General features: G+C 37.7%; 2 long non-coding RNA genes across 4 annotated transcripts; both read left to right on the top strand.

Annotated features, from left to right (window-relative positions):
- Positions 1-21,639: 21,639 nt before the first annotated feature.
- On the top strand, positions 21,640-22,335 carry LOC148116870 (uncharacterized). Its single transcript, XR_015733895.1, has 2 exons — positions 21,640-22,035; positions 22,162-22,335. It is a non-coding gene; the product is annotated as an uncharacterized LOC148116870 (long non-coding RNA).
- Positions 22,336-24,399: 2,064 nt separating this feature from the next.
- LOC148116869 (uncharacterized) lies at positions 24,400-39,826 on the top strand. Of its 3 annotated transcripts, none has more exons than XR_015733894.1 (4): positions 24,400-24,478; positions 25,749-25,828; positions 25,982-26,150; positions 39,673-39,826. It is a non-coding gene; the product is annotated as an uncharacterized LOC148116869 (long non-coding RNA). The 3 variants fall into 3 exon arrangements; XR_015733893.1 differs by lacking the exon at positions 39,673-39,826 and adding an exon at positions 31,976-32,763; XR_015733891.1 differs by lacking the exon at positions 39,673-39,826 and having other exon boundaries at positions 25,982-26,198.
- Positions 39,827-72,089: the final 32,263 nt, after the last annotated feature.

Below are 72,089 nucleotides of genomic sequence, written 5' to 3'. Positions count from 1 at the left end.
TCTCAGAAAGCATGCGAGACAGAGTAGCTGGGTGAGTTTTTTCTGCAAATGCATGAAAAACATGTGTCCTGGTCAAACATGGGGCTCTATGGAATGCAAATGTGTCTTTATATCTATTTACAGCCAGCCAGAATCTCCTGATCTACCTGTAGACTGAATCTACAGCATTTACAAAATTAGATATTACCACATATTCATTTTGACACCCCCCCCAAATAGTGAGAAGGGCTTACTATTTTGGATCCCACCCTGCTTTTCCAACTCATAATTTGGATATTCACACATTTGATTTTACTATTGCGAAACAAGTATATATCTTTTAAAAAATTACACTAAACCTTATAGAGATTTTCACTTTTTCTTAAAAGGACTACATGTAAATTTGGATTTCTCTCCCTCCCGCCCTCCCCCCCATGTAATTAGTATGAGCTAGACTCAAATCCATATTGAGGTGCAAGGTTTCCTAAGACAATGCATATGATGATGTTCTGAATTACTAATGTAATTACCAGAGTGCTGCTGGGAAGAAAGTTAAAGATTAACTTTCTCTTTTGCCACTTCATTGTCCCACTAAGATAATAATTGACTTTAATGATTTTAATAATATTATGTAAGAGTCTAAATTAATCCAAAGACCATGCAAGGAGATTCTTTCAGTTAAGTATTGAATCAATTACTGAGGGAATATTCAGTGTCATTATGAGGAATTTAAATCGCAATATTGTGGTCCATAACATAGAAAGTCTGTGGGTGAGTGAATTGTATGAAAAAGTTATCCCACTGAATAGTCACCATTTTTTTTGGAATCTTTCACATAGAGTGTTTTGGATTACATTTGCCTTGCTAGGCCTGAGGCCTGCCTTGCATACCTAAGGTAGAAACTAAAGAGGTGAATCAGCTTTCTTGATTCAAAATACAAAGCTATGAATCCCAGTTATCATAGTTACATTTATTTCTATCTAGCATCAGACGTAGTGTTCCTCTCCCATTGCCAGGACATACCTACTATTGCCATCATGTTCTGTAATGTATATGGTTTTGGCAGGAAGTTTAAAAGAACAATAGCACATTGGTGATTGGCTAACTCCCTGGCCGGAGAAGTATATAAGGGGAACTGTTATCCTGTAGGCTTTGCTGGATTCACACTGTGAATTAAAGAGCTGTTGTCACTGAAGAGCTTGCTTCTACCTCCTCATTTCGCCCAACTTAACTTAACATGTTCTGTTTGGACTCTCCTACAGTACAGTATCTTACTGGGTACTGTAGGAGATGGGGAGGTGTGGTAGCTCAGCGGTTAAGATGTGGGCTGTTGGTTGGAAAGCCAGCAGACCTGATTCGAGATCCGAGCTCCACACAACAGGGTGAGCCTTCCACCTAGCTCCTGCCAACCTAGCAGTTCGAAAACATACAAATGCAAGTAGATAAATAGGTACCACTTCAGTGTGAAGGTAACAGCACTCTGTGACATCATGCTGACCACATGGCCATAGAAATGTCTTCAGATAGCATGGAGTCAACAGCCTTGAAATGGAGTTGAGCACCACCCCCTATAGTTGGCAATGACTAGCAGAGTAAAATCCACACGACTCCTTTTACTGTAGGAAATAGGTTGTTGAACAAGGGGGTCAGAGGGTTTTTTGGGCTGATCCACTATGACTTTTCTAATATTGTTAGACAAGGAGAGGTTAACAAGGAAAGGTTAAAGAGCCGAGGTAGTGCAGTGGTTAGAGTACAGTACTACAGCTACTTCAGCTGACTGCTAGTTCAGCAGATCAGTGGATCAAATCTCACCGGCTCAAGGTTGACTTAGCCTTCCATCCTTCCAAGGTGGGTAAAATGAGGACCCAGATTGTTGGGGGCAATATGCTATTTAGTATACTGTCTTTGATGTAAGCCGCCCAGAGTCCTCGGAAAGTGGGCGGCATAGAAATGTGAATAATAATAAAAAAATAAATAAAAAATAAAAATAACAAAGGTAGGAATCCCAGCCATTTCTAAAAAAGTCTGATTCCTTGCCTTACTTAGAGTGTTTTCTTCGATCTTAGGAAGTGACTAGATGGTAGTCACTGCTTTATATTTCTTAAACTCAAAGGAACTAAAAGCATCCAAGTGTACAACAAAGTATCTGCACTGGAATCTTAAGGCAGTAATGGAATCCACCAAAACTAGTCAACAAGTAAGACATGGGGGAGACATCTTCTCCCTAAGTGATTGCTCTATAAATAAATAGAAAGTTGGAAGTCAGTGATTTTGTATTAGTGTTCGAAAATTAGCACAATTGTCTCTGTAATCCAGTTGTATTAAAATGTCTGACCCATTTGCAGATTATCATGAGATATACATTAAACCAGTCATTTAAATCAAATAATAATTTCTTCAGGTTCTTTATTATTCTTTTAGCTATGCATCTTGTAATATATATTAACATTCCCAGAGAGTTTTAACATTCCTAGAGGAGTTATTTTACACGTATATCTCTAACTGTTAAGCAATAGAAATATTGCTTCCAGAGCTGTTATTGCCACATCATCTAAATAGGATGGTTTTCCTAGAAACATCACATGTGAGAAAGTGTGCTACTTTGAAATAGAGTAATGGTGAAACAAAAATGTAGTTCGAAATCAACAAAGGTGCTGAGATCAAGGGTAGATTCTACTTACCTTTACTTCACAATGGGATTGCATGTGCGCCTTGCTTCTGCGCATGTGCAGATCGCTGATGATGACATCCGGGGCAGTGGGCGGGGCCTCCTGCCGGTTTTACTACCAATTCTTGAGAACCGGTCCGAAGCGGGGGCAACCCGCCACTGGCTGAGATGCCTTATGCCTCCTTACGCATGGTCACTCAGGCACTCATCACTTCTTGCCTAGACTACTGTAATGCTCTCTACATGGGGCTCCCCTTGAGGAGCACCCGGAGGCTCCAACTGGTGCAGAATGTGGCCGCGCGGGGGATTATGGGAGCGATGGGGCGCTCCCATGTGACACCTCTTCTGCATGAGCTGCATTGGCTCCCGGCGGTCTTCTGGGTGCGCTTCAAGGTGTTGGTTACCACCTTTAAAACACTCCATGGCTTAGGGCCTGGGTACTTACGGGACCGCCTTCTGCTACCGATAGCCTCCCACCGGCCAGTATGGTCCCACAGAGAAGGACTCCTCAGGGTGCCGTCGGCCAGGCAATGTCGGCTGGCGATCCCCAGGGGGAGGGCCTTCTCTGTGGCAGCACCTGTCCTTTGGAACAACCTGCCCCCAGAGATACGTAGGATCCCAGATCTCCGTGCTTTTCGCCGTGGCCTTAAAACTTTTTTATTTCATCAAGCTCGGCTGACTTGACCCCCCCACCTCTTAGATATTTTTAGATATTTTTAATTATAAATTGATTTTAGTTGGGGTGTTTTAAATTTTATATTGGGCCAAAACTTGTTTAATTCTTTTAAAATTAATCTTAAATTTTGCATGTGATATTTTTATTCTTGGCTGTTCACCGCCCTGAGTCCAGTAGGAGAAGGGCGGTATAAAAATCTAAAATAAATAAATAAATTATGGAATTTATGTAGAAAAGCGTTCAGTTTAAAGGCATCCACAGACACCCTCTGCAGTGATTTGAGGTTTGAGAAAGAGAAATTCTCTTTGTTGTCGTCATACCAGACTCATTCTATTTGAGGAAAGACAATTGGTTCAGAAATTGTTTCAGACGAGAAAAGAATTTCAGTGACATTCACATGTGTGGCTTGTGTTACTTGTACATTTATTTAGTTACATGGTGGCCAAGGATTTATACCTTTCTAGTGAGCTGCAGCTTCCCTGGATGCCATACTTCAATTAAATCCTAGAGAATATATTGCCCTAGGATTTTTTAAAAAATAAGGATATTATTGTCACCACTAGGGATTTCTGTCATTCAAAAATTGTGGAAGAATACTTTTGATCCATTTATTCTGGTTGCTTTGAAGTGTATATGTTATCAAGGAACAAAATGGGGTCTGTCCAAGATGTTCTATTACATCCAGTGCAAACTTAAATTTTAGCTAGTACCTTGGAAAAAAATATTAGGTAGGTTCTGTATTTTTAAATGGGGATGACTTACTGAAAAACATGAGGCTAAATATAAAGATAAGTGATAGTGCAAATATTCATGCATTTCTGTATAGAAATGGGAAGGTATTATGTAGGAAGTGGTGCCTTGGTAGCGTAGCAGACTAAAGCACTGTTAAGTAACACCAGCTTGTTCAAATTACTGCATGTTCAAATCTCACCAGGCTCAAGGTTGACTCAGCCTTCCATCCTTTCGAGGTAGATAAAATGAGGACCCGGTTTGTGGGGGCAATAGGCTGACTTTGTATAAAAAAGAACACTGCTGGGGGGGGGGCGAAAGCCCTACTAAGCAGGTATATACAAAAGTATGAAGGCTATTGCTTAACGCATTGTAAGCCGTCCTGGGTCTCTGGAAAAGAGTGGCATATAAATCGAACCAATAAAATAAAATAAAGTGTATATATGCTAAAACCAGAACAGATAGGGTCAAGACTGTATGTAAGTTGAATGAATGTGGACAGAATACAAAAATAAGTGACCAATTTGAAAAGTGGTTTGGTTATAGGAAGAAAATGAATGAGAACTGAATTGCAAAACAAATATATGAAAGGAGAAATGAGTGGATTGAGAAAAGCAGTAGATTGAGAAAATTATGCCTGAATGTAGTAGTAGAGAGATCCTAGAAGAGAGAAATGTAAGTTTAAAGAATTAAAAAGCAAGTTATGTAGTAATGTGTAGGCATGAGGGAAGCAAAGATGATTTGCAGAAATATAAAGATATGGGGAAAATTAGTGAATGGTATTGCTATAAGCTCATGTCTTTACTCTGTCTTACCATTTCTTCTGAAATTTATTGTATTTATTGTTTGGTACTTTGCTCAATAGTAGTAACTGTGAGAGGGATCTTGGAGTCCTAGCAGACAATCATTTAAATATGAGTCAGCAAAGTTCTAGGCTGCATAAACAGAAGGATAGAATCAAGATCACCTGAAGTGTTAATACCACTTCATAATGCCTTGGTAAGGCCACACTTGGAATACTGCATCCAGTTTTGGTTGCCACGATGTAAAAAAGATATGGAGACTCTAGAAAGAGTGCAGAGAAGAACAACAAAGATGATTAGGCGACTGGAGGCTAAAACATGAAGAACTGTTACAGGAACTGGGTATGTCTAGTTCAGCGGTTCTCAACCTGGGGGTCGCGACCCCTTTGGGGGTCGAACGGCCATTTCACAGGGGTCGCCAAAGCCCTCTCTCCCCCTCCCCCATGCCTTCACTCACCCTCACTCTCTGCTCTGTTGGATCGCCGGCCGTTCGTTTACCCCCAATCTATTGCTGCCTCCGATGGCTAGAGGAAAAAAAACTGTTTAAATTCTTGCCGCGGGGCTTCAAAGGGCCGCCCTATAGCCAGTGGTGCAGCCGAACCCTTTGTTAAACTGCTGGCTTGCCCCGCCCCTCCCCACCACTATTTATTGCCAATAAATAGTGGTGGGCGAGGGGCGGGGGAGCCAGCAATTTAACAAAGGGTTCGGTGTTTTTTTGTAATTTTATTGGCCCCCGGAGCTTCAGCATAGGCTAATTAGCCCTTGCATAGATCGGCTCCCGACCCCCAGCTGATTTGCTCTCAGCTGTTTTGCTCAGAGCTCTGCTGCTTGCTTGGAAAGAGTGCAGATTTTTTCCCCCTAGCTATACTGAAAAACGAAAGAGAAAGTAAAGCAGGCTGTTGGCTTTGCACGTTGGAAAATTAGGCAGGCAGATTTCTTTTTCCTCAAAGGTAGGTGCAAACAAACGGGAAATTTAGGGAAAAAGAGGAGATTTTAAAACACAAAAGAAAAAAAGCTCTATTTAACTAGGGAATTGTAATAATTGAGATACTATTAATTGTATATTGTGTTGAAAGCAGAAATGGTTAAGTTGTGGTTTGGAGGAATATATGGGGGAAATTATTTGGTTTATTATTATTGGTAAATATAATTAATTGATTTGTAAGAAATTGGATTGCATGGAAATAATTGGAATATTCATGTTCATATTGATTAATATACAAAAAAGGTAGTTATATAACTAATTGATTTATATTAAAATGTTGAATTCATATTAAACAACTGTAATATTACATAATTAACCAATGTGAGGATGGATATAAAAATAGATGACAATGGGAAGGAGTATAATATAGAATAGAAGGGAAAAATTGAATTTGATTAAGATTAGAGATGAGGATGAGGGTAATATTGGTTTTTTACAAAAATAGATGAGGAATAAATATGGCAAAAAGGAAATATAGAAATTGTAAATTTAATTGAAATGACTAAACACTGTTTAAATTTATGAACCGGCCAAATACTCTGTTCAAAGAAAATACATTGTATGTTTGTATGTGTGTTTCTAATTATTGTTATTTATTCATATTTGTTCTCTTTTATTCTTTAAAGTTTAACAATTCATTCTTTATCTTAATATCTTTATATTTGTTTGGGGTTGGCTTTCTTCCCTTTCATCTTTTTTATTGTACAGCAATCTTTCTCCTCAAACCTACCACCTCTCTCTTTTCTTTCCTTCTTACTTTCTCTTCCTCCCCCTCTTCTTCTCCTCCCTACTTCCTCTTCCTTTCTCCTTCTCCTCCTCTCTTCTTCCCTCTCTTACCCTCCCTCCTACTCTAATTTCCCTTCCCTTCCTTCATCCTTCTCTATTGCTGTATCCTTTTATGCATATGGACTACTCAGAGGGCTGAAAAAGTTATTTCTGACTGGTCCTCGCACTTTTGACCAGTCTTCGAACTTATGACTGTCCTCACATTTTACGTTTTTGCCCTATCTTGTCACCATGGTGAAGAGAAGCAGTTGTGAAATGAGTGACACATTGTTAAGAATGCTACAATGGGCATAAATGATGACCAGTCATAAGTGCGAAGACCGGTCAAAAGTGCGAGGACCTGTCAGAAATCACTTTCTTCAGCCCTCTGGGTAGTCCTTTTGTGCATATGGACTACTCAGAGGGCTGAAAAAGTTATTTTTGACTGGTCCTCGCACTTTTGACCAGTCCTCGAACTTACGACTGTCCTCACATTTTACGTTTTTGCCCTATCTTGTCACCATGGTGAAGAGAAGCAGTTGTGAAATGAGTGACATGGTTGTTAAGAATGCTGCATGGGCATAAATGTGAGGATGGTCATAAGTGTGAGGACCAGTCAAAAGTGCGAGGACCTGTCAGAAATGACTTTTTTCAGTCCTCTGAGTAGTCCCTATACACATAGCCATGGCCACCCGGTCACATGACCAGCTAACCACACCCACCCAGTCACATGACCTCCAAGCCATGCCCACAAAATAAGGTAGTAAAAAAATTTAGAACCCACCCCTGGTTGGGGGTCACCACAATATGAGGAACTGTATTAAAGAATTAGGAAGGTTGAGAACCACTGGTCTAGTTTAATGAAAAGAAGGACTAGGGGAGACATGATAGCAGTGTTCCAATATCTCAGGGGCTGCCACAAAGTAGAAGGAGTCAAGCTATTCTCCAAAGCACCTGAGGGTAGGACAAGAAGCAATGGGTGGAAACTAATCAAGGAGAGAAGCAATTTAGAACTAAGGAGAAATTTCCTGACAGTTAAAACAATTATTCAGTGGCACAACTTGCCTCCAGAAGTTTTGAATGCTCCAACACTGGAAGTTTTTAAGAAGATATTGGATAACCATTTGTCTAAAGTGGTATAGGGTTTCCTGCCTAAGCAGGGGGTTGGACTAGAAGACCTCCAAGGTCCCTTCTAACTCTGTTATTCTATTCTGTTCTGTTCTGTTCTATTCTATTCATGTGTGGTTGAGTAAATTGTTTCTGATTAAAGACTGAGGCAACTGTGAAGATCAAGGAAATTGTGAGATGTTCTGAAATAGACTGCCTTATGAAAATATCATGAGTGGACCTTGGCAAAATGAACAGAAAAAAGGAAAGAAGGCACTAAAAACAGAACTTTTGCAAGCAAAGAAAGTCCTGTAGATAAAAAATATTTGAAGATAGATTAATCTTTCAGTAGAAGGAATGGAAAGCAGTTGTAAGGAAAGAGAATATGGAAATCACATGGAACCGGGTGAAAATAATTATGCACAGAGCACCACAGAAATATATGGCATTACTACAATGGGAAGTATGAAAAAGAATGTTTTGAAAATGATGAAGTAAAAAAACTGCACAAAGGAAATATAATTTAATAAATGATTGCTGCAATAAATTATGAGAGAAAGATATGTGAATACAGAGACAAAGACAGTTACAATAAAGTAATTAAAGAGAATATGAATGGTTAAGATTAAAAAAGAACTAAGAAAGCACTCAGCAATTTTGATAAAAGGAGCACAAAGTCTCTAGCCGAATGAACAGAATTAAAAATAAACATGATATAATAATTAGGGATGCAACTACAATGAGATAATGGTGGAAGGAATACTCTAGAGATCTGTATGGGAATGTGGCAGTGGTGTGTTGCCCCCAGTTTGGACCGGTTCTATAAAACCGGTAGCAAAACCGGTGGGAGGCTCCACCCACTGACCCTGATGTCATCAGAAGCAATCTGCGCATGCGCAGAAGCAAAGCGCGTGTATGAGCAAAGCGAGCACGCATGCACGATCCTGTTGCAAACTGGTAGTAAAGGTAAGTAGAACCCACCCCTGGAATGTGGTATGTTGGACACTCAGAAAGTATTATGTATCTTGGAAAAAATGGATAGGAAAAATCTCTGATGTTACAGATTAGTTGATTGGGGATCTTAATATACTTACATATTTGTAAGCAGATGATCCATATGGTTGGCCTAGAACCTGGGCTTGCAATGCACGTTAAACAGACTGTACAATACAATAAGGAAGGTGCATCTGTAAATGGGTGTACCAAAGACCAACATGGTTGTGTTTGACTGAGAGGTAATTAATTGCAATTATACATAAGGGATGAAAAACTAGAGCAAGGAGTTGCATTTGTGTATTTATATGATGCTTAATAAAGATGCTAACATGAATGGAGAAAATTTAATATATACAAATACTGGTAGAAAGGTATGTTACCATGTTTCCCTGAAAATAAGACCCTGTCTTATATTTTTTTGAACCCTGAAATAAGTGCTTGGCTTTATTGCCATGTGCTCAAAAGCCCAATTGGGTTTATTATCAGGGGATGTCTTATTTGGGGGGAAACAGGCTAGGATGTGGTGTGTTGTAAAGAATGGGTGCTAGTTTAACAAAGCAAAAAAAGCTACGTATAACATCAAGCTCCTAACCATTTTTGTTATATAGAAGTTAGAATTAAGTATGGTAGAGGTAACATAAAAGGACATTGAATGCAATGGGAAGGTATTACGTAGGAAGTGTATATATGCTAAAACCAGAACAGATAAGGTCAAGACTGTATGTGAGTTGAATTGAATGTGGACAGAATACAAAAATAAGTGACCAATTTGAAAAGTGGTTTGGTTATAGGAAGAAAATGAATGAGAACTGAATTGCAAAACAAATATATGAAAGGAGAAATGGGTGGTTTGAGAAAAGCAGAAGACTGAGAAAATTATGCCTGAATGTAATAGTAGAGAGATCCTAAAAGAGAGAAATGTAAAAAATTTAAAGAATTAAAAAGCAAGTTATGTAGTAATGTGTAGGCATGAGAGAAGCAAAGATGATTTGCAGAAACATAAAGATATGGGGAAAACTGGTGAATAGTGTTGCTATAAACTCATGCCTTTAATTACTCTAGCTTACCATTTCTTCTGAATTTTATTGTATTTATTTTATATTTTATCTATTAAATTTCTATGCCAATCATCTCACCTAAGTGACTCTTAAAACCATAAAAAGAAACATAGTTAGAACAAATATTAAAAACAGCGTTAAAAGTTAGAAAGTTAAAAAAATCCCAAAAGTTAAAAAAAAAATGGCAGAGGATGTGCTTTCAAGCCATAAACCACCCCAGTTTTAAACCTCCATACCAAGAAAACAGATATCTGAAAGATACTAAACTGAAACTAAAAAAACAAAACAAAAACGGAGGCCCACCTGACAGTAATGCTGAATAGGAAACCTGATAGATAGGGAAGAATACAAATGGTGTGCACTAAATTATGAATCTAATCAACATTGGACTTTTAGAAATTTAATTGAGAAGACAGTGCTTATATATAAATAAGACAAGGGAGAAACCACTACATTATAATGTTTAGCAACAACAAGATGATTTGTTGACTATTTTTCAAATGGATTTAGTCTAAGTTTGGCTTATACACTCAAAGGCATAGCACTCAGTTATAGATTTTCTTTATAATCAGGCACTGTGCATAAAATTTACAGAAGGCCTCATTCTTAGCCTCCGCCAGAGATCTGCTTGCAATATTGATTTGTTGTAAAGGAAGCTATTCCTGAATTTTAAAGGAGAGTACTTTATAATATTTTCCCCCAGCAAATAGTAGATCTATTCATTCACAGGTTTGTAAACATGTAGTATGCAGAATGTTTTTTTTCATATAATCACTATGTATATGTTTTTAGGAAATACATGATATCGGTCTCAGTATCAGTCTCCACACTATTTTAAGGAAAGAGCATGTGGTCATATATCTTTCTAGGCATCAAGCAATGCACAAAAAAATGTGGTTTTTCGCTCTCTTCTTCAAGCACTTGGCTCCTCACCTAGCTGAGCCAAGGTTACTTCTCATCTCCAGCTAGGAGCCAATTTCCCTTTTTATTTACTATTCTGCAGCTTACCTCTGGCAGGCAATGAAAGTAATGAAGTTGCTAGGCAACTACCACAAAGTCTCCTCCCCCCACCCCTTTTGCAGGGAGTGGCCAAATGACTGGAAAAAAAGGAAAGGAAAGGAAAGGAACAAAGGAAGGGAAGGGAAGGGAAGGGAAGGGAAGAGAAGAGAAGAGATAATCTCCACTCAATATTTCAATAGTTAAATTGGCAGAAAGTACAGTATTCAATCAATGTGTACTCTGTCAAAAGATTTTTTTGCAAATGAGTTTCCAAGTGCGCATATATGTACATGGGTCCTTTATATAGTAGGCCATAATGAGTCTCATCTGGTAAACCACTTCGTATAAAACATGTTTTGATATGCATAAAGAATACTTATTTGTCATTTCTTGGTGAAATTTGTCATTTCTTGGTTATAATTAGAAACACCTATACACTTCTCTGTTTAGTGTCTAACTCGAAACTATATCTATTTTCTCTGGTTGATTTTAACAATATTTGCAAGATGATTTTCAAATGCTGTTTTGTGTCGCCTAATAGCTCATAATAAACAGTACACAAACATACACAAACACACACATATTGACAATATATCCAAACAGTATAATAAATGTTTTCATTAGACAAAGTACAGTACAATAAAATAGAAACAGAGAAACAGTATAGCTAGATAAATCCAATGATAAATAAATAACAACTCAGATACATGCATATAAACAAATTTAAAAATTAGAAAATCAGTCATTTCAGAAATAAAAAGCATTGCTTGGAGTAGCCCTTGCAGTTCACAAATTGGATGAGAGAACTCATTTGGAGATGTGGAAAAAGGTCAAATCATGAATTTCACAACCACGCTTACACACACACACACACACACACACACACACCTCTTGTTTACACTTCAGTGAGTGTTCATTGTGAAGTAAATTATTCAGGGGACTTCAGTTTAACTCCTTTTTTTCAATTGCTGAAGGCTGGAAGATTCATCTTACAATAAACTCATTTTCAATAAATAACGGCTCTTCCTTCTGCTCTACTATAATCCTATAGTGGACCCTGGACTCTGGTTTCTGTGCTTTACACATTGTTCCTACTGCCCTAATCACATTGAGATATAAGGATCTAGCATGAATGCTCCTCATCTTCCCTTGGATTAGAAGACTTAATTTAGTGAAGGAAATAATTATTATCTTCCACTTTAGGAAGGAAGGAAGGAAGGAAGGAAGGAAGGAAGGAAGGAAGGAAGGAAGGAAGGAAGGAAGGAAGGCAGGCAGGCTTGCTTAATCAATATTACAAATGACCAGGCTAAGCCTGAGGAAGGGGTCAAATGCATCATCAGTCTTAAGTTTTCTTCACACCCATAAGAGATCCAAGTTCAGCCCACCTTGAATTCCATTGATTCTAATCTACCTCCAATTTGTTTTGACTGTAGGTAGTTCATATTCTTGGAGAGAGCTTTAGCACACAATAAACTTATATATTCAATTGAACTATCTGTACTCCTGATTTCCTGTGCTTGACAATTACTTTCTAATGAGATAATGGTTTAAATCCTAAAATTTCCTAAAGGGAGTTCTGCAAAAGATTCCCCCCAAAATCTGCAACAGAAATGTGAGGCAGTTTTTCCTCAATTTCTTGTCGCTCCTGTGGCACTCAGAGAATATACTTAATGTGTAGAGTACAGGAGTTGCAGGAGATATCATTGGTAAAGCGATGAAAATAATGTCTACCTCTAATAGTCAGAGGCTTATTGTATTAAATAACCTTCCACTCTCTGAAGACAGAAGGATATAAATACGGTATAAGGACACTTTTGATACAGGTAAGGATTCTCTTCCAAATGAAGTCTTTAAAATATTTTAAATCCAGATCATTTCACTATCGTAAAAAGTTGGATGAGATTATTGATGCTTACCGATTCTAATCAGTTTTCTTTTACAAGTCACAGAGACAGAATGTCCAAACTGAAATTTATGGTTGATATGAAACTACTGAATGCAAGCAATTTATAGCACGAAATGCTTTTCTAGCTGTTTATGCATTTTCTTTTCTTAAAAGGTGCCCGTTCCAGCCTGACATAGTATTGTACAACATTTATTTATGATACTAAGTTAGCAAAGTTGCCTCTTGCAGGGCTATTGGAAGAGATTTATAGTAACTTTCTAGCTTCTAGGTTATTGTCTTTTCACCAAAAAAAGAGAAAAGAATGAAAGAAACATTAGTTAAAAGAAGCATGGCCCAGTTGTGACTATAGCAAAATGTTAATTTTAGTGTGAAATTTATTGGTGTCAGGTTTCTGCTAACAAAGCTTGAATATTTGGTTATATTTAGGGATAATGCTAAAGTTTATGTTACTGTTTGTTATGTTATGTTATGTTATGTTATGTTATGTTATGTTATGTTATGTTATGTTATGTTATGTTATGTTCTTAATATTTTTAGTTCCAGAGGTATCCCTTCCATCATTTTCAGCAAGTTTGGAGCAGATGGTGAAATTACAATGCAATTTCTTTGCATGTTCCAGTTGCATCAGTCCCATGCCCACCATCCCACTTACCCCCAATAATAAACGGAGACACAACAGTGAGAAATTATGGGAGGAGCAAATTGTAGAGAATTTATGAGTGAAATTATATGTGAAAACTTAAATTTACATTGCAAAGTAGGGAGCAGGGCAAGAATTGTCAAGAGTTTTTTGGGGGGTTGGAAATAAAATGTTTTAAATAAATTTTTTTTCAGATATAATTAACAATAATATGCATGCAATATCTGAGTAGGAAAAATAGCATTTCAACACAAAATTGAAGAAGTCATTATTGTCAATTAGCTACCCTCCTCCTCCTCCTCCACAGATATTCCATCTGCTTTCCATAAATGTTTCCTCAACCTGTTCTCCTAGCTTATTTTTTCTTATTCAAGCCATGAAATGTTGGGATGGTTGAGTAATGCCTGAAATATGGAAAAATACGTTTTTCTGGAAAATTTCAGCAGCCGACTTGGAAGATGAGGGCTATTACTGGTGGTAGTGGTGGAAGAATAAGGAAGAGGAAGAGCATCCAAAACAGCATTGAGACCTATAGCAGATAAAACAATCTCATGTACTCCTAACTTAGATTCCCTCCTTATCTTCTTACCCTCATGCTTCTGGAGAATTAAATAGATACATGCATAATAGAGGACCAACCTACTTCATAAATCACATGTACATTACCTATGCCTGAACAAAGAATAGCATTAACAAACAGTTACATTAATAGTTTTGTTCAATAACTTGAAGTGTCACAGATAGATCCAATAAATATCCAAACTATATTTGGGAGGTAATTAAATATATCCCCAAAAATGTGGTTATCCCTTCTTGAGAAATTCCTGTGTAACACTCTCTAAATATATACACCAAAATTTCTTCTACTATGTTTAGGAGAATATTGATGAAAAGAAAGCTATCCCCCCCCCCAATATTTAATGTCTCTGTATGATTTTATTAATTCTTCATAGATAGTGGATTTGTTAATGTATCCTAATGTGCCTAGATCCTTTTTATTAGAGCCATAAAAGAAGTTTTTACTTTTTTTAGGATCTTTATAAGTTTGGGGACAATGTTTTTTTCTTTTCTTATTATTTTTGATTTTTTTTTAATCTTGGACTGTTTAGTTTCATTTTGTTGTTGTTGTACATTCTGATTTGCTGTTTAGATTTTGTAATCTTCTAAAATAAAGTATAAAGTTTGGATGAGGAAAAAAAACATTTCCTTCTTATTTTATTAGCCAGATAATAACTTCAAATTCCTACACTGAAGGAACTATATGCTCTCATTGTACAGGCTAATACAGTATGTATGTATTACACAAAATGGAATGATATCAAAAGTACAATGTTATAAAATAAAGTGAAATATATCAACGTAAATGTATGTTCACATTCATGAAGGTACTGGCCAGGGAGTTGGGAAGTCCAAAAATAGGATAACTTTCTTGAGAGACACACAACAAATCCATAAAAAGATATTTACAAAGTGCTCCCATTTTTCAGTCCAGAATAAAAGGTTTTGCCTTAGGCAATGTTCCCTGACATTCATATTAAATTAATCCAGCTTTCATTTACTTGCTCATAGCATTATAGCAGACTAAAGTACTCTGTGTATAAAAGCCTTCCAAAGCTACTTCAAGGAAGTGGAAATAGAAAGAAATAGTTAAATCAGTGGCACAGAGCCACTTTGCTGCACTATGTACAAGTCAGAATTCTTCAGTTCTGACTATATTTATCTGAAAGGCTTCCTAGAATATTTTTTTCTCTCCAAAAACTTTGATTTAAAATGGGAGGGTCAATCAAGATTCACAATAACGTAGACCTGGAACAGATCAATTTTTAAGTCTAATTTTCATTGGTACGTATGTTTCATCATAGATTCAGGATTATCTTCCTTTTATGTGAATAGAATAGTAAGAAAATTTTCCAAACACTTTCCATGTATTTACAGGGAATTATTCATCCTTGTAGATCAATTTTACCTGGCTTTTAATTTTATCTAATTTGTGGACTCACTATATTCCCCACTAATATCACATTTCTAACATTCATACATTTCTCAGTGAACTGCAAGAGAGGAAAACACTCCTCTACACATCCCCTTCTAGCATAAAGCTTCATTGCACTTCAAAAAATTTGCTCATTGTTTCCTCTTGTATCCTTTCTATCAAAATTCTGCCAAATGCTTTCCCAGGGAGTCTTAACAATCAAATCTCCCTACACATTTCCTTTTATGCTTGCTATCTTCTCTTTCTGTACAGGGCAAATAATGGTATTTATACAACCGGTTAAGATAGGCTTCAGGAATATGTGAACTGAGAACTACCAGAAGTACAAGGTGAATTTTAAAGAGGCAGAGGAACTAGAGATCAAATTGCGAACATTCAGTGGATTATGGAGAAAGCAATGTATTCCTTGCTTTCTGCTTCATCTACTTCTGCTTCATTGACTGTACTAAAGACTTTGATTGTGTAAGTCAGAACAAACTGTGACAAGTTCTTAAAAAGAGATGGGAGTACCAGACAGCTTACCTGTCTCCTCCACATACAGGTATCTCTTGAGATACCTGTATGCGGGTCTATAAGCAACAATTAGAACCAGGCATTGATTGGTTCAAAATAGGGAAAGGAATATGACAAGGCTGTATATCACCCTGGTTATTTAATTTATATGCAGAGTACATCATGCAAAATGCCAGTCTGGATTAATCACAAGCCAGAATTAAGATAGCCAGAGAAATATCAACAACCTCAGATATTCAGACAATATCACTCTAGCTTTTCCCAGTAGTTATATATGGCTGTGAGAGTTGGACTATAAGGAAGGCTGAGCACCAAAGGATTGATAGCTTTGAATTATGCTGTTGGAGAAGACTTTTGAGAATCCTTCAGACTATAAGGAGATCAAATCAGTCAATCCTAAAGGAAATCAACCCTGACTATTCTCTGGAAGGACTGATATTGAAGCAGAAGCTTAAATACTTTGGCCACCAAAGGAGAAGAGAGAACTCATTGGAAAAAAGTTTGAAGGCAAAAAGAAGGGGATGCCAGCTGATGAGCATTGACACAATGAACATGAATTTGGGCAAACTCTTGGCAGCAGTGAAGGACAGGGAGACCTGGCATGCTATGGTCCATGAGGTTGTAAAGAGTTGGACACAACTTAATGATTGAACAACAAAAATGATAGGTTAAAAAAATATGATAGTCATTAGAAATAATATACTTATATGATTTATGGGAAACCAGCTGGGAAAGTGGCAAATGGTGATTTTGTGACTCTGGGATGTTGCAACTATCATAAATACATTCTGGTAAATACATTCCAGATTTCTTTCAGCAACAGTCACCAAATGAAATACTATCAAAAGATAAAATTGTCTCTAGAAATTTTGTCCCTTCATGCTTTCATTCCCATCCATGTCCTTAAAACTTCTTCCAATATTCCCACATTTATCTATCTTTTCTATCTCTCTATTGTCTTATAGTCCTCTTGACTTCCCACCTTTCACAGAATATCATAGGAGAAGAAGACAGCATAAGGAAACTCCTCTGGGGCTTTTTCAAATCAGAAAGTCAGGGCAGCAAGGGGTCTGCTAAATGATAGAAAAAGTAAGCAACAAATACAGCACTTTGACCACCTCACAACAATACCTTATTTGGAAAAGCCCAGCTGAAAGAAAAAAAATCAATAACATGGTGAAAATGGAATACAAAAGTAGAAGCCTTTTTCAAGGGCAAGTCAGATTTCAAAAAATTAGAGGTCAGACTTCAGCATATAATTAGCCTCTCTATGAGCATAAATACTCAGGCGGCATTTTTACACCTTTTACATAATTGATCTCCCTTGTCGCATCATCACCTTCAAGGCAGAAGTGACAAGTGAGATGTTCTGAGCAAATGTCCTGCGATAGAATGTCTGTGGAGATTCATCCAGGTCATAGTTGTCTCAATAGTGCTTTTTCAAAAGACAACTGGATTGCTTTTTTCCCTGGAGGAAGAGGAACAAAACATTTCATTTCTCCTCCAAGAGACTTCATCACGTTGTGATGGCGGTAGTGATGGTGGGGAATGGAAGGATAGATACTGATAGTTGAGACTAGATGGTGGAGGAATGGAAGGATTGGTTCTGACCTAATGGTCAGGTCGTGGGGGGGGGAGGAATGATTGTATTTATTTGCAGTCATCTGGTTGTTAGCATTCTTTGGGAGCTCTTAAGGCCACTTGGGGGTTTAGCCTTGCCAAATTGCACTTGAATCAGAGTGCAATTGGTAAAAGAGGCCATTTATGTTATCACTGAGGAGCCCTCTTTCAACAGAGAGAGAGGGATAAGACACCACATATCTCCAGTCTACAACACAGGCCTTGCAGCAGTTCCAAGAAGATTCCAGAGCCAATTGCACTTCTGGGAGGAGTCACCTGGGAGGAAGTGTCATGAACTTAAACAGGATGACATGTCTAAGATTGAACTCTTAGTACCGTAGGATTTGTATTCCTATACTCTTGGTTCTCCCTCCCCCCACCCATCTGCAAGTTATTAGCAGCTTTATTACAATTATTTGACTCATTTTCCAGAATGACATTCTTCATAGTTAACAAATAAATGGACTAGTAATGTTTCAAAATAATCTTTGTTCATTTTTGCTGTCAAGAAAAATGATGTTCTCGGGTACTTCTGTATTAATACAGTGCTTACAGCAGTCTGAAATGCACTCTATTATTAATTAGATTTATTTTGATTTAAGGTAGCCATGATACCCTTAAAAGCGGGAAGCTCCTATGCTGGCAGAAAAGTGAACCAATAAAGGTAACACCTTATTGCGTATTACTGGAAGGCAGGTGGCTAAACAGCATCCATAATTTAATGCCTTGATGCTACAAATAGTATGTATTGTTTTACTTGGCTTTTAAAATGATGTCAGGCTGAATACTAAAACACTTTACTCTCTGAGATTTACATTGTTTTCCTCCATTCTGCTTTGCTGCAGAGTCTTGGACTGACTAGTCTTTAACCAATTTAAGAGCTGTGTCCCCAGTGGATACACTAACCAAGAAGGCAACAGAGTGCATTTCAAAAGCAATTGCACAGGTTTATTGACTCAAAGTTCAATTGCCCCTTTAATACATTTTTCAGTTCCAACTCACACTATTTAGAAGTATTCACAAGTGTTCAACACTGTCTTCTCACTAGTTAAACCAGGAGGTATCTCTGTCCTAATTGGAACTACCAGAAATGTGTTCTACTCTCCTTCCATTCCTAGGATGCTGTTTGCTCAGGGTACCATAAATTAGGGCAGAGGACAGGACAGAGTAAATCACAAAAGCAACTCAGAATATTAAATGAGATAGAATTATTTAATTTTGCTCTTCCCAGTATTCACCATTTAATATTTTCCCAGCAGATAGCATTTATATTCTCACAGTGTTTGGGTGAATAGCAACAACAATTCTTTAACAGATTAATAAAGTTGGAAGGGACCTTATAGGTCATCTAGTCCAATCCCCTGTTCAAACAGGAGACCCTACGCCATTTCTAACAAATGGCAGTCCAATCTTTTCTTGAAAGTCTCAAGTGATGAAGCTCCCACAACTTCTGAAGGCAAGCTGTTCCATGGGTTGATTGTTCTCACTGTCAGAAAGTTCCTCTTCATTTCTAGGTTGAATCTCTCCTTAGTCAGTTTCCATCCATTATTCCTTGTCTAGCCTTCAGGTGCTTTGGAAAAGAGCTTGACCCCCTCCTCTCTGTGGCAGCCCCTCAAGTATTGGAAGATGGCTATCATGTCTCCCCTGGTCCTTCTCTTCACTAGACTAGCCATGCCCAGTTCATGTAACCGTTCTTCATATGTTTTAGTCTCCAGTCCCCTAATCATCCTGGTTGCACTCCTCTGCACTTTTTCTAGAGTCTCAACATCTTTTTTATAGTGTGGTGACCAAAACTGGATGCAGTACTTTAGGTGTGGTCTTACTAGGGCTTTATAGAGTGGTATTAGTACCTCACTTTATCTTGATTGTATCCCTCTGTTAATGCAGTTTAGGATTGCATTGGCAATCCTAATATAGCACTTATTCACAGTACTTTACAGCAGTCTCAGCATATTTCCCCCAAGAATCTGGCTCCTCATTTTACTGATCTCAGAAGGATGGAAGGCTGAGTCAATCTTGAGCTGGTCAAGATCAAAGGAATTAAACTCCTGGCAGTGTGAGCAGAGTTAGCCTGCAATACTACATTCTAACCACTGCACCATCACAACTCTGAATTCAGTGGGGCCCAAGACACATTTTTCCCTTGGGAACATTACATAGCAGGTTTATGAACCATCAGCAACCGCCGAGTAATTTTCTACAAGAAGCCTGTAGTTATCCTCTCTCTCCTCTCAACCCATTTTACATGTTCAATCTCTGCTAGAATTGCACAAAATCTGTGATCTCTATGGCCTTTTCCAAATCTCACGCCATCCTCATATCAAGAATGTACAAATCCTATCCATTTTTAAAATGCTTGTTAACATGTTTTTATCATTTTAAAAAGATAAAAAATATCAGAAAAATTGCCTTGGTGCAAATTTTACAGGATAGAAAGAGTAGGTTAGTCATGCCCTCTTCCTCTTAAAATAAAAAGTGATGGGAAGATGTTAGGATCTATATTAGAGAGAAAGCTGGATAAAGATGAATAAACGAAAGTATGGAAGACCTGAAATGACTAGTTCTTTTTCCTCTCTCATCTTATATTACTTGGCACAACAATATGCTGGGTTCTGATTCACATTTATCTTCAGTTATTTCAAATGTGTATATTACAATTGTTACCCTTCCTTTTTTAAAAAAAGAGAGATACTTTTTTAATTTTAATTTTTATTTATTCAACCTAGGCATCACCCGACTCCAAATCAACTCTAGGTGGCTCATAGTATAAAAACAAAATATAAAATCAGAAAAAAACCATGAAAAATGATAGCAAATCCAGCCCAATAAAGGATACCCCAGAGACCCAATAAGGAGCTCAGGCATTCTAGCCCAGATCTTCAAGGCAGTCCAGAATGCCGTCATGGTGATGGTGACATTTTAGGGAGAATCTTATTCCAGAGGGCAGGCATCACAACAGAGGAGTTGTGTTTTCGGGGTCCCAATAGATATCACTGCATTGTACTGCATATACCACATTGCTAATGAGCAGCTGCCTACAAGGAATATAAATCCTTTGATTCCACACCATCCAGTCAGAGCTGAAGAAACTTCTTGGATGGGAAGCGAAACATCTTCAAAGAAAAATATGAGTTGCCTCTTGAAAAAGCACCTTTGGGACAACCATGATCTGGATAACTGAAATTTCCATAGATATTAGCTGGAAGACTTTTCCAATACTGCCGGTAGCTTAAGAAACAAGTTAGGTTGGTTGCCGAGTTTTGAGAAACAACTGTAAAGAAATCAAAATGACATATAAATGTAAAGAAAAATAGTGACAATGTCTTCATTTTTCTCCCTGTTGCATATATAGAGGAGATATGAATTTTATTTCTCAACATTTCTGGTTACTTTCTCCTCATACTAAGCATTAGCTGTACTATGTAGGTAATTACTTTGTGCACTTATTTCTGCATTCATTTTTTTCTTCCTTCCTTCCCTCCTAATTCATTTAATTTGCTTGTTCTTTTATTTAAATGGTTACTACATAAAAAAGAAAGGCTTGAAAAAAACATGTCTGAAGAATTATTAACTTAAAATACTTTACTTACTGCAAAAATAAATACCATAAATCATGGAGTATAATCCTAACTTTTTTTTTAAGTTTGCCAATATCTACAGGTAATAGAGAACATAGCTTCTTGAAGTTAAAGTGATAAAATTTATCTCAGTTCAACAATGGTGCAGGGAGAGTCCTGTTGGATTTGTCACAGTGTCAGTCGAGCATGAAGTAGTTGAAAAACTGGATCTAAAAGAAATAGTGGCTGAATTTTCAACAGTTAAAGCAAGAAAATCTGTATTTTAAGAGCACAGAGGTTGTTATTTGAATATGGTATTTTGTAATTACAGGCTAAAGCTTATGTAAGAACTGCGTTAGTATTTTTTATACTGGATGCATTGGTAACAGCAATTAAGGCTGAATAGACTAATGGATAACTGTAGACTGTAATAATAAAATTTAAAATGATCATTTTAATGCATTTTATACGAAAACAAATTGAATTTCCCTCTAGCTTTTTGTACAAGCTTGCATGGCTCTCTTAGCTGACATCTAAATTATTGGTTAGAGAGTCAAACAAACAAAATAAAAAAACCTGTTGCAAAAGTAGACATAAAATATTAGCCAAAAAATAAGGGCAAAATGTTCCCCAGTTTACCCAGAATGACCTCTGCCCCAGGCTTGAGCTGTCTCTGGGATGTCCATTGTTTAAGTAGTGTCATGGTTACCAGCAGGTGCCAGTTTGTTCGTTTCATGTTTAGCCTAGGCATTTGAAGCTTTTTAAAAAGCTTTTTAAACTAAATTCTGGGAAGGGAAGGGAAGGGAAGGGAAGGGAAGGGAAAGGAAAGGAAAGGAAAGGAAGGGAAGGGAAGGGAAAGGAAAGGAAAGGAAAGGAAAGGAAAGGAAAGGAAAGGAAAGGAAAGGAAAGGAACAAGGTTGCTTCATGAAGCAGCTCTGAGTAGCTGTTTTCTGGGTAAGCGAAATATTTATCCTGGATGGATCAATCTCTTTAGTAGAAACCTCAGATTATTCAACGTTGTGCCAAACTGAGCCCAGAAAGGTAGAAGAGAGACGGAGGGGGTGGGTGGGCTGTTGCCCCATTTTTTTTTCTTGAGACTACTGACTATGGGATGCGGTGGTGCCTCCCATTATGAGCCTGAACCTCTCTTCCTTTGTTTCTCTCTAGATGAGAGCTTCCGCCTGAGAGAGGAAGAGGAAGAGGTTAAACATATCTCTGAAGTTATAGTGGGCCTTGATTAGCCTTTCAAGGAAGGAGAAAGAACCACTACCGAGACACCAGTCATCAAACAAACCTTCAGACTTGCAAGGTTCTGTTACTAAATCTTTGTAATAGAAGTGATATTGGTGTGCATGACTTTGGTTTCCTATTCTGGTCTACCTTGAAGGACTAATATCAATCTTGCAAGTTTTGGTATACATACCGTCTCCCTTCCTCTATCTTCCTGGGAACTAGGGGAGCGGGACGAGACATTTTCTGAAGTTAGAATTATTCCCCAGACTCAGGTTCCTTTTATTTGACCATTGTCTTTGTAGCAGCTTTTCTTCCTACCCCTCAAGATCATTCCCTCTGCCTATTACCAAAGCATCAAGAAAGGACGAGCCAATTAGAATTTCCTTTTCTGAAATCCTTCTCTTCTCTCTCTCCACTGTTCTCCATCCATGGAGGCTAGATGTCATAGAAAACTATGATCCTTGAGATACTCTCCTTTAGCCATACAACTGCAACCTAAAATATTTTTCCCAAGAAACTCTTGCAAATTTTGTCCTAAAGTGTGCAGAGTCCATGGTGCTCTCTATGCTTGATTGTTTTCCTGCAGGCATTTTGTTATCCAAACTAGGTAACATCACTGCTAGCACTGATTACGTTACCTAGTTTGGATAATGAAATTGTCTACAAGCTCAGACAATACCAAAGACCCCCTCATTTCAACCCTGAGCTACAAATATTCTCCTTTATTGGTATCTAAAATGGGCACTTGTATAAGAATGTTGGTCCTTTTATTTTTAAGTTAAAAACTGCATCATAACATTTGGAAAACTACATCATTTAGTAATTCAGTCTGATGTTCTGCCTTGCATATCAGTCCAAGACGTCATTGACTAATATGCTTCAAACCATGGAGCGGACAAACTAAAGGAACATCTACAGGGGTGGTATTCACTTACTTTCCCTACCAATTCGCAAATGTGAGCAGGCACGTCCCCTCATGCGCCCAGCCTTCCGCGTATGCACTTTGCTGCTGCGCACACCTTCTGCGCATGTACCTGACCTCAAAAATGTGCTTAAATAGTACAAGTTGGAGCCTGGGCGGGTGGGCGGCCCCACCTACGATTTCTGCTACCGGTTCAGGCGAACAGGTCTGAACCAGTTGAATACCACCTCTGAACATCTGCTGTATATAATCACAAAATACAATGTTTTCAATTTAAATGTTAAGAGTTTGTGTGTTTCTACCTGCTTACTAATTTTATTCTCTTTTGCTGATGTTCAGTATCAGTGTTTCCAAAAACTATCTGGCTCTTTCTTTATGTACATCCCTTCCTGAGGCAGTACTCTCTCTAGCATATCTCAAATAATATACCAGTAAGCATTTTTTAAAATTCGTATAGGTAATCTCTTCTAAACATCCTATGTCTGCCTTACAGGCAGGATGTTTTAAAACATCAATATCAGCATCTTTCATATCGGTTCAATTTTCAATACAAATATTATTTCCAAAGAAAGAACCTTTAGGAAAGCTTATGATATGGATTTGTGAATAGTTCAGTAAAGTGGCTTAAGTGTTACTAAAATATTTTGTTCAGCATCATAAACTGCAAGCAACAGTACCTTTAATCCATTTCTATGCTGCCTATGGGAATAGATTATACAGAATAATGCTGAAGTCAACCATATTTATCACTGAAATTAAAAAAGGAAGGAAGGAAGGAAGGAAGGAAGGAAGGAAGGAAGGAAGGAAGGAAGGAAGGAAGGAAGGAAGGAAGATTTATTTTTAGAAAAATAACAAAATACTTAAAGCATGAAGGAATAAAAAATACCTTATCCTGTTTCAACATCAATATCAAAGCTATCAGGATTATGATTTAAGAGCTGACCAGCTGCTATGATGATGTAATACTGGGAATGAGTCAGCAAGGTGTTTGGGCTGATATCACTTTAAGAGCTTGTAATAACAAGAGGCCCTGTTGGGGTGTATCTCTGTGTGTGTGTGTGTTTCCATGCTGTAATTGTTGATTGCTGTTTGTTTGAGGTCTGACTAAAGTAAGTGTATGTATACATGCTTTGTAGATAAAACCACTATTTAAATACAAAACTCTGTTTACTGCTCAATGTTCAGTACAAATTTCCCAAAAATATTGTAATACAGGGTGAATATTTTATTACCATATTTATATACACAGGTCATCACCTTCATATACCTTTAATTTTATAGAATTCAAAACAGGATGAGACATATCCCCTTTTTAATATACCTGTCAAGGTAAGATTAAGCTTAGTTATATTTACATATAAGTTATATTGTAACTTTATTGTATTTGGTTTTAGGTCTGGTTTTATATAAAGTAAGCCTCCAGAATTAGAAGCTACATTTCACTGCTATGTTCTGTGACCTCCTAACTCATCAGGAATTTCTAGAACACAGAATATTCAGAATGTCTGTTTTTTTCCTGTCTTCCTTTTTCTTTCCATTATTTCATTTATAGCATGAGCATTTAATCTTTTGTTTCACTTGTCCCATGAATAGATTGCTGAGAACTGCACTTCAAAAGTAGATAAGCAAATGGACAAAGTCAAAACAAAAATATAGTTTAATAGAATTCATTCTCTGTAGAAATTTAATTCACATTTAAATGGAAGTTTAATTAAAAGTCAATGGATGTAATGTAACATTATTCCCTAAATTTCCCCTCATATTAAGAATTACAACACAAATAAGTAGCAACATTAAGGATATGATATTCATATCTTAAATGATATGAATATCTAAAAATATACAAAGAATGGTTGCAGGAATTGGGTGTATTTAGTTTAATGAAAAGGAAGACTAGGGGTGATACGATAGTAGTGCTTCAATATCTAAAGGGGTGCTACAAAGAAGAGGGGATCAACCTATTCTCCAAGCACCTGAAGGCAGGACAAGAAGCAATGGATGGAAACTAATCAAGAAGAGGAGAGAACCAATCTAAGGATAAAATTGCTAACAGAACAATTAATCAGTGGAACAACTTGCCTCCAGAAGTTGTGATGCTCCAACACTGGAGGTTTTTAAGAAGAGATGGGGCAACCATTTGTCTCAAATATTATAGGGTTTCCTGCTTGAGCAGAGTGTTAGATTAGAAGACCTCCAAGGTCCTTTCCAACTCTGTTATTCTATTATGTACTTGATTCATAACCTTAAAGAGCTCAGGTTGAGTAACAACAAATACAGAAAGATACCAGTTGCCAATTCTGAATGGAATCTGCCCATTTCTTTCATAAACTACCTTTTCAGGAAATCTCTCTGTTTTATTTTGTTTCTCATTTTTCCATATTGCCTCTTTTAAAGGCAATTCTTTCTAACGTGGTAGAGTTGTGCTGCAATGGGAAAATCACTAAGCATTTTTAACCCAATGAAGTCACATTTCATAGGCATACATTATGCAGTATATATTGTGAAAGAGGAAATGAAGAAACAGCTGATTCTAGATATTTGCTCTTTATTACTCTGGGTATAATTTAATCACTTGTCATCTATTCATTCTGTCCATTAGGTTGCAGGAAATGGTACATATTGAAATTTACTTGATGTTTTGAATTGTCATCTTTAGAAAAGAAACACTGTTCTACATTTGTAAGTAATGCAGACCAGGGACATAAATCTTGTCTCTGTCTCCATATTCAGCTCCAGTGCTGGGTGCTTTAAATTTGCCTTGTTTATAAAAAAAAGTGGGGGATAAACAAGGTAACTCTTTTGGTTGGTGATGCTCCTCTTTCTTCTTTCTAGGCACTTTAAAAAATGTTCTTCCTTCCCTGTCCCCATGTTACAAACATATGCAGTGTATAATTCTTCTAAAATTAGTTCCTGACCACCCAAAGGTCAACTGAACATGCAAAAATGCATGCATTGTGATATGAAAAAACAAAGGAGAAAAGGATCTTCAGTCACTGACAAGGTAAGAGGATTTTCACTAGCCCTAATTCTTTTAATGGGATTTGAGCATTCACTTCCAAAAAGAAGAAAAACCCATTTCCTTTAATAGAGAGTAACAAAATCAGGAATGAAGGTGAATATATAGTACATGTCCTAGGATAATGTTGCAGGATCCAATCTGGATCAGTCACCGGGACCAGAGGTTTTGTCTTCCAAGCTGTTGGAAGAAATATCCAGGTCCAGGTCCAAGCTGGGACAAAGGCACTGGAGACAAAATGGAGGCTGGAGGCTGATTGGAAAGAGGGTCCATTTATTGATGAACAGAACCATCAGGGTTTGTGGTTCTGGTGCAGCTGACAAAATGGAGTTGAGGGGGGGGTTTATACCTTTGAGCTTTGCATTTGAGCTTCCTGTTCCTGTGCAAGAACATGTCCTTTAATACAACGGTCACCAACTGGTGGTCCATGGACCACTGGTGGTCCACAAGAAAATTTCGGTGGTCCACAGAAAAATTATTTGCATTTTTTATATTGCACTAAATCAGGGGTCCTCAAACTATGGCCCCTGCAATGAACGTTTGTGTTGCTGCAGACAGTCTCCCCCTCCTGGGTCTTTTTGTGTGGGTCAGAGGGGGACAGAAATTCCAACTTGGGGTCTGCTTCAGCCTCCTGGTGCAGGGCTTTGGGCGAAGGTTGGAGGGAAGTGCCGCTGGTGGCGAAGAGCAGGAGAGCCTTGTTCCAGTGGGAGAGCCTGGAACTGGCTGACCATCTCAGCCTGCTGAGTCTCCAGGCACCGGTACCTGACCTTGCACTCCTGCAGGTCTTCCCTCTGCTTGGAAAGCTTATGCTCGTAGTCCTCAGTGTGGTGCTTCATTTGAACTGAGCCAGCTGTTTTGCCAACTCTTCCTCATCATGACTGCTTAACTCCAGCAACTGCTTCCTGTTGGGGCCCTAAGCAGCCCAGGCTGGTAGGCGAGGAGTAGTAAGTAGAGGCTGGCAAGGCATTTCTCGATGTGAGTGACATCAAGTTGGCCATGCCTACCCAGCTGGTCATTAGGCAGATCACATTAGTGGTCTGCGGGATTTAAAATTATGAATGTAGTGATCCCTGAGGTCCGAAAGGTTGGTTACCCCTGCTTTAATATTTTATTGACTGTTGTCAGATTCCTATGGGGTCATGTAGGGGTTATGTAGGGCACATAACTGGCTCTATAAGCAAGCAAAAATGCAAAACCTAGGTGTTTGTCTGACCTAATTTTGTCAAGCTTTTGTTTATTGCTTATCTGAGTTTCTGTCTTGACCTATGATGGGGAACCTATGGCATGTGTGCCAGAAGTGGCACGCAGCACCCTCTCTTACGGTATGTTAGCCGTTGCTCCAGTTCAGCTCTGCCATGCATGCGTGCACGCCTCCCACTGGCCAGCTAGTCTTTGGGTCTCTGCCAAACCTGTACGGGGGTGGAGCGCATGGGGAGACATGTGCGTGCATGTGCAGAGGGAGGGGGATGCAGGGGGGCTCTGCGCACATTGCATTTTGGGGGTTTGTGCGTGCACATGCTTTGGGCACTCAGTCTGGAAAAGGTTAGCCATCACTGACCTAGTCTTTCTGAATGGATTATCAAATCTGTATTCCTAAAAGCTGATCTTAGCTTCTGGTTGGGGAAGGGAACCTGGGGATGGTTTCTGAATAGGCTGATCCAAACTTTCTTAATGGGCACAAAATATCTTCTGGGGCTATTAAGAAAGACTTGGGGGCTGCTTTCTGTCTCCAAGAGCATTTCTCCTTTAGGGAAATATAATATTCTGCCTTTTTAATATTTCCCCAAATATTTCATTCTTCTGGCAGATGGTTGCTGACTTTCTACAGAGCTTTTGGACTCATACTGCAGCCCATCTTCAGGGAACATCTCTCTAGCAAAGTGTGTGTGCTATTTTGTGTGTGGTATTTATATGGTGCTTGTTGTATGTGGCTTTTTAGATGTTGATTGGGGTGTTGAGGGCTGACAATTAAGTCACTGGCTATCATTTACTTGTACTAACTTCTAAGTACTTGATAAGCTGGTGGAAAATCAGCACTCGTCGTGATTGATGAGGGACTGGTTTTCCAGGCTTCAATCAATTCCCTAGCTGTTTTTGTGCCTGCTTATCCAACAAACTTAGTAGCTGCTAGAGAGAAATTCCCTGAAGATGGACTCCAGCACGAGTCTGAAAGTTCAGAAGCAGGGGTGAAATCCAGTAGGTTCTGACAGGTTCTGGAGAACCAGTAGCAGAAATTTTGAGCAGTTCGGAGAACTGGCAGAGGAAATTTTGAGTAGTTCAGAGAACCGGCAAATACCACCTCTGGAGATTTTGCAATATCCTTCCCCCAGGGAGTGGGGAGGGAATGGGGATTTTGCAGTATCCTTCCCCTACCATGCCTACCAAGCCACACCCACCAAGCCATGCTCACCAAGCCATGCCCACAGAACCTGTAGTTAAAAAATTAGGATTTCACCATTGTTCGGAAGACAAACCTCTGGTCCCAATGACTGGATCAGATTGGATCCTGTAACAAAATCAGATCTGAAACCTAATGGCATTACCAAAGGAGCAAAATTTTCTATGGTTTTGGAACTCTCCACTGAAAAGTCTGTGAGTAGAAAACAAACAATGTCTATTTCTAAACAATGCAGCAGGTAAAAAGTAGGGATATATGTTCTAAAAATCAAGCAAAATAAAGGGAGGCAGTAATGTAAAATATGTTAGCAGGTTTGATACAGCCAGGAAGTAGAGGATTGTATGTAAATGCCTAAATATTTAAGCACCTCTTCAACTGGAAAATTATTAGTTTTCCACTTATATTGGCAATTTCTTCATGAACAGCAGTATCTTTAATTCAGAATAGTTGATTTCTAGCCTCTCAGTGTGGCAGATTTCAGCCAATTCCCACAGCCAGCAACAGAGGTCAACTTGGGTTAAAGAAAGAATGGTGGTATCATCAGATTAGAGAAAATATGATGATTAGACTGATTTTGGAAGAGAAGGTGGAATTCATATATAGGTAGAATTTGTAAAATACATTAAATATAAAAGTTAACTAAAAGAGGAACAAGGGTACATCTATGTTTAATATATTTTTTTGTGTAGGAAATGAGGGTGTGAGAATGCTACTGGCATACCATTTAACTTGCATTGAGGTATGCTCATCAAGCATTACAATTAGTTGCAAACATCTACGCTCAAGAGGAAGCTGTTCTATTCTATTCTATTCTATTCTATTCTATTCTATTCTATTCTATTCTATTCTATTCTATTCTATTCTATTCTATTCTATAGTTGCTTACCACAGAATGATTCAACAGCCCTCTCCAGGTCAAAGAAGGCAGTGTAAAAATTGGATGAGAGATGAACATTTTCCAGCCAAATTTTGATACCTTGATACATTGAAAAGCTAGTTAAAAGCCAGCATGTTCAATACTTAAATTTTTTATTACATTATTCAGTCCATCCATCTTATATAGAGACATCTGGCATATAATTTGCTTATTATACTTAATACAGTTGGCAGCAATTTGCTGTATTGAACTTGTCTCCTTTTTAAAAGATTGGGATGGTTATGCAGCATTTATCCTCACTGGGCATCTGGATTGATTCATCTATATACATGAACATAAAAAGCTAATACAGAAGACCACTGTTCTGGATTTGCTTTTAGAAGTTCTGCTACAATCATGTCACTTCTCATATCAGCCCTTTGAATAAGATCTATAGGAAACAGACTTCACAAGAAATACCAAACTCTACTTTCTTGATAAAGGGCTACAGTAACAGCATTTTGAAAGCTAGATAGCATTTTAACTTCCTCTCTCTTATACCAAAGAAAATAACAGAATAATAAAGTTAGTAGGGACTTTGGAGATCTTCTAGTCCAACCCCCTGCTCAAGTAGGAGACCCTATATCATTTCAGCAAGTGGTTGTCCAATCTCCTCTAGTGTTGGAGCATCCACAACTTCTTAAGGCAAGCCATTCCACTGATTAATTGTTCTATCAGAAAAAAATATTCTTATTTCTAGGTTGGTTCTCTCCTTGAATAGTTTCCATTGATTGTTTCTATCTAACCTTCAAGTGCTTTGAAGATTGACCCCTTCTTCTTTGCGACAGCCCTTTCAATGTTGGAGTTCAGGTGGAGTAACTTTCTAACCTTTACTTCTTTTCCTGACTTAATTTTTGTTTTCCTAATTTCTGCATTCCTTCTCCAAAGAATCTCTGTGGTTTCCTACGCTGTTGGAAAACTATATTATGCAAAATGACTATGTGTCTACCCTGAGATTTTCTTTCTTGCTCCTCCATTGCCCTTCCCCATATATCTTCCCTGGGTCCACAGTATCTTCTCAATCTTCAAAAAAAGATATGAGGGACATAAGGAGCCTTTAGAGCAGTGGTCTCCAATCTTGACAACTTTAAGACTTGTGGACTTCAACTCCCAGAATTCCTCAGCCATGCTGGCTGAGGAATTCTGGGAGTTGAGTCCACAAGTCTTAAAATTGCCAAGATTGGAGACCACTGCTTTAGAGGGAACCACTACTTTCTGTGAGAACTCTTTGTCTAGCAGATGGATACCACTTGCAGAGATCCACAGCTGAATCTTTTTCTCTGCAAAGCAACACCAGAAGGCTAAATGTAGGATATGATGATGGCTAGAATAGGGTTATGGCTTTCCACTCTTTTACAGTGCAAGTATCTTTTGGAATAATCCTCCTCATTCTTTTGAGAATGAAATGGCATAGGACCAGGTAATTAGCAAAGAGACTTTGCACTTTTATCTCCATTCCTTGTCCAAAAGACTTATGTTGCATGTATCTATGGAACTATGCCTCTTCTTAGTTATACTGATATTCTAAAGATTTTCATCATTTCTTCCTTGACATCAGTTCCTATTTCCTATTTGTGCAATGCGGACCCTTCAACTGACTTGTGTTCATATCTCTCTCTCTCTACACACACACAGAGAGAGAGACAGACACAGTGTGTGTGTGTATGTGTGTGTGTGTGTGAAACGGAGGACAGGATATTACAGGCTAATAGTCCTAGACACACTTAGATAACTCAGATAAATGTCATAATGTCATTTTCTAAATAGAGCTCATCTTTATTTTTCTTTCACAAAAGTACTGGCCTTCAGAATCCTTTCTTACAGAATTTATACTATCTTTAGGGTCTCTTCCTATTCTTTTATCTATAAAACTACCTGTCATCAAACATTTGTCTCCTTCAAACTAAGCATGCTTTTACTGGTCAAGGATAAACTTACTGGTTAAGTGAAACTTCCCGTGTAGGAAAAAGTCTCAATTGTATCCTGGACAAAAAAAAAAAAAATCATTCAACCAAATCACTTTATCATTGGCTAACAATTTGAATAGCCCTGCAGTTAATCTCTCATCAATATTTTGTGTTTATGTGTATCACTATACTTTTCAAATAAAGGTTCTAAGTACCAAAAATGCTTGCAAAACTACGGTTATCACTTGAAGAGCTAGCCTGATGGGTTAGGGTTAGTCTTGCATTTATGTTCAAAATGCCATTACTTTGCCCTGTGGATCTTACATTAGTAGATAATAACTGTTGCCTGGAGATTGTTCTTGTGCTATCACTCGGGGTGGGGTTGTTTATTTTGGTTTGCTTTTTCCTGCAGAGTCTGTAAGGTAGTGTTTGTATGTGTGTGTATATGTGAAAGTATATGTATATGTGTATGTATGTGAGAGATATGCTAGTTTAAAGGTTTCCACTGAACTTTATAACTTATACATAGACTTACATACCAATGACTAGAATGTGTGGCTTTCTAGCAATTTAACAATGCCATTTTCAGAACATTCCAGTTTGGTGTCCTGCTCCATGCATTGACTGCATTACCAGTTGCATCAAGAAGAAGAACTTGGTGAAAAAGCAGCTTATCATTCAGAAAGGAATATTTTATTGTATTTGCATGTCAATTTATTCCATCTCCCTAAATTCTGGAAATGCCTGCCGCCAAAAGAGCAGGCATATGTGTATGTGCGTATGTGTGATTTTTAGTTGGAGTGAGTCATTTCTGTGGAGGCTTGGAATAAAGTCCTTAGATGATTTATTTTAATGCTGTTCTAGGACTTTGAAACAGCCTCTCTATTATGGGTAAGGAAGGCTTTGAAGGAATGCTTCAAATTGAAGCTTTGATCAATATATTCCATGAAAGCAAATTGTAGAATTGAATTAGAGTTGTCCACTTCATTTCATTCTGGACTCTATTCTCTGTCTGTACATGGCCCCTTGCCATTAGACTGAATAGTGCAGTGAAATCAAAATGGTCTAATTCACTGATTCTCAAAACATTTCGTTTGCACTACCCCTATTTTAATATACATTACTGAAAATGAGTCAGGGCCACAACGAGTTTTAATTTATGTAGGCTGTATCTATCAATATTTATTGTATTAGAAATTAAACTGAGAAATTTTAAAATATTTATTAATTTGACTTTGATGACTCCCTGAAAGGGACCTCACACTGTACTTTAAGTGCTGCTGTCTAGTTGAGCTTTTTGTTAGAGATACTGACTAAAGCAGAATAATTGATGAGGTTATCAAATTGAGAATATCTGAGGGCAGATCTGTTTGGATGAGGGAGGCTTACACAATTTTTGGTAATCTTTTCAAAAACATATCTAATGTGACTTTATTTATTTACATTATTTATGTGCTGTTTGTAGACTGCTAACTACTGAAATGTCTCAGTAGTTTACAATCTCCCCTACAATTCTCTCAAGCAGACTGCCTTAGTTCTTCAGATGCACTAAGATTGACCTCTGTCAATATTAATTCCTACTTGTGCTTCATCCTAATCAAAATTCCATTAATTTTTATACCAATACCCATCTATGCCAAAAAAGGAAATAATGAAAAATAGTATAGAAACAGACTGTAGAGATTCTCAGTCATCCAGGTCATGGTTGTCCCGAAGGTGCTTTAAAAAAAAGGCGGAGATGCAAATGGACAGCTGTCAGCAAGGAACATAAATCCTTCCATTCCCCACTATCCTGTCAGAGCTGAAGAAGCTTCTTGGATGAGAAGCGAAATGTCTTCAAAAGAAAAAACAAGGAAGTCCAGTTGTCTCCTGAAAAAGCACCTTTCGGACAGGAAAGAAACAGATGTTTGGATTGTTGTTGTGGGGAATATAGGAAGAGGAAAGTGCATTGGATATGTTCACCACCTTGAGTTATTTGTAAAAATAATAAAGGTGGGATATAAACAAACAAATTTGCCTGAATATTTGCTTCTATTACTGTATTCAATTCAAACAACCTCCTGAATAGTGTAGATATTACTGGTTTTTATCAGAATTTCAGTAGCAAGACTGATGAAACATTGGTTGAGTGGTAACAAAAATGAAAAGAATCCTGTCTAGACAAGTGAAGTTATCCTTTCACATTGTCACATTTCAACATTTATGACCTGCCTCCTGCCTCCCCACACAATTAATACTTGAGCAGGATTCTTCTTCCTATCTCTGCTTTTGACTATAGCCAAATGTAATTCCCAATTATTGTGCCAATCATAAGTCCAGATCTCAGGGAAAACATGCAAAGATGTACAGTTGGGAATAAATTTGCAACTCCAAGTTGGTGGAGATTGTGATTGTGACCAGCCAATGAAATTCTACTCTGTCTTTCCTTTCCTCTCTCTCTCTTTCCTATCTGATATTGCAGAATAACAAATGAGCAGCGTAGTGGTCGGAAGGTTGAGAGTTCAATTCTAGGTAGTGACAGATCTTTATCAGGGCACAGAGAAAATATATGCTGCAAACTCTGTGTAGGTATCAGGAAGGGCATCCAGTCAGTAAACACTCAACTCTATTCAGTCACCATGACTCCACCCCTATAAAAAGGGATTTTTATAGGGTGCCTATAGTTTGCCACCAGTTCACTGCCCGCGCATGCGCAGTACACACCAAATGCACGCTGCACGCACATGCATGCACAGTGCACATAAATGAGCACTTCATGCACGCATGCACAGTATGCACCAAACGCACACTTCACACAGAAAAAGGGGGCTTGGGAAGGTAAGAAGAACAGTGAGGGGGGGAAACAGCTGTGCTGTGTGATTTAGAAAGGTGCTTTTATTTTAAATCATGTGGCACAGCTGATCGTCGGAAATACCAATTTGGAGGAACCAGTAGCTTTTTTTTACTACCAGTTGGCTTGAATCGGTAGTTTTTATCACTGTCAGTTCGCCCGAACTGGTAGCATTTCACTGCTGGATTAAAGGGTCGTAAAAAAGAAAAAAAAATGCAGCATAACAAATCTGTAATTGTTTTATGTAGGAAAAGAGAATAAAATAGATGTGCTATGCCATCAATAGGGTTAATTCCTCTATTTTAACAAGATCCATCTGGCAAAAAAGGACTTTGAAAATTCTAGCTCTGCTCATCATAGCCATTGTGGCCTTGGAAATTAAGCAAATAACAGCCTTCAGCCACAATTTTTTCATATCTCACCAAAAAAATAATAATAATAATCTTTGGCAACCCTTAATCTAAGCAGCAGGAATGAACAGTAAAGTACCATCGATTGTTGCTTAATTATTGCTGAACAGGCCAACTTAACCAATTCAATATCTGATCAAATCCAAACACCATCAGTGTTATTATTTTAAAAACAAAAACAGTAGCAACCTTCCCAGCAGGCAAATCAGCTGAACATCTTACTTTAAGGAATAATGAAGAAATAAAGCAGTTGGATGCCAAAGCAACCAGCACCCAACCGCCCTGCATCCAGACTATGAGTTGACACCACAGCCTACTCATACTTCATGGTCGGCTCCTACTCTACGGCCAACTCCTATACCACAGCCGACTCCTACCCCTCCTCCAATTAAGGAGTCTCAGTACGGCAACACAGTGCACCCAGATACGACAATGAGTGTCAACTGCACATCAGTATGCAGTGACTCACATAAGGTGAAATCCTTAGAAAAACTGCTACAATGTCCTACCTGTCAATGACTACTTCAGCTTCAACCGCAACTATACACAAGCACACAATAGATACAAACTTAAAGTGAACCGCTCCAGATTCGATTGCAGAAAATATGACTTCAGCAACAGAGTGGTCAATGCCTGGAATGCACTATCTGACTCTGTGGTTTCTTCCCCAAACCCCCAAAACTTTAATCTTAGACTGTCTACTGTTGACCTCATCCCATTCCTAAGTAGTCTGTAAGGGGCGTGCATAAGAGAACCAGCATGCCTACCCCTGTCCCAATGTTTTCTCTATTTGTATCTATTTTATGTATTCAATTCATGCTTATACATGCATACATACATACATACATACATATAAAACATAAAACATAAAACATAAAACATAAATAAATAAATAAATAAATAAATAAATAAATAAATAAATAAATAAATACTTATTTCTGTAATAAGATAGTAAATCTCTGCATCTCCTCTGGAAAATGCCTTCATTGGTTAAGGGCAAATCCTTGGGGCTAAATCAATTTTTATCTAGCCACTAATAGATAATGGTTTTTGGTTCAAAAGATTTCTTAAATTAACTATTTGGAAGCCAAACATTTTCATTGGTCCTATGGGAAGAGGTGAAGTTTCTTAGGTAGTAAACCATACTCTAAGAAGAAATTATGAGCTGAAAAACAGGTACAGATGACAGTGAATAACTTAACATGTTCATATGCATATCGCTGGACTTCAGGGACCCATGAAGCTCTCCCAAGTCACCTCAAAGATTTTTCCATCTAATACCATCAAATTGTGAGATTCAGAAGATTCAAAGAATGTAATTATGTTGTTACTGCTACTGCAATACATTGTAAGCAACTAGATGCATACAATCTGGAGCATATTTCAGATGTTCATGCTCATTTACTTCCTAAAGAAAGTCTCAAATACCTAACACTTTTCAAAATTGAAAATTAAAAATTGGAAGGCATGAACACCAGCACTTGGTGGCCCTGAAAAACTTCTCTCCAGATTAATGTGAAGCATGGTCAACTCTTAATATCAATTTTAAAAGTTCTGCAAGGCTTGCAGTTTAGAATATACTTACAGTACATATGTATGGAAAGCCAATGTCAACAATAACTAAGCATGGTCCATAATTTATGCCCTTCACTTATTTAGCTGTTGAGCATGTGAAGCTTCCAATAAGTTTTTAAAAGCATCATGATTAAAATACCACCAGACACTTCTTTTCTAGGCATATATGACTATATTCATTGTCATTAAAAATCCTTTATTTCACTCCCTTGAAATGATTCAGTTTTTTCCTGGTCTTGAAATTGTAGTCTATTTTCAATTTTTACTTGTGCAAAACTGCACAACACACAAAAGCCCCCCAGCTTTAGCTTTGTGCTTCTTGGTCACTAGCTGCTGAAATGATTTATCCCATGGACTAACTAGGGTTTCTTTGGCTACCCGATAGCCCCATTCTGTCTCCTTCCAGCTGAATAGGAATATTTTTCTCTGAAATTAAATTAAATTTAAATTTAAAGTTATTCTTTGTCGATCAGGTCAAGCAAAAAGAAAAAAAAGAAATTGAATCCTGTTTCATATATCCAACCAAAGCAAGAGCAGAAAGGAGGAATGACACTGATACTTCCATAAGTGCCCATATGAGAATCTGCACAAATGGGAGATCTCATTTTCTAAGAAGTCAAAGTGCCAGGTCTGAAAAAGCTGGGACAACCACTAGATCAGGGGTCTGCAACCTTAAACACTCAAAGAGCCATTTGGACCCGTTTCCCACAGAAAAGAAAACACCGGGAGCCAGAAAACCCTTCCTGTGCCTGACTATTTCTTGAGCAACCACAAAACTAGCATACTGTATGTAGTTGAATTAAATGTTTTGTTTTCTTCTGAAACTTTTCTTTTCTTGGATTTATCCATGGTTGGCCTACCGGGGGTTGAAAAGCTCAATAAATAGCCTGCCGGTGGGTGTCGCACATTGACAGTTGTGACATATATTTTGAGTGACAGGGAGCCTCAGCAGAGGGGTGAAAGAGCCACATGCGGCTCAGAGCCACAGGTTGCTGACCTCTGTACTAGATGAAAACAAAGCAGAGAAACAAATGTTGCTGCTATATAGTAATGTGGATTTTTTTTACAGCCCCGTAGGAATATAACAGCCTTGCTGGATTAGGCCAAGGCCCAACTTAGTCCACCATTTTATTTTGTACAGTAGACAATGATAGCTTTCATTCTTTTACCATATCTTGAGGATTTGGAGACCTGGATGGAGGACAACAGACTTCAACTGGACCCTAGTAAGAGAGAGTGGTTGTGGGTAGGGAGCCTCTCTGCATTGGGGAGTTTATTACTTTTGGTCTTGGAGGGAGTTGCACTACTGCATATAAACCTCAAAGAGCAGGTGGCAATCCTGGCTAGGAGGACCTTTGCTGAGTTTCATGTTGTACACCAATTAGGTTTTTTCCTGGTTAAGGAGACTCTCTGCTTGATCACTCATGCCCTTGTCATCTCTTGTTTGGACTACTTTAATGTGCTTTACATGGGGCTACCCTTGAAAAGTAGGATAGCTTTAGCTGGCACAAAATGTGGCCACACCGGCAATTTTGGCCATCCAAAGAATGGCACATGTAACACTTCTGCTTCACCAGCTGCACTGAGTGCCAGTCCGCTTCTGGGTCCAATTCAAGGTGTTGGTTATAACATTTAAGTGCTACAGGACCAGATTATCTTTGGAACCATCTCCATCCCATTACATCAGTCCATCCCATCTGGTGGAACGGGGAGGGTACATTGGAGACCATGTCAGCCAAAGAATTCTGACTGACAATCAAGGAAGAGAACATTCCCTGATTTTGCCCCTGTCTTATGGAACATTCTTCCCACCTCCTGTGGAGTGAGATGGCCTCCACTCCCCTGGCTTTCCATAAAGGCATAAAAACATGCACCTGTGCCCTTGCTTGGGACACACCATGGGGCTGGTTAGAGCCCTGAAAGCCCTTCCTCCCCACCCTTAATCAATTTCTAACATTCCTTGCCTCTTTTAAATTTTACATACTGTTTTTTCTGCTTTCAATATTTCATTGTACACCTCCCACCTCCTTCTGTATGGGAGATGAGCAGTTCTTAAATATGATAGATCAATAAATAAAATATGTCTATGGAGCTCACAAGCAGAAGTTGGGAGTCATAATTTCCTGCTATTGTTATTCTTTGATAACTGATATTTGGAAGCAGGTCACTGAGCCCAGCACAAATAATCATAATCATGTGAAATGTTTCCTGCGCATATTGCCTTACTTTATCAAATTATATTAGAATTCCATACCTACTACTGTATCAGTCAACAAGAAATACACTTTAAATGGTTTCTACTTTAGATGGTTTCTGCTGAGGAGTCTCAATCCATTTGTTTGGACTTCGTCTCCCAATGTTGTTACCCTCATCATTTTTCTGCTTGGCTAGGGCACAGCCAGTGTTTCTAAATATCCCTGTAACACAAAGGCATTCATTCCTTTTATGCAGTTCTAATAATATGGGATCATACTGCAAAACCTGGCAAAACCTCTGGCAATCATAAAACACATTTGCATCTGTACTACATTTATTCAGCTGAAATTGTCCTTGCACATCAGAATGACCTGGGGAAGAAAAGACATGGGAAATCTGGTGTGCGAGACAGGTAGCATTTCTTATTTCCTTGTGTTATTTTTTTTCTTGCAATAATAATAATAACCAGTGGTGGAATTCAATTTTTTTTACTACCGGTTCTGTGGGCGTGGCTTGCTGGGCATGGTGTGGCTTGGTGGGCATGGCAGGGGAAGGATACTGCAAAATCTCCATTCCCACCCAACTCCTGGGGGAAGGATATTGCAAAATCTCCATTCCCACCCCACTCTGGGGCCAGCCAAAGGTGGTATTTGTCAGTTCTCCAAACTACTCAAAATTTCGTCTACCGGTTCTCCAAAACCTGTCAGAACCTGCTGAATAGCACTCATGAGAATCACTTATAGGAAATCCTCAATTCTGATTTGCCTTAGAACCACTTTATCTGAATAGGAGCTCTGTATTTATGTTATGAAATAATTCACTGCAATCCATCCAGAGCTTGAATCCAAATGAAACCCACTGAAGAGTAAAATTTGGAGTTTCCTTAATAGGTTGCACCATTACTCTAGTGTTTTCCAAGCCCTTCCTCCCTGACATCAGCATCTGTACCAAAGGCATTAAATTAAATCATTAATAATTTGTACTCATTAGCATCCCTAAATTAGACAGCAATTAGTTTAAACATGAAAATATCCATGGCACAAATAAGTGAAAAGTAATTTGCCATTGTTATTATTACCCTAATTTATGAAGCTTAAAAAATAAGGGGTAGAATGCATGGTAATCAGAAGAGCAATTGGCAGACACAATATATTTTGTTGTGTGACTTCAATCAATGAATTTATATTGGATGGTCTTATGGGCCATTGAGCTGCAAGGCATCTCCTGAAAAACAATGATTTCTTTAGATGTTGTACTATGCCTTTGTTTTTACAGGTTTCTTCCTGCACAAGCAGAAATTTAAACTACAGCTGAAAACTCCATATCTAAAAGATAAAATATAGATGGGCAGTTCCGGATGTTTTGTTCCCTAGGATGAACACCTTACCTGTGTTCCATAAATAAAAAGCAACCAGACTTCATTACTGGAGATGACAGGTCTCCCTTTGCCTTGCTTCAGACAGAAAGTTGAACAAGACATTCTACAGTTCTGCATTCCAGTGTGGAATCAGTAATCTGAAGGAATTTTTTCTTTGATTAAGCTCTTTCTTTCTTACTTTTTTTTTTTGCAAAAAGTTTTTTTTTAATTTTATTTTTTCCAAACACACAAATTACATCTTTTTGGAACAGAGCTTTGATCTGGTCATCAATTTGTTCAATTTTTTGTCATCTTTAACAAAATTTTATATGTTCTATTTTGCCATAACACTTATTTCTTAATCTTAAATCACATATTTCAACTAATACCATCTCTTTCTTTTTTTTAAAGACTTATATGGCCACCTATCTAGAGTCACTATATAGTCTAGTCTAGTGACAGAAGAACAATTTAAAGTACCAACAAAAATAAATAACACTTTCTTAGTGTTTCCCCAAAAATAAGATCTGGTCTTATATTAATTTTTGCTCCAAAAGATGCATCTGAGCTTATTTTCTGGTCAGGTCTTATTTTGGGGGAAATACAGTACTAAATGCACCAGAAGTGGGTTTCAGCAGGTTCTGACCAGTTCTGGAGAACCGGTAGCGGAAATTTTGAATAGTTCGGAGAACCGGTAGTAAAAATTCTGACTGGCTCCGCTCCCATTTATTCTGTGCCTCCCAAGTTCCAGCTGATCAGGAGGGAATGGAGATTTTACAGTATCCTTCCTCTGCCACGCCCACCAAGCCATGCCCACCAAGAAATGCCATGCCCACCAAGCCACACCCACAGAACCGGTAGTAAAATTTTTTGAAACCCACCACTGAAATGCACCCATCTGACTGACAATCTTAACTGGGGCTTATTTTGGGGGTAGGGCTTATATTACGAGCGTCCTGAAAAATCATGCTAGGACTTATTTTCTGGTTGGGTCTTATTTTTGGGAAAACGGGGTAATAGAAAAGCCAGACACAAAATGGCAGCAGAATTAGTCAGCATTTCAAAATTAATTCACTAGTGACTAGTATCACTTCTGGATTCTAATGTGAAATAGATCTGTGCCATTTTGTAATCCCTCCTTCTGGGGGATGATTTGGCATTTACTTGGTTCTTCTTTTATAACAATAATTAACACAAAAGAGCTAGTCAGTTATGCTTTTTGTTTAGCCTCTGGGGCACACGATATAGCTAATAATAAGTTATAATGTCAGGGTGACTGTGCAGAAGAAAATGTAGTGGTTGCCATGGTCCCAGTTATTCAAATGTAAGACATGTTATGAAAAAGATACATTAGTCTTCACATCCAGCTAATTTTTGTAATGGCTTGCAATGGTTTGTAATGGTTTGTGTTTTGTTGTTTTTAAAATAATTTTGCTTTATTTTTAAAAACAAATATAGGAATGGATCAGTGGTGAAATGTAAAATTTGTTACTACCAGTTCTGTGGGCGTGGCTTGGTGGTGGTGGGGGTAATGTGATTAGGTGGGCATGGCCAACCTTTTTTATTTTTATTTTTAAAAGCATTTTTTCTACAACCTCTTCTGCCAAAGAGGTTGTTAAAAATGCTTTTAAAAGCCTCTGATGATCAGGCAACTCAGCTGGGATCGTCAGAGGCTTTTAAAAGCATTTTTTCTACAAAATGCTTTTAAAAGCCTCTGACGATCCCAGCTGAGCTGTGCAATCATCAGAGGCTTTTTAAAAAACTTTTAAAAGCATTTTTTCGGCTGAAGATGTTGTAGAAAAAATGCTTTTAAAAGTTAAAAAAACAGCCTCTGATGATCACGCGGCTCAGCTGGGCATGAAGGGGTGGTGGTGCAGGGATTTTTGCTACTGGTTGTCCGAACCCCACACCACCATCGCTACCAGATCAGAGCATTTCACCCCGGAATGGATAGAAAGTTAGGCTGTTTTCTGAATTTTTCATAATTCCGTCAAATATATAGTGTTTTAAAGTTACCTGGATCCTTACCTTTTCCTTGGTATTTGTAAGATACCTCTAAAAACATACTTCCTGCAATGAATTCACTGCCAATTTCCAAATTTCACCCCATCCAAATAAGTCAGGAAGCATGTGGTACGCAAGACTGTAGCCATAGATTATTTAAAAAGCTCTTCCAAGCATTCAGAAAGCTGACCCATTTTAAGCATGGGTCAGATTTTAGTTTTAGGCATTCACTATCCTCTGGTCCCTGGGGTCTACAGCTGAAATGTGTTCTGTAGCATTTTTTAGCTCTTTGCACTTTAAAACTACCCATTTGAAACTTTACTTTGATCTAGGTTCAATTGAAGTTAATTAGGTTTAGCTGTTGCAGCAAAACAGGAATGTTAAAATTGCTGCACAATTATATATTCAGTGGTCATTTCTAAACATATGAGGTCACTTTGCTTGCTTTTCATAAGGACCATTCAATTTCTCTTTGCATTTCTGTTTAACTCAACTGCGTCTATCTTTTTCTACCATGCAGAAGCAAGAAACAAGTTGAATGCATTAGTTACTGATGTGGAAAGGGAAACATAATTTTCATCAATACGCCAAAGAGTCCAAGTGATTCTTGTGCAGTTTGTAGCCCTTCCTTCCTTCCTTCCTTCCTTCCTTCCTTCCTTCCTTCCTTCCTCCCTCCCTCCCTCCCTCCCTCCCTCCCTCCCTCCCTCCCTCCCTTTTCCCCTTATGGAAAGAGAAATATACTTTTCATCTATATGTTGTAGAGTCCAAGTGATTCTTGTGTAGTTTGTAGTCGTGTCGTGTCGTGTCGTGTCATGTCGTTTCCTTCCTTCCTTCCTTCCTTCCTTCCTTCCTTCCTTCCTTCCTTCCTTCCTTCCTTCCTTCCTTCTTTGTACTTTTGAGAAATACACAAGTAGAGAGTCATAGTTTGATGTTAAAGCCTAGGAGTCCATGAATCCTAGTCCTTTAGGCATGAAAAAAGGCTACGTGATTTTGAGCAATTACTCTCTCTCAGCCTAACCCTCCTCATAGGGTTGTTGTCCTATGAAACACAGGAAGAGGAAGGAGTATTTGTATGTTCATCACCTTGAGTTGTACACTAAAAAAAAGCAGGATAAAAACATTTTTAGAAAATAACCATTGACTGTCGCTGCAATTTTAACTGCCACATCCTGCCAACTTTTATCTCCTGAGAACAGAATTTAAATGTTATCCTTGAGAAGTATGTTATTGTATCTTTAAGATACGGTTACAGTCATTTTCTGTATTTGCGACTTCTGGCCTGCAGTAAACAGGTTGCTGTTGTTTGCTTGCTGCTGTGTTAATATCAGTAGCAGTTTTCTTATCCGCGGTTGAAAATGGTCCTTATTCAACAGCATACAGGACAATTTACCACAGAGGTTTAGAAGTTTTTTTTTCCCCAGTGAAAATGTGACAATCTCTAAGAAGGATAAGCAACCAATCATAAAATCCCTGGAGATGGAAAACAGGAGATTTAATACATGATTCATGGATATCGCAAATGGGCAAAATCGTTACACAAAAACTCCAAACTCTATAAAATGAATGTTCAGTTTAGATACAAATGAGGTTTACAGTCGGCTGTTCTGGGGATTCATTCTAAATATCCAGCTGCAAAGAACAAAACTACAAATCAAAGAAAAATGGTATTTTTCCTTGTATAAGAACGTTTAAATAAAAAGCTTCCTTACACTGTTTAACAATAGAAGACACAATTCCATCATTTCTCAAATCTGTAATAATGAGAGAAATGAGTCAATATTCTGCAAATTCAGTAGTGTTAGTTGAAGGTCAACTCCAGCAGCCCTGGAATTTCAATCCCATTCAATAAGAAATCCATGAAGAAGAAAAAGAAATGTTTTCAAACTCCTTGAAGAGATTGGTCAGACTGTAGGGCCTAACTTTATTTTCTTGGAAAGATCATTCCTGCTACAAAATCCCTTTCTTTGAGAATGATTTCCGGGCAGCTTCTGCACAGTTCATTCAGGGTTCAGTAAGCTGGACTGATTGAGTAAATGAAAGCTGTCTCAGAAAGACAAGAAGCAGAGGGTAGGAAAAGAATAAACCAACAGCATTCATAAAGGGAGAAATAAACAGATGCCCCCAAGGATTTCTATTGAGACTATTTAACTCTGAATAATGCTTGTTACTATGGAGCAGAAAATAGAGAAGGTATGTTAACTTAATTCCCTTCTCCAGGGCTTCTATGGATAAAAACAGAACGTTGGTTTTCATGTTCTTATTGCAAATGGATGTAAAGCTGGGGTTGTATCTAAATCCTGAATTCCAAGTCCCAAACTTGTCAAAACATAATCTTCAATTCTAACATTTATAACATTTTCAAAATTACTATATGGAATGCTTCCACTTATGAAATTATGTATCCTGAATGCACCTGTCTTTTTCTCACTGAGTGTAAAAAAGAAATCAGGAATTTTAGTTCTGGCTTCCTAGTTATATATTGTGTATGAAGCAAAAAATATGCAGCAATATTGCATACTGAAATGTATGGGCTTCCTCCATGGGAACCTGCATAACTCTCTGTAATGTAGGAAAGAAATCCCAGTGTCAACCTGACTAGACCACATGACAAATCTGTCATTCATTACAGAATTCTGAAGACTTGAGTATTAAAACCTAAATTGTAAGCCTGTGCCAACTGCACCTGATTCAGCCTGACACACAAGAAACAACATTTCAGTAAAGCAGTGAGGCAGAACCTGAATGACCTGTCTTGATCAGCTGCCTGAATTTGATACCAGTAGTATCGGAAGATCTGCAGAAACCCTTGTGAATGACTGTAAGACATTTTATCACAATTCTGACACTGTTTCACACCTAACTTTAGAAATGGGATGCTGCTGTGCTTCAAAGAGTTATTTCAGAGGAGCATTTCAGCAAATCATTGATGAAAGGAAGGCTTCCCTTCTGAGATTTCCAAAGACATAACAAGACTCAACAAAATAGAAATTATTTGAAAGATGCTTTCAGGGGCATTGTGAATGTTCCTATATATTACTATATATATTACTATATTACTATATCCTTTCTTCCTAAATGTACCTATTTTATCAACACTCTATTTTTCTGCAGGTGTTCTCCATTAGTATATAGCTGGCAGTTTTTGTAGGCCCAGCTTTGTTCCTGAGGCTCCAGATGACATCTAGAACTTCTCCTGCCTTAAATATTTGCTACCTTCATTGAGGATAGAATCAGAGGCACCTTGGAATTTCTTGCATGGGGTATGATATCATAAATGCATATGATGTCTCCACCTGGGGCTGGATGGGGTATGTAGTAGAAGTCTCAATGTGCTGTCTGGAAGCGGTCAGGATCTTAGGGGAAAAATATAAGGGTCCATTCAAGTAATAGCAATAGTAATGGCATTTAGACTTATATACCACTTCATAGTGCTTTACAGCCCTCTCTAAGCGGTTTACACAGTCAGCATATTGCCCCCAACAATCTGGGTCCTCATTTTACCGACCTCAGAAGGATGGAAGGCTGAGTCAACCTTGAGCCTAGTGAGATTCGATCTGCCAAACTGCTGGCAGCCGGTGATCAGCAGAAGTAGCCTGCAGTACTGCACTCTAATCACTGCACCACCACAGCTAATATGGAGTAGCTGTTGATTTAGAGCAGGGGTGTCAAACTCAAGACCCCATGGGCCAGATCCTGCCGGTGGGGTGCTTAGATCTGGCCCATGGGGCTGCCCTGGAAATGGCAAAGAACCAGCCCACAGTGCCTCTGCCAGTAAAAATGGAGCTTAGGGGGGGTTGCGCCTGTTTTCACTGGCAGAGCACTGCAGGAGGCTGTCACAGCGGAAAATGAAGCATGGGGGGCATGCCTGGGCCACCACAGGTACCCCAGACATGAGTGACATTGAGTTGGCCCCGTCCACCCTGGCCATGCCCCTCCAGCCTCCCGATGTCAAACACAACCCTGATGCAGCCCTCAGTGAAATGGAGTTTGATACCCCTGATTTAGAGGATGGCTGATTTTAGGATGGCTTCAACTTTGGTTCTAGATACAGGCCCTCTGAAAAACAGGCTTGCAATCCAAAAATATTACTCATAGCTCCTGCTCAAACAGCAGATGAAACCAGTGGCCAGGTTTTTTGCCTGGCCTTGGCTGTTGAGTCAGTTGCAAACTTTTTTGGAATAGAAACATTTGAAAATGATCACTCATTCCCATGTTACCTCTTAACTGGAAGACTGCAACTTGCTCTTCTTGGGATTGCCCTTGAAGACCATCTGGAAAGGTCAATTGGTACAGAACATGGTTGCTTATTTGTTAATGAGTCAACTTGTTCATATTATGTTGTTATTACAGGAGCTGAATTAGCTACCAGTTTGTTTCAGGGTACAATTCAAGGTTATCCCTATAAATCATTAAATGACTGAGACTAATTAGGTTCAAGACTGTCTGCTCCAGGAACAATTTCCTTAATCAATATGTGGAATCAGAGAATGCACATTGAAAGGTCCTGCATTACAGGAAATGTGATAGATGAATTCAAGGACTTTAAAAAATATATATATACTGTCTTCTGCAACAGTTTATCCATGAATGTAAGTTTTCTCCTTTCCTTGATGGTATTCAGAAAGCTGTTTTTAGAGACGCTGTGTGAGCTCCTAGAATGTTCATCCTGATGGTAATAAATAATAGTATGAATACAATGATGTCATAACTATTGTTATGCTGTACTTGCTATGTTTTGATGTGCTAATTGTATTGGCTGATTTTTGTAAGCTGCTTACAGTCAGAGAGATTGAAGTGCCATAGAGGTCATAGTCATAAAACAATAGACAGTTGTTCAAAAGATTTATATGAAAAAAGATTTTCATATATTTATGAAACCTGTTTATACACTAACTAAAAGATGATTATTCAAAATTCATGAACAAAAACAAGTGAATTCCAAATGTTTTAGAAAAAAGATAATGCTTGGCACGATGTCAGCTTGTCTGCCATTGAATTAGGTGCAATCTATGATTAGCTGTTGTTTAGTCAAATTTGACATTTACCCAGTGGTGGGTTCCTCCTGGTTTGGCCCGGTTCTGCTGAGCCGGTAGCAGTGACGATATGACGTCACCAAATCGGTTCTGCCCCCCCCGCACTCTGCCCCCCCCGCCCCACCCACCCCATGTTATTCTTACCTTTTATTGGGCCCCACCCCCAAAGTATTGCTGCCTCCTGAGTCCCAGCTGATGGCTAGAGGGAAAATAAACTGTTTAAACTCTTGCCGTGGGGCTTCAAAGGGCCGCCTTACAGCTGATCAGTGTTAAAAGAAAACAAATGAGTAGACTGGTGCCTGCAAAAATAAATGGGTAGACCAGTGCCTGCAAAAATACATGCATAGATCAGTGCCTGCAAAAATAAATGGGTAAATTGATACAGCTCTGCAAGCAGTTAAAAACCTGGTAGACCAGTATCTCCTCTAAATACATAACCATCACATTGTCACATGACCATCACAATTGTCACATGACCATCAAGCCATGCCCACAAAATAAGCCACGCCCACAGAACCAGTAGTAAAAAAATTTTTAGAACCCACCCCTGAATTTACCACTTTATCCCAATCAGAGCCAGCAAATTATCTGGGAACTCCTTTTTTCTAGATTGTTATTAATCTATTTTTTTTTAATTTGATTTATATGCCGCCCTTCTCTGGAGACTCAGGGCGGCTTACAATGCGTTAAGCAATAGCCTTCATACTTTTGTATATTTATACAAAGTCAGCTTATTGCCCCCACAAACAGGGTCCTCAATGGTTTTGTTAACCATTGTCCATTATTTTAATCTCATCTATTTCAACCAGATATATTTAATTGTTGACTCCCATTACAAGACCAGAGCTATACAATTTTACATCATGCCACTCAAGTTGGCTACAAGCTGCCATAGTTTATGCTCCAGACTAGGATCAACAAATTTTCTCATATTTGTTAAAAGTGTGTGTGTGAGAATGTGTCTAAAATGAGGATAATTTGGAATAAGAGATACTGGTGTTTGGGTTCCAAAAATCATTTCCCTTCTTGAGAGGTCCTTGGTGCTCTCTGAGCTTGCTTGTTTTCTTGCAGACATTTCATTACCCAAACTAGGTATCATCATTGTCACTAGCATTGATGATGTTAGCTAGTTTGGTTAATGAAACATGTTAGGATATGGTGTAAGCCTAACAAGTTGTCCAGGCAATATATGTGTTCTATCACTTTAAATGTATTCTGTAACTCTAAGATGTAATGCTGAGTAATTGTACTGATGAGTCATTGTAATGACTAATGACTGCTGACTGAATGCTGACTGCAATTATCATAATTGTACTGTTGAGTCATTGCACTGCTGACTTCACTTATCTTAAGTGGATAATTACTAGTGTAAACTGTATATAAGAAGGAAGCAGAGCTATAGTCATTGTTGGACCTGCTCTCATCATTGCTGCTTGACTGGAACTGTTGATTGGAACTGTTACTGTTGTGTGTGAAGACGTGTATGTGAAGAAGTGGATGGATATGCTACCATCGTGATTTGTTACCAGCGTTTGTCTGGTAAGAAGATATCTGTAACTTCAGATTGATTTGAATGGCTAAAGACTTGGATTGATTAAGAGACTATGCAATTGTTTTTCACGACAAAGTAAAAGCTTTGTTAAACCAGTTTGTATGTATTGTATTCATTGCTCTCAGTACCATTTCTCTGTGCACTTACTCTGCTGGTTGGTAACACAACAATATCCTTAACATTGGTTATGGGCCCAGAGCCAACCAGAACTAACTAGGATTGTTTAGAGCAAAACTGAGAGTTAATGTGAATAATACAGAAAACTGTGCTTGTGAAATTTAATCCAAGTGAAGATGGCACAAGAACAGTTATCTAATATTTCCATGATAACCCAGCTGGATGGAACAAACTATGTATCCTGGTCTACAAAATGGAATCCTGATGATGAAGAAGATGCGAAGAAATTAACCATGGTGTTTGGGTTCCAAAAATCAATTCCCTTCTTGAGAGGTCCTTGGTGCTCTCTGAGCTTGCTTGTTTTCTTGCAGACATTTCATTACCCAAACTAGGTATCATCATTGTCACTAGCATTGATGATGTTAGCTAGTTTGGTTATTGAAATGTCTGCAAGATAATACCAAGGACCCCTATATATATATGCAAGTCTTCTCCCGTGTAAGATTGAGAGCACTTTGGCAACATTTCGGCAGAATCTCATCTGCCATCATCAGGTTTATCCAAGGGGTCTTCTGCAGCAGTTGTCTGATGATGGCAGATGAGATTCTGCATGGGAGAAGACCCGAATACACCAAGACTTGCATGTATGTATGTATGTATGTATGTATGTATGTATGTATGTATGTATGTATGTATTTCTCTTTAGCCAGGTTCTTCCTATGTAAACCAAGATTTTTTATGCAGCCCTAGTTCAGTGAAATCACAATCCACTAGTTTCTAGGCTTTTTTTTCTGGCAGCCAGCAAACACTCTGCTGCCTAATGGGAGACTAAGGAGACTTAGTCTGCAGAGTGTTTGCTGGTTGCCAGAAAAAAAAGCCTAGAAACTAGTGGATTGTGATTTCACTGAACTAGGGCTGCAGGTTTACGTAGGAAGAACTTGGCTAAAGAGAAATACACATAAAGCCTACGAAAGGGAAAGAATATATATATATTGCAGGACAATTTGTCCTCTAATGCTTCTTTTAATAATAAAATCTACTTTCAGATTTCCTGATTTAAAGGCTGCTGCCTTTTCATATGTTTTGTCTGCCTAGCAAGAAGCCCCGAGCTTTGCTTTAAGGTTGCAGACAGATCGAGCTAGGTGTATGAAGGTGTGAATTTTTTTTTTAAAAAAACTGCTTTATCAGCTTTGCAGGCCACCATTCCAATCCTGATAAGCTTTTTAAAAAAACCAAATCTGAGAACATTAACATTCAGAAGCTTTGTGTACATCTTCCCTTAATTTATGTAACAGTTAATGTAGATTGCTCAAAACATTTTTAAATTGCAAATCACATTGGTTTCACTCTTTGACATGTAAATATGCCTCATGCTTGCTTTTAAAATACAAATTCCCCTGATGCAACCTCTTTTGAAAGACAGAACTATTGCTGTTTGCACATAGCAGTTCTGTTTCAGTGATATATCTCCCCAGAGAATTCATGGGTGGCACTCTGTGTCACCCCTAGATAAGTGCTGGCTTCTATTTTCACAAGGGTGATATAGGACTGTGAGGTTTTTTTGGTCTAGTAATCATAAATGAAGCCAAACACCCTGTATGAAAAATAGCCATTATTTGATTTCTTTCTCCAAAATTCCATCCTACCATCCTAGGATAGCATTATAGCAGATTTTGTGTCCCTCCTTCTGTCACCTGTCTCTCCCACTTCTCCCAAACTGTCCTTTATTTTTCATCCAATCTGATGAAGAATTCTGGGAGAATTCCAAATCTTGCTTGCTTTTTGTGACTTTGGGGTAACGTTACCGAAGCATGGATTTTTCTGCTTTACTTTGTGTTTTGAATCCTTAAGAATAGCTTCCTGTGGCTCTTATCCTTCTTTTGCTATGCCATCTGCACTTTTCCTGAAGAAGGGAAACAATTATTGTGGCTCTCCCTGATTTCCTCGCCCAAACCTCTGAACTCCGTGGGCAACTCAGCAAGTGAATCTCACTTTCTATCAAATGAGATGAGATGCCTAAAAATTAATAGTAAAAAACTTAATTCCCCCCTCCCATTTTTAATCATCTTGTTTTTTGCTCTATGCCAGCAGTGATACTGAAAAAGAAGCACTATCAGTTGGAGATTTTGGTAGAAAAAGACTGATTGCAAATTTCACATTTCTCACATAGAAATTAGGGGAGATAAGATGGCGACACACTAGCAGTTCTAGGAATAAGCTCCCAGCTTGTGACAGGTCTTATCCCTTCTGACCTAATCCTATGCCCTAAAAATGCCCTGTATTTTAGACAGATAACAACAAAGTGGAATGTGATTCAAATGCCTAGTGAATGATTTTTGCCTGAAGAGAGCCAAGCACAGTCCAAGAAACAAAAGCACAGTCCAAAATTTCTAAGAATCATAGGATGCCAAATCGGGGACTCACTTGGTTCAAGGGTCAAAAGTCAGCAAGAAACAAGAAACAGGAATATGATTCAAAAGCTGGATAGCTCAACAGCTGTTTCCAACAAAGACTGCATGCACAGGAGCTTACCATATCTGTCTGCAGCCATCTGGCTGCAATTACTCATGCCTTGCTTTTTGTTTCATGAGAAGCCTCATTGAGGAAATTGCTTTGCTCACTTACGTATGCACCTAGACCTGTTATGTTGGATGTTATGCCTCATCATCTAACTGCTCCAGCTGAACAGGGGATGCCAGTGACTGATCAGCCTCAAATGAATCCTGGCTTACTGATTCCTGAGGTTGACAATTCTGAAGCACAGCCTCAGCTGGAGCAACATCATCAGATTCAAGGTCAGAATCAAATTCAAAATCGTGGCTCATAACACAGTGGAACAACCATAAGCTTATTGTGATTTTTCTATCCTAGCTACTAAACTGCCAAAAGTAGAACAATTATTTTTTTTTTTGGGGGGGGGGATCACTTTTTATCCAATTCAAGAAACACTAAGCAAAATTTTCTCACATAGAAATTACTCTTCTAATCAGTTTTCAGATTGGACACATTGAGATAATTTTATTATATGTTAAAAATTATTAAAATAATTTCAAAACATTTATAGATAAGAAACTTACTTTTATTATTTTGTTCCAAGTGTGCCAAATATAAAGGAAAGACTATTATTACTTAATATTTAATGTATATGACAGTTTGTAAGCATCAACGTAGTGAGAACATAAATATATAAAAATCTCTAAAACAAATCACATTAATTAATAATTAAAAATGAAAAGTGGGATTTCTGTTGAAGATGTATGATGAATTAGATATCCTTTAAGGAGTAGGGATAGCTTTGCCGCTGAGATCAGCAGCCAAATGGCAAGTTCTGGCTAGCGAAGTTTCTTTGCAACAATGAGATATTCTGAGATAACATCTAACATTACAGATAGCTCTCCTCATGAATTAAACTGCAGAAACTGAGCTTTTTGGGTCAACTACTGAGTTGAATGATTGGATGTCAAAGGACTTCAATCAAGCTCAGACAAGCTTGCAGCCTAAATGGACATAAAGTTTAATTAAAAAAATAAACAGCCAAAGGATTATTGGAAAGTTGATTTTGGAAAATTACCAATGGATTAAGGATCCAGATGGATTTGAAATAAGATTTTGAAATTAATTATAAGACTCCTTCCAGTAGGAATGTGATGTTGTTGTTTTGATTTAAAAAAACAATAATGATAGGATAGGATAGGATAGAAAGTTGCAGACTAAAAGGAACTGGAATGAAATGATTAAACTTAGAAGAATACTTAAATTTCATTTACTAATACAGGATTGAGCAACATACTTTAACACTGAATGTACGGAAGGACATTTGTGAAGAATGGATCCAGAAGTTAATTTTGAGAATGTCTGCCATAATAGATAGACTGCATTTAAAACATATTATGGAAGAGATGCAATTTTTATTGGACAAGATTGAGACTGATTTGAAAATGGATTTAAAAATGACAAGCTGAAAGAATGATATCGAAAAAGATGCTATATTGGATATACAAATGAAACCAGATGATGTCCTAATAATTAAAAGTGATATACAGATAAAAAACATAGAGTCACATAGATAACTTTCCTACATTGGATTTACAAAACTTTGTACATTAGATCCAAAACATTGGATTTTATGAGTAAGGACAAAGAAAAGATGAAAAGAAATCACATTCTAGGACATTAGTTGAAGGGATTATAGATCAAAAATTTTAAAAGTGAAAGGAAGTTATTTTATTTGATTAAGGTTAAAATAGATATTTGTTATCTCAGGCAACCCTTAATGGACTTTTGCTGACTAGGCATGAATGAGGCTTTAAAAAGGTTTTTTTTAAATAGATAAGAGATGAGATAGGGGAAGAAGAGCTCTTTTGTTGTATTTTAAGAGGTAATAGGTTACTAAAATTGTTTATACCTTGTTGCTTTGAAAGGGGAAATCAATTTGTTATATATTTCTTTTCTTTTTCTTTACTACATTCTTATTTCTTTTTTCCTTTTTTCTATTTAGTTTATGTTAGCTTTTTAATTGCACTGTTTAATAAAATTACTATAAAAAGAATTAAAAATGAATAGACTAGCAATGGAGATATCCCTTTGTAGATGTTCTAAATGCTGAGAAAGAAGGGACCAAACAAAGTTGGAAGGAACCCTTTCATTGTTTGAAACTAAATGAACAACTGCTCACCATTACATTTGCAAGAAAACAATTTCAATATTTCACATATTATTATTTGATGCCTTAATGTTACTATGGGCAGTTAAAGATTTTAAACAACAAAGTAAGGGAAAAAATATATTTCACACTTTGGAGTTGCAAAGTCGATGCTGTGATGCAGGGTAAACTTAAAATAAGGGTGAACATAATTCAACCTTATATAAGACTTCTTCTGCCTTCATAAACTGTAGGGATTGTAAGTGATCTTATAAATCATCTTCTCCAACCTCCAGCACAATATTGCACCATCCCTTGACATCCAGCTTCTGCTCAAATACCTGCAGTGAAGGGAAGTCCCAAGAAAAGACTTTTGAACTGTGAATAGCTCTTAAGATTTGTCTGTGTTTCCCATCTCTGCCTTGAGGTGGAAAAGGAAGTAGCTGATGAAGATTATAAATGTTCTAATCTAGACTCAGCAAATATGGCAAAGCAAATTGTGTGCCTTTCACTTCATCTGACCTCCACTTCCACTTCGTTTTGTTCTTCGTGCTCACTTGCTCAGTCTTCCTCAATGGCCAAATACCTTAATATCATAATTTAAAGATTCTAACCTCTTGCTTATTTTTTCATTCATGTTTTATCCCAGTTTGTTGGGAAAATACTTCATTTGTGTTTTTTCCCACATTAATCATATGAATATGGAGGATTAAGTCTCAGATTTAACAAATCCAGGAAACAATTGGCATTTACAGAGTAAATGAAGCTCTACTCTGGGCCTTCAAAGCAAATTCTGTAGTCTCGGCCAATTTATAATTTAAAAATGATGTATATATTCAAGTAATGATGTGCATGAATGCTCAAATTCCAGAAACAGAATTTTAATAATATTTCTTGCCACCTAAAATATTAAGCTTTTCAATTGAGGCATGCTTAGCTTTAAGAGGCATATAACATGTTATAGAAGTGAATTGTTGAAAGATGACATCCACAGAACTCTTCCAAAGTATCATGGATTAATATGGAGAGCCTGGGGGGCTTGGAAGGATGGGAGGATTTCAAAAATTAAGCAGAAGCATCTTTTTAAATGATGGGTTTAGTTCTATTGGTGGACAAACCATTGGATATAATCACAGATTATCAAGCAGGCTAAAATCAGGGATGATAATGAAAAGATGAAAAATGTTCACAGAACTGAATTTTATGGATTTTTTTTGTACAAAACTCAGAGGAACCAACATTCTCTCTGGTTCTCATCCATACTTTACCTGAAAAGTATTTCCAGAGAAAGTAAACTTGTACATAACATCTTCTCAAGGATGTTGATTTTCCTTAAAAAGAAACATTATAATGAAGGTAATTTATGGAATAGTACATTATCATAGAAACCCAGAAGAGAAGAATGCAATGCAAGAACTTGGCAGAAGTTGAAAAAAAAACGGAATTACCATAATTTTGAAGAAAACTGCACTGATTTATTCTGTAAAGCCAAAAAAAAAAAAAAAAAAAGACACGAAATGGCATTTACTACAATGATTGCAAGTTCGGAATCCAGCAATTTCTGGTGATTAAAGGCACAAAATTTCAGTTGACATTTACTATGCCATCATTTACTCATCAACTACCTGCTTTTTACCTGAAGAAAACTAGCACTGACTAAAAGAAAATTAAAGAAGTGTGTTCTTTTCTTTTCAGTTGCTCCCTATGAAGGCAAATGTTCTCCATTGTAATGCCAAATTTCCTCCTTCAGCATTCAGAATCCCAGTGGGAATTGAAAATAACAGAGAACTTGTGACAGAATAATTAACTTCTAGAATTATTTTTTCATAGAGTTAAATTATAAAATATCTTTCCTAAAATGTCTTAAATTTTGTTTAAAATTGAAAATAAAACCTGAATAGTTTTAAACTGAAATATTTCATGGTAGATAATATATTATGTCTTTTCTTTTAATAATCTGGGATCATTTCTTTTATGCAGTTTAAAAAATGTTGTTTATATCCTTAAAGATGACTTCTACCACAACTGAGGCAGATCAGTGTGAAGGCAGGTGTTTCATTGATTTCTCTTGTTTGCATATAATTGTGTTTTTTATCACATCTTTTTTCCAAGCATCAAAGAAAATGTGATGTGGGAAAAAAAAGATCTGTGCAGTTGCTGTTCTGTGTTTTCTTTGTTACCAGAAGGTTATAACTGTGATAGTTTGTGGCAGGAAACCTAGATAAGTGCATATGGCACTACATTCAGGATGGGAATCTATTGTATCTTATTAGTTCAACAACTGAAATGATTGTATTCATGTATAAAGATGGCAATGTTATATTCATGTTAAAAATGATTTTAGTTATATTCATCATTGCTTCCATATGCCTGAATTTGCTATATTACTACCATGTTTCACTGAAAATAAGACCTCCCCAGATAATAAGCCCTATCCCAAAAATAAGCCCTCCCCGAAAATAAGCCCTCCCTGAAAATATTTAAACGCATGTGCAGCCGGTCCCCACCATTTCCTCTGGTTAGGGTTAGGGAGACAGCTGGAAATCAGTAAGACAACAAGAGGATCACCGTCTTGCTCCACACACCCCAAAATAATAAGACCTCCCCGAAAATAAGGCCAAGAGCTTATTTTGGGGTTCAAAAAATATATGTGACAGGGTCTTATTTTCAGGGAAACATGATATTTATTGTTTTATCATGACTACAAGAAATCAGGAAAACCACATCATGGGAATTTTGGAGAGAAATATTGGATGTTGGATACACATGGAGCTGGGATGGTGATGATGATCATGATAATGATGAAAATCAAGGTCTGTCTTCATAATTTAAAGGAATTATTTTTTATCCCAGGGCTGTCAACTTCCCGGCCCGCAGGGCGGATGTGTCACTCGCCAGTTTAGCGAAGGGGAAAAAGTCCTGATATGTCACGTGATGCCGCCGGTCTGTGGGCCATGAGTTTGACAGCCCTGATCTAGCTAAACAAATTTTGGGGATTGCCTTCACTATTTCTATCTTTCAATATTACCATCTTTACCAAGGAATAATTTGATGCAATGGTCACATGGAAAGAAATGAGGGAAAGGGCAAAAGTCCAGCTAAGCAGATTACCAGTCTTAAAAGGCCCAAGATATTTTGCTATAAGATTAAAAAGGCAAGATAGTTTGCTTCTCCTGGAAATTGATTTTCCTGAAATATTGCTTTTCAACAAGCCTGGAAAATAATGAGACCAGTTCATGGACACCTTGTATCAGCCTTGCTAATATTGCAATTGCCTCTGAAGAGGGCTAATGGGCTTCCTGTTATGCAGTTGAAATGGTCACTGTGAGTTTGATCCAGCAGGGCACTGCTTATATTGTTATGTTCTCCTGATTTAAGGAGTAGAAGGGCTAGTGACGGAATCTGTTTTTCAAATTGATGAGCAATCTAGTAACTATTTCCAAAACAATCAGCTTGTGAAATCTGCCCCTCCTGAAGAAAAGAGAGAGCCTTTAGATTAAAAGAGTGCAACCTGCCTCAGAGATGCATCTCATTTGAAAGCAGAGAGATTGCTGGAATTCTTATGTTGTTAATAGCAATAGCAATAGCTACTTAGATTGTACAGCACCCTCTGAGCAGTTTGCAATGTCAACAACCTGCATCCTCATTTTACCAAACTCGGAAGGATGGAAAGCTGAGACAACCTTGCGCTTTTGAACTCAATACTGCAATACTGCATTCTAACCATTGCCACTTTTTTCTGTTATACATGGCAGTCTCTCAAATATTAGGATGAGGAGGAATGGTTCAAGAGGAGACTCCTTGTGCTCTATAACATCTGCTTCAGAAATGGCCACTCTTTTTGGTCAACAAAGCAGTCCTTACAAGCAAGGAGGAAAGGCCGAAACTGAAATATAAGATTCAGTCTTTGGTCTTAAGAAAGAACTCACAGGAATGACAATATCTGAATGTATGAGTTTTGGAAACTTGATTATTAGTAATAATGGGATGCATCTTTTTTTTAATGCTTTTTTTAATGCTAGAAGTTTAATGCTAGAAGTTTTTTGTAATACTGTTCTAAAGTTTATCAGAGTGTTAGGAAACTCACTCAAATAATGTATACCTTTAGCCTGCATATGATCCAATGCAGCCCAGCCTCTTCTCCGTAACTTTCCATAACCCATAATCCAAAGCCTCTCAGACATTGTGGGGCTTTGTGTCAGTTGAATCCAAAAACAATTGTCAGTCTCCTCAATTGTACAAGGCTGCATTAGTCATAGCAAATTTTAGAAGATCTTTCCTCTATTCACCCTTCTTGCTTTTGTAAATTGGATGTTATGGATTAATGTTTGCATTAATGGATTTATGGTGCTGCCACATTTTCCTTTTATATATAATGTAATTTATAAGCATCAAACTATGAAGGAGTGCACAGTGATTGTCATTATACTTATTAACTGCATTTAAAGTCAATCAATATAGATTATTTTGCCTAAGTGAGTACAGAAGCAACATTATAAATTATTGTTTTAGTGAAGAAATAGAATATTCCATCCTATTTATGCAGAATCACTCTATCCCAAAAGATCATTTTAGAAGCTGGGTAATATTTATAGTGTGAGTCGCTGGGTAATATTTATCTTCATTGGTCCAGAATGCATCTGTACAGGAAGTGATGAGCAATATACAGTATGTGGCTACCTACCCTTAGAGATATCAGCTTTGGGCCAAAAATCTGGATGCCCCAGAGGTGAAAACAAAACATTGGAGGGACTTTTTTTTGGGGGGGGGGTTATCTTTTTGATGCTATATAATGGTCATCCAATTTTTTTCAGCATGGTTCAGCATGGTCTTAAATGCAATCTTCTCTTTGCAAAATGTAGCATGCTCACACTTGAAACTGGAAGCAAGCCTTCTCTGGTTATTTTACAAATGAAAAATGTTCAGAGTTTGCTTCTATATCTACTAATTTTAGTGCTTCATCGGTAGAATGTTCAGCAGTCTATAATGGCTGATAATGTACTAGCCGACCTTTTTCTTTAAAAACAAAATACCACCTTGAATTTGAATGTGCATATTTTTACTGTTGACTTTTCACAGGAGTTTCACTGATGTGTTTGGCTTCATCTTTCCTAATAACTGGGATTTAAAAGCAGCTGTATTTATTAAGTGATAACTGAACAACCCATTTTATTATACAGAGAATGGGGGAGAGAGGAAGAGAGAGGGGGGGAGGATGAGGAAAGTGGGAAAGATCTCATTTTGTTCATTTCAAGCTTTTAAAAAGAGCTTTGTTACGAAAACCATTAGAAAATGCTTGCTCTTAAAAGTTGTATTCTCTATTGTATATGTAGTATTATTGTTTTGAACCCTGTACAAGCCTGTTTGAAAACATCCGTTTCCATAGGAACAGTTTTTCAGGCAAAATCTTACACAGAGAAATGTGTCATAAATAATTGGTCTTGCTCCCAGGGAACTAACTGCTAAACAACAAGGAATATTCAAGAATTGAGGTGAGTGTGTATGCAGAGAGGAGAGGAAACCAAACAACGAACAAAAACAAACTGCAATAACTGAAGAAAATTATATATTAAATAAAACTTAATCAATCCAAATGCATACAAATCAGTTGTAAACTCCAGTGCGTCTACTCTGAAGTAAATCTCACTACATTTGATAAATGGCCTCAAGAGAAAAGCTACACAGCAGCTTAAATGTTAGTCACAAATTAACTTATGGAATTGATTTTTATGGATTTTTTTCAACGACATTTGGCATTTCTTCCTTACTTTTGACATGTCTGGTTTAGAAAAATTATGTGGAACGTATAACACTGGAAATTAAAACACACTAACAGTGTTCAAATGCATTTTAGCTATTCTCAGTGCTGATTTAACATTTATATTTTGCATAACATTACGTTTTGTGGCTTTTAAGCACACTTTGAAATGTAAATGAAATATTGTAGGAGGGCCTCATCAGAAAGCTTTTTACTGCCATTAACATAAAAATGCAGGTGTAAACAGGTTTGGAAGAACTCCGATCTATATGGAGCTAAATACAGTTGACATTTTATTACTTATAACCTTGTTTGTTTGTTTGATCTTGAAAAATCAAGGGGACTGAGACTGGGTGAATTCCTTCTAAAAGACAATTTAATCCTTATTAAACAAGCAAACAAAACAGATATGTCAAACCAAATTAAAACTCAACAGTCCAATACGCCATCTTTTGTTTTAGGGATATAAACAGCATATGAAAGTTCATATTCAGTGGAGGACTCATATGAAAAGATGTGATTTAATTTTTTCTCAATCTGGTGCCTTCTGGTTATATCAGGACTGCAACTCCAGAATTCTCAGCTAGCAGAACCAACCCAGCTAATACAACTAACTAAGAATACTGAAATGGCTTATTCCAAAGCATCTAAAGCAATGTTTTCACCCTCAGCAGTTTTATGTTTTCTGGTCTTCAACACCCAGAATTCCCCAGCCACTAAAACATGATCTAAAGCAGGGGTGTCAAACTTATGTTGACATGTTGTCATCACATGACGTATTGCAACTCCCCCCTTTCGCTAAAATGACCCTCATTTTAGCGTGGCCAGCACACAACGGGCCATGAATTTGACACCCCTGATCTAAAGGGTGACAGATCATGAAAGGACAATATAACTGAGCATATGCACATTAGGACATGCACTGAGTCCTTTCTATTAAACAAAGTCATTTTGTTGAACCCTGGACTCAGGCCTTCTTAGGATAGCACGTACCTTGTGGAACAGCATAGCCCCAAAGATTTGGATGACCGGAACCCTCTTAGCCTATTGCAAGGCATTGAAACATGGTGGCTATTTCCTCCGCATTTGGGTCGGGGGAGATAACTTGAATAACTATTGGTGGTGTGTTGGGTAAACAGTTCCTTCTTGGGTGCTGAGGGCTTATGTTTGGTGGGTTTGCCTGTTTTAATTTTGTAAGCCTCCAAGAATCACTTGTGTGAGATGGATGGCTATATAAAAAAGGAAGGGAGGAAGGGAGGGAGGGAGGGAGGAGGGCGGGCAAAAGCTTCCATGCTTAGAATGTTCTCAGTTTGAAATGCTAGAATGGAATGTTTCATGGTTTAAACAGAGCCTGTGTGTATGGGCTAATCTCAGAAGAAACCTTCAAATTTTCTTCAAGTCTTTTTTTTTTTCCTTATCACATATTGTGGCTACCATAATTTATTCTTTTTTTTTCAATATTTATTTTTTTATTTTATAAACAAACAAACAAACAATACATCATCAATCATTTCATATATCTTCTGAATACATCTTTTGTGTCTTCTTTTTAGTCTTCCAATATTTATCATATCTTAATATTATCATTTCCTTTGTTGTGACATTTCCCCCACATTTCTTACTTCTCTATTAATACATTTATCTATCTTTTAATTTTATTAAAAATTAGACAACAATTTTATCCCCACACAACCTTCAACCCCACCCCCACCCCGACTTCCCAGAGCAAAAACAGGGTATAACATTAAACAAGCATAAACTAAAATATACTAACTTACTACAAGATTAAAAACTCCCTCCCACTCTTTAACTCCTCTTTTAAAAGTTATTCATCAGCCTCCCTTTTTAAAATTCTACATTAAACATTTTAAAACTTTCTTTAAAGCATATCTTTTAAGAAAAAAAAAGAAAAATATTATTTTAGGTTAAACCTTTTAAAATCTCTTAATACCTCTATAAAACATTCTTCAAAATATAAGTTTCAAAACTTTTTTTTCTCCTTTCCTCTCTTCCCAGAAGGCTATCCATTCAATTTTAAATTAACCATTTTAATACTTCAGTAAATTTTAAAAAACACTTCAATAAAACATTCTTCAGAATATAACTTTAAAGATACTATTAATCCATTGGGTTAAATTATTTCTAACTCTTGAGTTCATTCTTCAAAATATCAATTTCAAAACTTTCAGAAAGCTATCTATTAACTTTAAAGTTAACCATTTTAATACCTCGATAACTTTTAAAAAGCTATCCATTTTTAGTTAAACATTTTTACTTAAATTTAAAAATTTTTCTTCAAGTCTTGAGTCAAAAGATTTGCTATTGTTACTGGTCCCCTATTCCTGATGCATCTAGGCAGGCAGGGGGTCTGCTTCTGCATTTAGAACTGCTTCTGCATAAACAATGATGAAAACAGCAGTCACTTTCCTGCCAGCTAGTTATATATCTAAGTTTACTTTAAAAAAATGCAATTTGCAGTAGAGAAATTAGAATCCTAAACTATATTGCAGGTGTTTTGTTCAGAGTTGTGTTATCTATAGCAGGCAAAGAGTTACCACGCAAATGTGCTAATGTTTACCATGTACCAAATGAATGTACACAAGGTGAATTCCTAATAACACTTCCAGTTGTTAAATGCAAATACTGTGTTGCTCTTTGCTGTACACTCTGTGTATGCTCTTGCTGAAATGTAGCTTTCAGTTAGATTTCCCAGTGCAGAATAGGTTTGTTCAACATGTTTGGCAGGTTGCCAGATGCTGGAGGGTGTACTGGACTTATGCATTACAAAGATGGAGATTTCTCAAGCCAATATTCAAGGAGATTGAGATTGCATTGCTTGAAGAAGTAATGGGCTAGTTTTAATTTTTATTATTGCAATAGCAGAAGTCTCAGATGATTCAGGTTTTATTTTATGCAGAACATAGCAAACATGAATGCTTCCAATTAAGCCTATTTCTGCAGCTCAGAACAAAATATTTTTCATGTTATACATTCCAAGCCATAAAAACTGAATGTTATGCCAGATTTTCATTTTGAACCATTTATGTCACACAACAACTTGCTGCACATTACTGTATCTGTGAGTCTACTGGTAAACATTGTCTAAACTGATGGTTTATTTATCTGTTAGTATATTCTGGCCAGATTCTGATATTTGCTTGATTTTTCAGCAATTCTGTGCAATTGCTTCTGTGCAATTGCTAGACTCAGTGTGTTTTAAATGGTCTTGTTTGGTCTTCTGTAAAGGACGTGGTAGCCTTTTTGTACCTTCATTGTGTGTTCTTTTGTCTTTACTATGAATAGTCAATCGTATGAGCCCTTTGCCTCGAGGATACATTCTAACTTCAAGCTTTTTTAGCTTTCTTTGATGCTACAATCATAAAAGCTGATGGCTGTGCAAAATATTTCTGAATATTAACTTCACTTTTTTCCAGTACATTCTACTGTAACAGATTTTAAAGAACACTTTATTGGAAGAGAGAATTGATTGGAGTTCATCCCAGTGGTGAAATGTAAAATTTGTTACTACTGGTTCTGTGGGCGTGACTTGGTGATGGGGGGGTGTAATATGACTGAGTGGGTGTGGCCAACTTTTTTTTTTTAACTTTTAGAACCATTTTTTCTACAACCTCTTTGGCTGAAGAGGTTGAAAAAAAAATTTTTTTTAAACCTCTGACGATCCCAGATGACTTGCCTGATCGGCAGAGGCTTTTTTTTCTTTTAAAAACATTTTTTCTATAACCTCTTCAGCCAAAGAGGTTGTAGAAAAAATGGTTTTAAAAATTTAAAAAAAGCCTCTGATGATTGCGCGGCTCAGCTGGACAATGGGGGGGGCAGGGATTTTTGCTATCGGTTGTCCGAACCACCCGCCTCCATCGCTACCAGATCGGGCGATCTGATCCGAGCCGGGAGCATTTCACCCCTGGTTCATCCTGTCAGAGAGTACACTTTTAAAATACATGAACAGCACACTATGAAAGGAGGTGGTATGACAGAATTGTCTTTTCCAATGATAGGTGAGGTGTGGTGAGGTTAGGGGAAGGAAGGAAGGAAGGAAGGAAGGAAGGAAGGAAGGAAGGAAGGAAGGAAGGAAGGAAGGAAGGAAGGAAGGAAGGAAGGAATTATAAGAACACCAGGGCTTTCTTTTTGACTAAAGATGAGAAAAATATGAATTTCCAAGTTAGGAAATAGGAGCAGAAGAGTAAAACAGACAACAAGTTTGACTGAGCTCTTGGAAAAATGTTTTCTCTAGTCCTCATCACTTAGCATTGGACTTTTAGCCATTTCTTTGCAGTGAGGTGCACCACTTCACTGAATATAAGCCCATCAATATACAGTAAAATATAAAAATTGTGCTTTCAGACACTGTGGGAAACATAGAAATGGTGCATCATGCTCCTAGGGCAAAGGCTATAGCTAGAATACCTGGCACTTACTTAACAGGGTCAGGCACAAAGATTAGCCCTACCAGAAAGGGACCGATCTTTATTTAATATATCCAAATTCAAATAACATTCAATGCCTCAGTTGAATTGGGGCTCAACTGTGAAAAAAAAATGTTTATATATAGCTAGATTTTGGGTGAAAATATTCATTCGCATGTGAAGTTCCTGGCTGTTAAAAACACGACTTGGAAAGGGCTTAATTTAATACATGGAATTGCTAATTCAGCAAGTGTTACATCAAGCATGCACAGCCTGAGGCCCTAGACCACATGCAACTCCCAGGTCCTATCAAGAATTGCCATCGTGTTATTTTAATAAAATAGTGGAGGGAAGGAATTAAATACATTCAGAGCAATGCTAACAATTATGTTTCATTAAATTAATTATAATTCAATTGAAACAAAATTAAATCAACTGTAGTTTGGGTCTGGAACCGTTTGCTGCTTTGTCTGAGTTTTACAAGCGTTTTGCAGCACTCAGTTTACAAAGAAGTTTAAATTCATTTGTTACCTGCATGTAGGGATCTGCTTTTTGCATCATCAAAGGAATGAGGAGCTGTCATCTGGGATGCTCATAATTCAGACTGGCTAGCTTTATACCCTCTCTTATCTCATTGATGTTCCCTCAAAATAACTTCCACTGTATTCTGTAGACTTACTCCAGTGTATTTTGGATTATAGTTTTAAGTCTTATGTCTGTACAAGAGAAGAATAGCTTTGGCTGAACTGACAGATTTGTTATGAAGTTCATTTGTATAATAAAAGAAACAGCTTTATTTAAATGACAAACCATCTTTTTAGACCAAAGATGTTGAGGATTAAATTTAGCTTTGATCTTTAAGCTAGGATTGGGAACTTCAGTTCCATACTATTCCTTCTGGTTTCTGTGAAAGTTACAAGGTCATGCATGGCCAGGGAAAAAAAAAATCTTGCTTGCAGAAAATAAAATTCCCTTTTTTGCTAACTATGTCTGACAAAGAGCCAAGTGAAGGCAATATTTTAGCAATTCCACTTTACATATCTGCTTTGCTTCTTTTAGTAGTGATCAGTAAAACTATTTTTGGGTAAGAAATAGCAAACCTGAAGACGGCTCTATGAAAAGTTGGAGCTGATGTCTGTGATGAAATGAAGTGCCAGCAAGTTGACTGGCTCTTTGGAATTCCTCTCCAGACAAGGATAGGATTTAAGATTGTCTACACGTGCCTCAGACAGTTGCTCCTCATGAGGAAACTAGACAACAATGGTGTCTGGGGGATTTAGAGCTCTGGGACAGGATGAATAGCCATCTTGTTCAAACTATGGCTAATACCTTCAAAAGAACATTGGATTTGCTTACAGTTTTTTCTAATCACTTTCCAAAACTACTTGTGAATCACTTTTCTGCTATTAGGAACTTTTGGATTAAAAAGTTTTATAGCACCAAGTGAATTTACTTCAATCCTTGGCAAAAGAAGTTTTAAATACAAGTTTAAGAAATTAAAAACAATTGGGGTTGTTTTAAACATAAAAAGGGTGATTAGAACTTTGATTTTGGAAAGTTACAAATGACTAAGGTTCCAGATGTATTTGAAAAAATAGATTTTGGAATTAATTTACTAGATATCGTCTCATGGGAGATTGCTTTTGTTTTCAATGTTTTAAAAAATCATGATAGAGCGGGACTCTGAAAGTTGGACACTAGAGAGAACTAGAAAAAACTAAAGGTTACAATTAAAGGAGAGGAGCACTAAAAATTAACTTACAAATACAGAATGAATTTTTTTTTAATATTGAACGTATTAAAATATATTTTTGAACAATGACCTAGGAATTAATTTTAAGAATGTCTGTCATTATACATACACTGTGCTTATAAGATGTTATAGAAGAGGAACAAGTTTTACCTGACAAGATTAAGACTGATTTGAAAGCAGATTTAAAAATGGCAAGTTACAAGAAGGGAAAAAAGATGCTACACTGAACATATAAAAGAAACTGACTGATGTCTTCTTATTAATTAAAAGGGATATACAAAAAAACAAACCAAGAGAATGAGTTGGATAACCATCCTATAGTGGATTTACAAAAGAGGCCACTTAAATCTTTGGAGAATTTTATGAGAAGGAACAAAGGGAAAAAATGAAAAGAAATCAAGTTCTAAGATATTATTTGAAGGCTCTAAAGATAAAGCTTGTTAAAAGTAAAAAGAAGAAATATAAAATTGATTTATTTGATCAGGGTTAAAATAGAAATATTGTTATCTCTGATAACCCCATTGGTTTCTTTTAGGATTTTTATATATATATATAAGGAATGGGATATGAGAAGAAGAAATGATTTGTTATGTTTTAAGAGGTAGTAGATCATTAAAGTTCTTTACACTTGTTGTGATGAAGTCATTTATTTATATATTTCTTATGTTTTTCTTTACTATATTCTTATTTTTTTCTTTCTTTTCTATTTTTCCTCAGCACCTTCTATTTTTTTCTTGGTATTTTTTTTTTTTAGTTTGTATTAGTTTTGCAACTAATAATTTTACTAAAATTATTATTTAAAAAGGCTATTCCTACCTATGTGATAATTTTGAGTTAAAATCCCAAGTGATTTAGAATAATAAAATAATGGGATATTTATGTTCAGTTCAAATATAAAACTGCTGGCATCATCAGTAGGCAGAATTCCCACCAGTGAAAAACTACAGCTCTAGAGAAAATCTTACAAAACTGTCTTTGTAGGGTTTCTTCTGTATTAACTGTTGAGCCATGTGTTGATTGGCTACCTCTAAAGTTCTAAGCAAGAGGCAAGATGTTATCAGAACAAAACAATGTGATACTAATTTTAGATTGGCACAGCCTTTCCATGTGGAAGGAGCCTCAAGTCTACTCATATAGGTTTTCAGAAATACAATGTCATCCAGCACATTTATACTTACTTAGTCCTGCATTTGCAGTGTTGGGGTTTCAGATAATGCATTGTGACACATGGTTCTTCCCATTTCTTGTTTGTCTCCTAAAGAGACTATAAGAATTAATTTAAGTATTTATCTTATTTATTAACTTCCCATTAGCTGTGGTCTTGCTCAAAATGTCCAGCTTGTTAATTAGGGACAATGTTGTGTACTTTTGCTGAATATTGATTGTCTTAACAACTTTATATTTATAAATATAAATATAAATAAATAACACAGGTGTTTTTTTAATTAAAATTGTTACTGGCTAATAGTATGAAAAATGTATTTACTTTTGCTGAATTCTGGTAGACTTGGCAGATATAAAAACAAATTAATAGTGCTGGTCATTTTATTAAACCTCTTACTGATGAATAATATATATATATAAAAAATAATAGAAATTTTTTTGCTCTTATGTGCTATATAGAGGATATACATATTTACTTGTAAAAAAATAGCTATGGACAAAGACATGTAGACAGTGCACAGTGATTAACATATCCTGTCAGGGCTCCCAGATCAGTGGAGAACCCCAACTGAGTTTCAAAGGAGTTTACAAACCCAACTATTATTTCTAATAATACGCTCAAATTATTCCCTCCCGGCCACCCATGTCAATAGAATATGAATTAGGAAGTATCTGAGTTACAGCCTTATCCCCGCCTTTTCATTATGCATGACCATGGTGTGGTAATGTTTGTGATGATGTTAGAATATTACATTTTGAATTAATAATAATAATCTTATATATGATTAACATAGAAAAAGGGGCCCTCCTTCTAATGAATAGAACATGCTAAACCTGAGAAAACACCAGAAGTTATCACTACAGCATGGTCAACTGCCAGTACATTAGAAGAAAAAGAAAATATAAAAGCCCAAAAATATTATAAAGGTGCAAGTTATAAAAAAAATACATGAAGAATGAAAAGAAATATGGAACAGAGTATAAAAATTACCTTTAAATAGATAAAATATAGCCTAGATTATGTATTTGATGAACTAGGGGCCTAAGCGCAGCAGAAAAGTAGGGATGGGAAAAATAACATGACTTCCAGGGGCAACCAGGATCTGCTCCAAATAAGAGTTTTCATCATCAACGTGTAGCCATTGATCACAGTTTACCTTAACCATCACATTAGTGGGATAAAAGAAAACAAGACTTTTATAGATCTCAAATTTAATTGAGAATATTTGTGTCCCAAAATCACAAGGAACAAATGACTATCAACTTCCATAGGAGTAAAAGAGCTAGAATTGAATTAATGAGGAGTCAATGCAGCTAGGAAAGATGGAACCAAAGCTAAGGAGCCGAACTCCAAACAAGTCAACCACCTGGCAAAATCACCTGGAGATTATATGTTGTCTCCTGAAGAGAGCTCAAAGTTGAGACAAGTGAAAAACATAATCAGAAAGTATATCACAACTCAGATCATTAAGTGTTTCCATGAGGACTTTCGATTTTCTCACAGATGGAAATTCCATATTTTCCAAATAAATAAACTCATAAATATTTTTTTAAAAGAAATAAAGATTTAATGTACTTTATTACAATGGAGTCTGTGGACACACACCTTAAGAAAGGAGCTGGGAGGAACAAATGTATTAATATGACCTGGATTTTCACAGGATCAGCAATTGACCTTGATGCACTAATACCTATGTCCATAAAGGCCTTCCTGCAGAGATTTGTGTGGCATTATCTGGTACTGGCTGCTTCATTATTTGTAGCTGGTTTTTAAGGTCACCAATGAGGAGGCACTGCTGTCACTGAGCTGTCATCACTTTATGGTCTGAGTGGTGAAAAGGGAGGAGGGGACGTCAAGACTAATAAATCCTGTAAATAAAAGAGCGGCTTTCAAGCTCTAGGCCTGTTGGAGATTACCTTTTCTTTCTTTTATTCAGAGGAAGGTTTCCATATAAGACACAGTTGACCTACGTTTTAAATCATGTGTATTTGTATGTGTCAGAAAAAGAGAACGAAGCATTGTCTAGTTACATAATTTGGTTCAGAGGATCTCAGTAGTTCCAAACCAACCCAGCTCTTTAGTGATGGCAGAAGACTTCTGAAAATAGGTCATTATTCTCATGATCTTAAATTCTTCAGTGTTTATGTACTGCCCTGGAGCTTTTATTTAACAGGGATTATATTTGTATTGGACAAGAGTTGAATTGCCAGTAACACTATCCATTGACTCATTGATAGATATGATCTGAAATACAATCACAACTTTTCTTGCTTTTTCCCTCTAGCGTCAACTTTGTTGGATAGGAACTTTGGCAGAAGCCTCTGTTGACACATCTTAGATGTAGGCTCCACTCATTCATACATTCAGCAAAATCAAGAACGAACACGGTTCTGTTCTTTGAAGGCTATGGTGGATGGATTTGCCCCTGAAATTGCAGTCTGGTGGCAGAGGAATCACATTTCCCATGGCCAGTATTCTTTTCAATTGATCACCTATTGATATTCATACAACAAAATAGCCTATAACATAACAGAGTTCAGAATGTTCTTCAGACAGAATTTACCTACCATCATTTAGAATTAGACAGTCACCCAGGGAAGGAGATACTGAGGTCAAGAAGTCAGAGAAAAGTTTTTATTTCATATAATTTGTCCTGCATCCCCACAGTTTTTTCTGTTTCCCCAAGTGAGATGAAAGTGCCCATTCTGTTACCAATGCTATTGTAACAGGATGGAATCTTTCATTTGATTTAGCTACCAGACTGGTCATTTTCTGGCTGCCAAAGAGAGCTACTTCTTATCCTTCTATTCTGAAACAAACCTATGCTGCTTTCTGAATTTGTACTTGCACCCAGATAATTTTTTAAAAGATTCAAACATGCATTCCCTCCATCTGCCACATCAAATTCTTTCCAATCTTCTTTTTCAGGCTGCTTGTTTTATCCTATAGACCCGTGATGGTGAACCTATGGCACTGTGCCACAGGTGGCACGTGTAGCCATATGGGTACGCGAGCTCAGCTCTGGCGTGCAGGAGTTCCCACCGGAAGTTGGCAAACAGGCCGCTTCTGGCCTCTGGAAGGTCTCTGGGGGTGGGAGGAAGGCCATTTTTGCCCTCCCCAGACTCCTAGAAAGGCTTTGGAGGCTGGGGAGAGCAAAAAACGGGCCTACCATACCATCGCATGCCAGGAGCAAGGGGGGGATCGCGTGCGCATGTGCAGGGGCAGGGTGCATAGAATTATGGGTGTGGGCATGCGCACGGACCCCCCCCACTCCTGGCACGCAATCACAAAAAGGTTAGCCATCACTGCTATAGACCATGGTTTGATTAGCCTTATTGATATTTGTAGGAATTGTTCCCCCACTCCCCCTTTTGCATTACTGTAATATAATCAATGGAAGTCCATGCATGAGTAAACCCCTTCCTCTGATGGTGCAGTTACATATCTGCATAGGGAGATATAAGAGAAACTCTGTGAAAGAGAGAGATTTTGAGAGAATAATCAGACATATCATTTATTACTTACTTATTACTGATAATGTTAAAACCATGCTGATGGTAGATTTCAGACTTTGGTAATCACATGATTGGCAATAAAGCTATTCACAAGAAGGCAACAAAAATTCTAATAAGCCTAAAATATATGCTGTTACATGCATATTGCCTTAAAAGGTTTTATATTTCCCAACTTGATTAGAAGAGCTAAAGAAAACCACAATAATTCTGTGTTGAGAGGAAACTTAAGTTATCTAAAAGACCCAGAAGAAAGGAAACTAATTTTCCAGCTATCAGGTTCAAAACATTCATATTCCTTGAGGTCTTGGAATAACATACTGTATTGGTTCACTAAGTCCCTCATCATCATTATAGTATCTTCTCTGATGCTTAAATGCATTTCATTATCCCGTTGATTATTGTTGTCTATCTATTTTTATGAACTGTTCTGATCTACATTAACTATTCTGTTTAATGTTGCTGTTGCTGTAAAGGGTCCAAGGTGACATTCATGATAAACATTTTCTTATTATTGGAATGTTCCACCATGGAACAGAATGTGGTGGGGTCAATACTGGCAAGTAACTTACTCAAGAGATTAATCAATTCCCTCAAGCAGGATATTATTGGATATTAAGACTCACAAGATTTGCTCTTGTCTGGCTGTAATCTTGTATCAACATGCTCACTGAACCAGGATAATCCTTAATATAACTCCGGATCCATTTGATGTTGTGTTTTTAGCTATTTGGGAGTCATTATAGGAGGAAAGCCATATTATACTATGGTGGGAGAAAAATGGGAAGTCATGTAGCACGTTTTCAATTTTATATATTTTATCAAAAGGCATGTTTCATGAGCTGCAGCTCACTTTTTCGGATGCATAGAGGGGCTTGCAACTCTTAGCTCAGAGAACTTTTTTGTCTTTCTGGATATCCAATCCTTATCCTAGTTGCATGATTAGGGTGACTTTATGGATGATCCTTATTACATCTGAAATATATGAAGCAGTGGTGACATCTAAAATTTGTTACTACCGGTTCTGTGGGCATGGCTTGGTGGGGGGTGGCATGGCCAATTTTTATTTTTTTTTTACTTTTAAAACCATTTTTTCTACAACCTCTTTGGCAAAGAACCTGGATCCATACCAGTCAGGTTTCAGGCCCAGGTACAGTACGGAGATGGCATTGGTCGCGCTGGTGGATGATCTCTGAAGGGCCCGGGACAGAGGTTACTCCTCTGTCCTGGTCCTATTTGATCTCTCGGTGGCTTTCGATACCATCGACCATGGTATCTTGCTGCGACGCCTTGAGGGATTGGGAATGGGAGGCACTGTTTTACAGTGGTTCTCCTCCTACCTCTCGGAACGTTCGCAGGTAGTTGGCTGGGGGACAGAGGTCAGCCCTGAGGCCCCTCACTTGTGGGGTGCCCCAGGAGCCAGTCCTCTCTCCTCTTTTGTTCAACATCTATATGAAGCCGCTGGGTGAGATCATCTGGGGTTTTGGAGTGAGGTATCATCAGTATGCTTTTTATATCCACCCCAAACCAACCCAGCGATGCCCTCGACATGATGTCCCGGTGCCTGGAAGCGGTGCGGATGGGGATGGGGAGGAACAGGCTTTGGGTCAACTCTGCTAAGACTGAGTGGTTGTGGGTACCAGTGTCTCGGTCCGATCAAGAGATTCCATCTTTGGTCATAGGGAATGAGGTGTTGCCCCCTGTAGACAGGGCTCGCAACTTGGGTATACTCCTGCACTCGTGGCTAAACTTGGAAGATCATGTAACAGCCACAACCAGGGGGGCATTCTCCCAGGTTTGCCTGGTGCGCCAGTTGCGCCCCTATTTGGACCTAGATGCCCTACGCATCATTACTCATGCGCTTGTCATCTCCCCTATTGACTACTGCAATGCCCTCTACATTACATGGGGCTGCCCTTGAAGACCACTCGGAGACTTCAGCTGGTGCAGAATGCGGCCGCGTGGATTGTGATGGGAATATCCCAACATTCCCATGTTACACCTCTCCTACGCGACTTGCATTGGTTGCTGGTTGCCCTCCAAGTGAGATTCAAGATGCTGGTGATTACCTATAAGGCCCTACATGGCTTAGGCCTGGGATATTTGGGGGACCATCTGCAGCTAGCAATAGCTTCCCATCGCCCGGTGCGTTCCCACAGAGAGGGCCTCCTCAGAGTGCTGTCAGCCAGACAGTGTCGGCTGGCGACCCCCAGGGGGAGGGCTTTCTCTGTGGGCGCACCTACCCTTTGGAATCAACTGCCCCTGGAGCTCCGGGTGGCCCCCGACCTCCGCTCTTTCCGCCACGACCTGAAAACGTGGCTGTTTCGTTTGGCTGGCATGGACTGATGGGGTTTTAATTCTAATTTAATTTTAAC

The sequence above is a fragment of the Pantherophis guttatus genome, chromosome 1, assembly GCF_059756535.1.
Source record: "Pantherophis guttatus breed Tessera chromosome 1, ASM5975653v1, whole genome shotgun sequence".
Taxonomy (NCBI): domain Eukaryota; kingdom Metazoa; phylum Chordata; class Lepidosauria; order Squamata; family Colubridae; genus Pantherophis; species Pantherophis guttatus.
This window is presented reverse-complemented; position numbering and strand designations above follow the sequence as displayed.